Source organism: Myotis daubentonii, chromosome 3, assembly GCF_963259705.1.
Source record: "Myotis daubentonii chromosome 3, mMyoDau2.1, whole genome shotgun sequence".
Lineage (NCBI taxonomy): Eukaryota > Metazoa > Chordata > Mammalia > Chiroptera > Vespertilionidae > Myotis > Myotis daubentonii.
In genome coordinates this window covers 190,106,953-190,158,159 of record NC_081842.1, presented here as the reverse complement: position 1 = coordinate 190,158,159, position 51,207 = coordinate 190,106,953, and the positions used below count along the sequence as shown (strand labels likewise).

The 51,207-nt window shown below is 43.5% G+C and overlaps 2 protein-coding genes, 1 long non-coding RNA gene and 1 pseudogene across 8 annotated transcripts; 2 read left to right on the top strand and 2 right to left on the bottom strand.

The window, feature by feature from the left end:
- Positions 1 to 314: 314 nt before the first annotated feature.
- On the bottom strand, positions 315 to 24,938 carry YBX1 (Y-box binding protein 1). 2 transcript variants are annotated; one of them, XM_059689801.1, is made up of 8 exons: positions 24,625 to 24,937; positions 23,862 to 23,925; positions 9,841 to 9,874; positions 7,626 to 7,715; positions 7,028 to 7,330; positions 6,444 to 6,526; positions 1,469 to 1,737; positions 315 to 693 (listed from the first exon to the last, which is right to left on the bottom strand). In XM_059689801.1, exons 1-7 carry the CDS (start codon positions 24,788 to 24,790, stop codon positions 1,503 to 1,505), a joined length of 975 nt encoding a protein of 324 aa, XP_059545784.1. In that variant the 5' UTR covers positions 24,791 to 24,937; the 3' UTR covers positions 315 to 693; positions 1,469 to 1,502. The 2 variants fall into 2 exon arrangements, with proteins under 2 accessions (XP_059545784.1, XP_059545785.1); XM_059689802.1 differs by lacking the exon at positions 7,626 to 7,715 and having other exon boundaries at positions 24,625 to 24,938.
- Positions 12,966 to 13,821, top strand: LOC132231157 (glyceraldehyde-3-phosphate dehydrogenase-like; annotated as a pseudogene).
- A 772-nt stretch (positions 24,939 to 25,710) lies between the features above and the next one.
- On the bottom strand, positions 25,711 to 50,813 carry PPIH (peptidylprolyl isomerase H). 5 transcript variants are annotated; one of them, XM_059689806.1, is made up of 10 exons: positions 50,683 to 50,813; positions 50,304 to 50,368; positions 50,031 to 50,054; positions 49,730 to 49,774; positions 49,439 to 49,481; positions 46,313 to 46,405; positions 39,590 to 39,677; positions 39,075 to 39,115; positions 38,194 to 38,283; positions 25,711 to 26,040 (listed from the first exon to the last, which is right to left on the bottom strand). In XM_059689806.1, the coding sequence occupies exons 1-9, from the start codon at positions 50,746 to 50,748 to the stop codon at positions 38,215 to 38,217; spliced, it is 534 nt and encodes a 177-aa protein (XP_059545789.1). In that variant the 5' UTR covers positions 50,749 to 50,813; the 3' UTR covers positions 25,711 to 26,040; positions 38,194 to 38,214. The 5 variants fall into 5 exon arrangements, with proteins under 5 accessions (XP_059545789.1, XP_059545786.1, XP_059545787.1 ...); XM_059689803.1 differs by lacking the exon at positions 25,711 to 26,040 and adding an exon at positions 29,432 to 29,628; XM_059689804.1 differs by lacking the exon at positions 25,711 to 26,040 and adding an exon at positions 29,432 to 29,604.
- LOC132231155 (uncharacterized) lies at positions 34,343 to 35,239 on the top strand. The gene is made up of 2 exons (XR_009451995.1): positions 34,343 to 34,450; positions 34,557 to 35,239. It is a non-coding gene; the product is annotated as an uncharacterized LOC132231155 (long non-coding RNA).
- Positions 50,814 to 51,207: the final 394 nt, after the last annotated feature.

Here is a 51,207-nt window from a genome sequence, read left to right as displayed (position 1 = left end):
GGGGCAGCCTCACGGCCCACAGTTCCTTTCGAAGTGCACTGGGCCCCTAGTCTACCTATATTACAAAAAGTCAGTGACCTTAACACCCAAATGACCTGTCACCAGGAGCTGCACTGATGAATCCTGCGGCAGTGGTGGGAGGGACTCTGGGTCCCATGTGATTTTGCACACTGGGCCTCTTAGTCACTCAATAATAAATTACACATTTTATGAAAATTTCCCAGAGCATAATCTATTTTCAGACAGGTTTAAGTTAAGGATCCTACGAAGGACTATAAACGAAAATAAACAAGACAGACAGTTACACAAAGACAATTATTTAAGACCTTTATTAACAGGTGCTTGCAGTTTGTTGACTTTTTTGAAAAAATCAAGCTGTAAACTTGTATTACAAATTAAAAATGAGGTTCTTAAAAATCTCAACTTGACCAGATATGAAACAATTTAAAAACCTTTAAAGGTGTATTGAGAAAAACCAGGCTTTTTTTTTTTTTCTTAAAAAACACGTTTGTCATTACCAAAAAGAGACATCTTTAGATAAAAATAATAAAAACCCCATGCTGCATAGATAATGCAGATAGTTCTAGTTATCTGGTCAACGGGCAAAAAGCAAGCACTTAAGGTCTTCAGCTCCAATCTTTTGTTCATTTCTTATTGCTGGAATTTCATATTTCTTCTTGTTGGATGACTAAACTGTAAAAGAAAAAAATGAGATTATCTTGTAAAATTCACTGCAATGTTATTTCAATATACTAAATGCTCCAGGTCACATCAACTAAGTAGGGATGTGACCTGAAACAGTCCACGTAAATCAAACTGGTTTATTCTAAGGCAGCGATTCACAACAGGGGTGGACACTGCTGCGACAACATGGTTACTTGCAGGTCTCAGGATGACCTCTGCCACCCAAAAAAATAGCACAGAGGGACAGAACCAAAGAGCATCACTGGCTAAGAATGCTAATCCCAGCTAGGCCAGTGTGATGAACATCATCCCATGCACAAAGGGGGTGTGTAGGAGGCAGCAGACCAGTGTTTCTGTCTCATCAGTGATGGTTCTTTCTCCCTCTCTCCCAAATCCATAAAAACATTTTTTTTTTTTAAAAGTTAATCCCAGAGCCAAACAGAGATGACAAGCCCCCCGGTATCAAGTAAAAAAGAATACTGTACTTTTGAAACTGATTGTATGTGAAGGTTACTACTTTCTCCAAAGAGACTATATTGGCCATCATTATCTAGGTTATTAATTTTAGTAGTTCTACCATTTCTTTTTGAAAATGCAACAAGGTAATTAACATACTTCTTAGGGCAAGGTTATCAAAACTTTCTCAACTGGTGAAATCACAGAATACATTCAGAAAAGTTTGAAAAAGCCCTAATTATTCAAGATGTAAACTGAAATGGGTTTTTCTCTAGCATAAATGAACTCATGACTGCTCAGAGGCTAGAGGCCATTTAGGGTAAATTACCCGGATGATGGTAAAGATGGTAAGCCGGCATTTTTTACTCAGCCCCGCCCTGCTCAGCCTCGGGAGCGGACGAATTCTCAGCTGGTGGATCGGCTGCTTTTGTCTCTTTGCCATCTTGTGGTTTAGGGTTTTCTGGGCGTCTGCGTCGGTAGTTGAAGTTGCGGCGGTACCGACGTTGAGGTGGCTGCTGACCCTGGGTCTCATCTCCTTGATTTTCCTTATCTTCTTCATTGCCGTCCTCTCTAGGCTGTCTTTGGCGAGGAGGGCCCCTGGAATGAACATGTGCAATGATGAAACCTTATTTCTTTAACCACCCACTGGTGTTAACACCATTATCAGGTTCTTTCTGTTTATCAAGCGGTCTGCAAGCAATTTAACAAAAACAAGAGCGAATTTTATTTCCCAAACTGAGTGATGACTTGGTACAAGATCTTGGAAGTGAAAATTGGAAGATGAGTCTTTAAAACTGGATTTTGGACAAGAGATCTTTTACCAATAGCATACTCTTATAAAATTAACCATAAAATGACTAACACTTGATATGTCATTTTATAACATTTTTAAATGGGCTTTATAGTAACCAAGTTTGGGAACAAGTGCTACTTAACCTTTATAGATGAACACTGGCTTAAAAGGCAGGAAATAAAATTTAAAGAAAGATGCCCTCTTCATACTCACTAGGATGGTCATAATCAAAAGGTAGAAAAATAATCAGGGTTGGTGAGGATGTGAAAAAGTTAAGCTAAAAAAAAAGGGGGGGGGGGGGGGCGGCGGCAAACAACCAAAGTGCCTATCAACTGATCAATGAACAAAATAATGGAATGTAATCTGGCCATAAAAAGGAATGGTATGACATGGATGAACCTTAAAAATAGGATAAGTGAAAGCCATGTTAAAAAAAAAAAAAAGGCGAAATTATATAATTCCATTTATATGAAATGTCCAAAATAGACAAATCCAGAGACAGAAAGTGGATTAGTGTGAGCCAGGGGTTAGGGTAGAGGGGAATGAAGAAGGTGTTATTGGAAGGTGATGAAAAACGCCTGGAATTAAGATACTGGCAATGGTTGCATAACTTGGTGAATATGTTAAAAAACACACCGAGCAACACACTTAAAAAAAAGAAGTTCAAGTGTTACATTGGCAGCAATTATCTTCAATGGCCTAAAATTAAAGATATCAGCACCACAAACAATATCAGGACAAGACATAATTCAAGACAAGACACTATGATTTATTTTGCTGGTGATTATAAACATTGACAACAGTGATGTTTTCTTGGCCCCTCCTCAATACTTGGCATCGATACTCACAGCACCCCCTAAAGTCTAAGGAACCCCAAGATTGGAATCATGTCTTTTTATATGTTCTGATAATCATGGATTCTAATTCCCATTTAGATCTCTACAGTCCGTTTTTCACCTGTAAATCCCCCAATCTCCCATCATCCTCTTCCAACCACTGAACCTTCTGAAACTCTTTCCCCACACTTCTTTTTTTATTTTAATCCTTACCTAATTTTTTAATCCTCCCATTGATTTTTAGAGTGTGGAAAAGAGAGGGAAAGACAGAAATAATGATGTGAGGGAAACACATCAATTGGTTGCCTCCTGCACGTGCCCCAGGCCAAGGAGGAGCCTGCAACCCAGGTATGTGCCCTTGACTGGACTAGATCCTGGGACCCTTTGGTTCGTAGACCGATGCTCTATCCACTGAGCTAAACCAGCTAGAGCCCCACACTTTTTCTTTTCTTTTCCTAATTTTTTTTTTAAAATATTTCTTTTTTATTGATTTTTTTACAGAGAGGAAGGGAGAGGGATAGAGAGAAACATCGATGAGAGAGAAACATGGATCAGCTGCCTCCAGCACACTCCCTACTGGGGATGTGCCCGTAACCAAGGTACATGCCCTTGACCAGACTCGAACCTGGGACCCTTGAGTCTGCAGGCTGACGCTCTGTCCACTGAGCCAAACCGGTCAGGGCTGTTTCCTAAATTTTTACATGTTGCTGAAATTCAGATGAACAAGCAAAAATCCCCACACTTTTTCTTAAGAACTCACGGTCTTTAGCAAAATTGCTGTTGCTTTCTCCCCTGTGCCCTTTAAATGGTGGCTGTTCCATCCTACCACCGTGATTTCTAAATCCATTCTCATTTCTTTCTAAAACCCCAAGGCTTCAAATGTCATGTTAGGTATATTCCATTTACTATCCTTCCCTGTTAGTTATGACAGACCCCAAAAGCATGGGCTTTTACTCACTCTTTACCGCCCATTTCTACTTGGGTCTTCTTAATTTCAAGTCTTCCACTCTCCAATCATTTCTTCCTATTTTATCCCTTGTTCTCCCATACTTTATTTCCACTGGGACCTATACATGATCTGATCACCCATGTTCCTAACTCTTCCTGAATCTTTTTCTTTCCTTTATCCAATACAAAGCCCACCATTAATCATTATAACCAACCCCAGCCCTAGTATTTTCATTTGGATAAACAAATGCTGGACAAATCTAACTCTCTGCCCAGTCTGAGCCTGTTGTTCAAAATGGCTCAAAAAACACAACCATGCTGGTGGGCCCACTATAAATAACTGTCCTCTTCTACTGCATTTTTCAGTCTACAAATATGCTCTGATTTCTCATAAGCAACAATCCTTTATAACATATCTTCCTCATTGCCACATCATTTATCTTCTTTTCAGCAAAACTACTGCCATACTCATCTCAGATTCTTTCCATTTGTTCTTGGACACACACCAATCAGGATCTCGCCCTATGTATATGTCATTTGCCAATCACTTGGGGGGAAAAATCCTGGTTAAACAGCTTGGGAAGTGCTGCATTCATTAATAGACTCATTATAAACTTTAAGGCAATATGTGTCAACATAGCAATTATCTCGTACTTCCAACTAGTCAATCCATTCAAATGAGACGAAGTCAACTTAAACCAAAAGGCAAACAGTAAAACCAAAGCACTCATCCTGGCCAGTGTGGCTCAGCTGGTTGGAGGATTGTCCCATACACCAAAAGGTAGTGAGATCAATCCCCAGAAGGGCGTGTGGGAGGCAGCTGATTGTGATTTTTCCCCTTCCTCTCTCTAAAAACAAACAAACAATCCCCAAAACAAAAACAACGGAAGCACTCAACAAAAAATTCACGTTCTATTTTTAAAATATATATATATTTTTTATTGATTTCAGAAGGGAAGGGAGAAAGACAGAGAGAGAATCATTGATCAGCTGCCTCCTGCACACCCCACACTGGAGATTGAGCCCAAAGTTCGAGCTTATGCCCCGATTGGGAATTGACTGTGACCTCCTGGTCTATAAGTTGATGCTCAACCACTGATTCACACCAGCTGGGCCACGTTCTATTTTTAAGGACATCAATGAAACTAGGCAGCTCTATAGTGTTACAAAAAAGGTAAATCAAAGTTTCTGAGGGGGAAAAAACAAAACAAAAAGGATTCTGTTATTGGTGTCCATGGATGTAATGGATAGAATGCCCTGAGGACCTCTTTTAGACCAACTTTAAAAACATTTATCACTGTTTAAAAAATGACACTGTGCTATTATTTAAAATATAGTATTTCAACAAGGTATCTATGTCTAGGTTTAAAATAGTTTGACTTGTAGTTCAAGATCAACAAAGCTCAACAATTAGTATCAAAACAATCCTCACCCTAGCTGGTTCAGCTCAGTGGACAGAGGGTCGTTCTGTAGACTGAAGGGTCCCTGATTCGATTCGTCAAAGGCACATGCTCAGGTTGCAGGTTCCATCCCCAGTGGGGGGGCATGCAGGAGGCAGCGGATCAGTGATTCTCTCTCATCATTGATGTTTCTATCTCTCTATCCCTTTCCCTTCCTCTCTGAAATCAACATTTAAAAAACAAAAACCAAAAAACAACAACAAAAAACAGTCCTCCCCATCTACCTCCAACATGTAGGATGAGGCTAATGCAATTTCCCAGTGGCTTGAGAACTAGAAATCTCAAATTTTAATGAACCAGCTATAACTCCAGTCCATTTTCACTAATGAAAAACTCAAGATCATTAAAAGTAAGAAAACATACACTATATACAGACACTGGCTATTACAAAACCCTCACTGCACATCTATAGGTGGTACAATCGCAACTGGATCCCCGAATTCCTAAAGCTTTACTGAGTGCTCCATCTTTGTTGGTAAAATACACAAGACTCCTAGTCAGAAACCTCCCTTCCTGTAGAGTCACAATATATTTTGAAGACTTCTATATTGTATTTTGGGTACTTTTATATTAAGAAACTTGTTTCTTAAAACTCATTTTAGCATCTACAGTTAGGGCTGGTATGTAAACGATCATCAGTTAGGAGGAGTAATTACTAATGTATTGGTTTGATTCTTGAGTATAGTGTTAGTCTAGCAATTACATCTGGAGATTCTGATTACATTCTGCCATTTGGGGGTGACTAACAAAAAGTATACACCTAAACTGAGAAATGATTAATGGAAAATTATGCTACCTCCAGAGGCAAAACTCAATTCTTCATTTATGATATAATACAGTTCAGATACTGCTTATGCTCGAAAGGTAATGCTCACCTTTACCCTTCTCCCTCCCAAAGGTCTTAAAGGTATAATAATGCAGTTTAAACTATTCTCTTAAATTGTTCAACAGAAAGTTTCAAATTCCATACTCTCATGGGAGGTGGGGAGGGGGAGGGAGAGTGGAAGAAAGAAGACAAAAAACACACACAAAACAACCCGAATAAGCAGACCTTATCTATGCAAATTGTTTTTAACCAGAGCCAGCAAAAAGGATGCAAGGAACACATTCTCAAAGATAACTGACTACCTGACTTCAGGTTTACCTTTAGGCATCTGACAAAAGCAAATGTGAAGTGTTAACAGAAAAATGATTCAAAAGATTGCAGAAGCATGATGCTGCCGATCCCTAAAATATGCGGGGGGGAATTTTAAATCTAAACCATACCTGCGGAATCGTGGTCTGTAGCCCCGATACATGTTCTGTCTCACTGGTCTGCCTTGTTCTCCTGCACCCTGGTTGTCAGCACCCTGAAAAGACAACGGAAATCAAGCCAACTGGATCAGTAATGGAGTAAAAACCCAACAAGACAAATCCCAAGTCTGAATTACAGGGATTAAAAATAAATAAAACCATCTAGTAATTGTGACTATGCTATAAGTTAATTATTAACCCCTTGGTTCTTCTTAGGAATTAAAAGTGCTTCTCATGATTAATATGGAGAAGATACCAAGAAAATGCTCATAATGCAGTCCTATCAAGTTATCACATAGTGTTGTTGATGCTTGTATCTTTTTTTTTTTTAGTTAATCCTCACCTGAGGATATTGTCCCATTGATTTTTTAGAGAGTGGAAGGGAGGGAAGGAGGGCGAGTCTCAATGTGAGAGACACATCGATTGGTTGCCTCCAGCATGCAGCCCTATCAGGCTAGGGATCCAACCTGCAACCTAGGTATGTGCCCTTGACCAGAAATTGAACCCATGACCCTTTGGTTAGAGGGCTGACCCTTTTACTTTTTGGCATAACTTACCTCCATCACTTCTCCCTGTACAGGAGGGTTGGAATACTGTGGTCGACGCCCATAGGGTCTCCGCATGTAGTAAGGTGGGAACCGTCGCCTGCGATAGGGCCGGCGCTGTTGGGCCTGGCCTTCGGGAGCACTCTCTGATCCCTCATTCTTCTCCCCACTCTCACTATTCTGGTAATTCTGCTGGTAATTGCGTGGAGGACCCCTGCGACGTGGATAGCGTCTATAATGGTTACGGTCTGCTGCATATTTACTGCCTTGTACTGGAACTCCACCAGGGCCTGTAACATTTGCTGCCTCCGCACCCTACAAAAAGCCATAATATATTGACAGTGACAACAGAAATAAGTACACTAAACAAAATTTACATAAAACAAATAGAAAAAGGGTCTGTGGCCAGGGGTGCATAGAAACATTAGTTCCTCACTGTTCTGAAGAGATTGCCCTCTAACTGCAGCCAGCACATACATTAGGCTTGATGCACCTGTGTTCATGTGGTCACCTGACCCATCCATCCACATTAGAGCCACCATCCTAACGGATGAGATCTCCAAAATATTTCCACACTGAAGTCAAACCTTTACACAAAAAGCATCCTCACCTTTTCTCCTTCAACAACATCAAACTCCACAGTCTCTCCATCTCCTACACTGCGAAGGTACTTCCTGGGGTTATTCTTCTTTATGGCAGTCTAGTAATATCACATTCCAAAAATAGATTAACAGGGGAGAATAATGTGCTTTTTCATTTAAAATGTACCAGAGTCAATATCATTTTAGCTTTAAATTAGCTTTAAATAAGACCAAACCACCAATAAATTTACAAAAACAGGGACCAATGCTACCCCCAACCTCAACCAAAATACTCCAGTCTTATAATGTCCCAGCATTTTACCACTATTTTCCAAACTAAAACGTGTAGTTTAATACTCAAGAGCAATATATATATGTATTTTAATGCTTTTAGCAAAAGCATGGTTACTTTGAACAAAATGAGGATATCAATCTATCCCCCAAAGACTGCACTTAATAGAAGCTAGCCCACACAGGGCCAGTTTAGATGACAGGCGAGTTTAGTTTTGCATGCTTCAAAGTTGACCAAACCAACTTTGTCCCTGTGTTACCATATCAAACTCAATTACAAATATCAACCAAAATCCCTTCCAACCTGTGATTAATACTTCAATGGAATGTAATTCAAATGTTATTAACTATGCCACTTTTTATATTATCTGACTGCATGGGACACCTGGTTATTAACGCCCCACAATACAATAAATCTCACATTTATTTTTTCTCCAAACTGCTATGACAAAGTAGAAGGGGGAAGAATAGCACCTCACATTTGTGGGTAATACTTCTATAAAGTTCTTTCACATATTACCTATTCACTCTCATTATGACAAATGATATGAGGTATTATTATTATTCCCTTTTTAAAAATTATTTTTTACAGATAAAACAGGCTTTAAAAGGTTAGGTGACTTGCCCAAGGTCACACAGATAATAAGTGGCAGAGTATAGACTTTTCTAAATCCAGGTCCCCGGACCCCAAATCCCATGTTAATTCAACTACATCACAGCGATACCATTACAGGATCACTCATGCGTTTCCATTCCAAAGGAGGCAGGACAACCAACAATCTGAAGCCAATTAAGCTAAGTTGCCCAGAACTGCAGTCTCCTTGATAGTACATCACTAAGACCTGAGCAGCCAAAGTCCCAAGAAACAAGTCAATGTTGAAACCACTTCCAAAATAAAAAGGAGAGCATATTTGGTGACATTTGTGGGTCAGTAAAAGTGGGTGACACTCATTCAGCCAAAAACTTGATCTCATCTGTCATCTAAACTGTCACATAGTTTTCGTACCTTTCATATTTAACCAACTCTAAGTTACTTGCAGTCATAGGGGATAGCAGAAGCGTGGATAATTAAACCCCCAACTCTCCTTTCAATCAGCATCTTCAACCCCTCCCCAATCCCATTAGTGTTTCTAACAAGTCTTGCTGTTTTTTTGTTCCCAAGTCTGCATATTTCTTTGAATAGGCAGAATACCCAGGAGGATATTCAAATCCAATGGAGTATTTGATATATGTATGATATTGAGGTATTACTATTCACTGGGTAGTGGCTTAACAATAGTCCTTAAAGCTCAAGTATTCTCCGAAATATTTCCCTTAAATGGTACCTGAGAAAGTTCAGCATGTATAACCTACCCTGTTAGTTCTTTCAGCTCAAAATACTAAAGAAAACCTAAAAATTATTTGAGTGATTACCACCTTTGCCATACTGCCTCTTCATTTAGCCTTAAACTAGCAAGGATTTCAAAAAACCCAAGCCAGCCAAATTTCTCCAAAGGTAAAAACATATCTTACCCATTCAAAGTGCTTTAGAATAAGCAGAAGAACGGATGTTACTCTGCTAGTTTTCTAGCATTCATTTCAAGTTAATGTCTTGCAGCTCTGTCCTACTTCTCCCATGATTACTGTAATGTGTCCTTACCATAGTTAAACCTAATAGCATTTGAAAACATCTTTAAGTTTAGATTAATGGAGGGGTTTTTTTGCTCATCTAAAATTAGATTTAAAAATTTAGTGTAATGACTTGAGTGATTCTATTTTAAAAAGCTGTAACTATTAACAAAATAACAATTTGAAACACCTATCTTAAGTAAACTGCCAATATGTTTCAATGTGTACATTTAAGCATCCTATCACTCTTCCTATGGGAATTAAATGAATTAGTTGAAAAGACACCCTCCCTTTTCTTCTCAAAAGCCTTAAGTCAGAAGCATAAATATCCACACAAGCACCCACCTGGTGTACAAATACATCTTCCTTGGTGTCATTCCTGCAAGAAAGAGAACCAAGTTGAATAAGTTAAAAATGGAATACATTTCACGATGCCTTTTATGAATTTCCCCCCTTTTTCCTACTATTAGAGACTTTTGGGCTGCCAACCAGCCATTAGGAAATTTAAAAATGAAACAATGAAAACAAAACTAGCAAGCCACTGTGATTTCTGCTTTAAAGACTAAGCAGTTGCCAACAGTTGTTAACCTCACCACCTGTAGGAAGGATAAAACAGTCTAAGAAACCAAAGGGTGACCTACTAAGCCATTAGGAGGGTAGCAGTGACTAGAAACATCTATTGCCACTCCTTATCCTACTAAACATTACAATGTTCCAGCACACCGCATTCTTACCTCTAGTGCATGGTTCCTTCCATTACTAGCTTCCTTCTTTCTCACTTAATTCTCAATCACTTCCTCTTCATCATTTCCTATTCCTAACTCTGTTTGAGGTCATAAAAATGACCACTAAAAATTCCATAGGATGGAATCCTAATGTCAACTACGGACTATAGGTGATGATAATGTTTCCATATGATGCACCAACTTTGGTTATGGTGTAGGACTTTGTGGATGTGTGGGCATGGGGTATATGGGAACTCTGCTCAATACTGTCATGACTTAAATAAAGTATTGATTTTTTTAAAAACCACCCACCACAATGAAATACAAACAGACACCACCAACATCCACATCATTCATGTGGCAAGCATTACACTGGAGAACTAAGCAGGTAAAGACGAATAAAACTTTCCACTAGCACACACAACCCCTTCTCACCTATTAGGAACCATTTTACATCAATCATTAGTCTAGTCAAGCTACTGATAAGTAGTTTCCACTGTATTTGCTTCAGGACTTTAAGTAAATTAAACAGACGTGTACAGAAGGCAAACTGAGTTCAAACTGGCTGGAGCATAAGCGATATCACTGTGTGGGAGGTTAAGAATAGGAGCTGAAAATTGTCATGCAGGTAGAGAAGCCAGTAAAGGCTTTTAGGTAGAGGAATGTGGCAGGATACAATTATTACATACTAGAGGCCGGGTGCATGAATTCGTGCACTGGTAGGGTCCTTGGCCTGGCCGGCAATTGGGGCCGTCTAGCCCAGTCCTGATCTGGCCAACCAGAGCACACTGGCTGGGGGGTGGGACCGCGGGAGCACACTGACCACCAGGGGCACCTCCTGTGCTGAGCATCTGCCCCCTGGTGGTCAGCGCATGTCGTAGCTACTGGCTGGTCATCTGGTCGTAATGGTGGCTTAGGCTTTAATATCTATCTATCTATCTATCTATCTATCTATCTATCTATCTAGTGGTTAATATGGAAAATTTGAGGCGTCCAGTTAGTTAAAAGCTACTTCAGAAATCTAAGAGAGGAATGGACTAAGGGTCTGTATGTTAACTGTATTTGAAATGTCTTGCAGTAAACCGGGAAAAACTGGATAAATGAATGTTAGAAGTGAGAAGTGGAGAATTACGTGCATTTTTAGCTTGGGGGTTGGGTTAAGGTAGTAATACCCATGATCAAGAACCACTGGAGGTGAAACAGATTCCTAGACTGCTGAGTTCTCCCACCCTCTTCATTCTGTTAGTAAACCAGAGTCAGAGGGCTCAACAGTAGTTCTACTGTGTAATGACAAAAGGAACAAAGGTTACAATGAACTAGACCAGCCGTGGGCAAACTACGGCCCGTGGATCTGGCCCGTGTGAAATGAATAAAACTATTGGGGGAAAAAAGACCGTACCCTTTTATGTAATGATGTTTACTTTGAATTTATATTAGTTCACACAAACACTCATCCATGCTTTTGTTCCGGCCCTCCGGTCCAGTTTAAGAACCCATTGTGGCCCTCGAGTCAAACAGTTTGCCCAACCCTGAACTAGACTGACTGGCTTATTGACTATGGGGCTCCTGGCTGATCCATGGAGCAAAGCATACACCTAAGAATCCATATAACCTGGAATATCATTAACATGAGGATATTTAACAGGACTACAAACAGTTCCATAACCATCACTAATTAGTTTTTAAGTCCAACATGATGGCAGGGGCTGGAACGTCCAGCCTCGTCAGGCCATTTGGTCTGGCTCTTCCAAAGCATTAGGGGTGAGTTAAATGTTTGACCAAATATAGCAGGCTAACCTTTAAGCTGATAATTCTGTATGGCCTGTGAATGATGTTATTAACATCCAAATGGCCCTTGGCAGAAAAAAGGTTCTCCACCCTTGCTGTAAGGGGGCAAACAAAAAACTGGTAGAAATTTAGAAAATTAGTAGAGAAAAATTAGGAAAGGTGGGGAAAGTCTGCAAGAGTGATTCTCAACGAGGGCAGTATTGGCTACCAAAACGCATTTAAAGTTGTCCCAGAGACAGGGAGCACTATTTGCATTATAGGATGAAGGGTGTCAGGCTTGCTGAATTACTAGGTAAAAATTATGTGGTATCCTACTCGACTTTCTTGTAAGTAAATGTATTTGATTTCTGAATCTAGCATTTTTTCTGTTCAAATATGCATCAAAATTTACTAAATATGCAACTTTCATGGAGAGGGATTTTTAAAATTAATAATGCTGCTAGTGTATCTGGGCAACCAATACAGTGCTCTTTTTATCAATCCATATTTGTAGTAGCACTGAATGTTGATCATGTCTTCTTTAGTTATATCAAAACATTATACGCTGTAATAAAAAGAAATATAAGTAGTTTATCTGCCCTAGCTGGTTTGGCTCAGTTGACAGAGCATCAGCCTACAGACTGAAGGGTCAGGTTCGATTCTGGTCAAAGGCATGTACCTAGGTTGCAGGCTCCTCCCAGGGCCAGGCCCTGGTCCAGGCGTGTACAGGAGGCAACCAAACAATGTATTTCTCTCACACTGATGTTTCTGTCTTTCCCCCTCTCTAAAAATCAATGGAAAAATATCCTCAGGTGAGGATTAACAACAATAAAGTAGTTTATGAATTTTATTTCAGGGTTACAGAAGGCATAGTAGAAAATTTACTAAAACTATTTATCTAGTTAGGACAATCTTCTTAAAAACAGTACAAGGAGGCTCTCTGCTTCTCCTGTTCGACAGCTGCAACCTTGAGACATGATGGTGAAGGTCGGAGCAAATGGATTTGGCTGTATTGGGCGTGTGGTCACCAGGGCTGCTTTTAACTCTGGCAAAGTGGATATTGTTGCCATCAATGACCCCTTCATTGACCTCAACTGGTCTACATGTTCAATATGATTATACCTATAGCAACTTCAAAGGCAGACTAAGAACACGAACTTGTCATCAATGCAAAGTCCATCTCCATCTTCCAGGAATGAGATGAGATCCTGCCAACATCAAATGGGGTGATGCTGGTGCTGAATATGTTGTGGAGTTCACTGGTGTCTTCACCACCATGGAGAAGGCTGGAGCCAAGAAGGTCATCATTGCTGTCCCTTCTGTGAATGCCCCCATGTTTGGGATGGGTGTGAACCATACAAGTATGACAACTCCCTCAAGGTTGTCAGCAATGCCTCCTGCACCACACACCAACTGCTTAGCCTCTTCCTCCACCCCCCGTCAAGCTCATCCATGACGCTGGCATCATGAAGGGACTCATAACCACAGTCCATGCCATCACGGCCAACCAGATCATCCCTGAGCTGAATGGGAAGCTCATTGGAAAGGCCCTCCGTGCCCCTATCAACAATGTGTTGATGTAAATATGACCTGCCACCTAAGAAAGCTACCAAATACAAAGACATCAAGGTGGTGAAGTAGGCATCAGAAGGTCCCTTCGTCCTGGGCTATACTAAGGAGCAGGCCACCTCCTGCAACACCAATTCTTTCACCTTTGATGCCGGGGCTGGCATTGATCACTTTGTCTGTCAATCTCATTTCCTGGTATGACAATAAACTGAGCTACAGCAAAAGGGTGGTCAACCTTATGGTCCACATGGTCTCTAAGGAGTAAAAGGCCCTCGGCTACTGGGGCGTCCTTGCCCCAATCGATCCAACAGAGAATTTCCTGACCACCAGTTTCCATCCCAAACCCCCTGAAGAAGGGAAGGAGCTTAGAGAGCCCTACCTTGTCATGCACTAGCAATAAAGTTCTCTGGACCCAACCAAAAATGTACAAGACCGCCATCTCCTAGAAAACAGCTGGACTCCTACACCTGCAGCTTCCACACCCCTGGATTCAGCCAACCAGGGTACACCCGGGAAAGGGATTTGGGGGAAGAGGAGTGTTATACTGTCACTGATGTATGCCATGTATAGCATTTATTTATAGATCACGCGCTGCTTAACAGGAATACATTCTGAGAAATGCATCATTAGGTGATTTTGTCGTGCAACCAGAATGCCCTTGCACAAACCTAGACTACAAACCTGTATGAGCTGTTACTGTAGGCAACTGTAAACTCAATGGTATTTGTTATCTAAACAGAAAAGACACTGTAAAAATACAGTATAAAAGATAAAAATGGTATGCCGGTATAAAGCACTGACCGTGAATGGAGCCTGTAAGACTGGAAGTTGCTCTGGGTGAGTCAGTGAATTAAGTGGTGAATGAATGTGAAGGCCTAGGCCCTAGAACAGTGATGGCGAACCTTTTGAGCTCGGCGTGTCAGCATTTTGAAAAACCCTAACTTAACTCTGGTGCCGTGTCACATATAGAAATTTTTTGATATTTGCAACCATAGTAAAACAAAGATTTATATTTTTGATATTTATTTTATATATTTAAATACCATTTAACAAAGAAAAATCAACCAAAAAAATGAGTTCACGTGTCACAGGTTCGCCATCACTGCCCTAGGGCATTACTTTCCATTACTTAAGACTATTATAACAACACTTAGCTTAAAACACAAAAATTGTATAGCTGCACAAAAATCTTTTCTTCATATACTTACACGATAAATTTTTTTAATGTTCTTGTAAAAAAAACCAAGACATAACCACACACATTAGCTTAGGTCCAACACAGGGTCAGGATCAATATTAGGGTCTTCCTCCTCCACATTTTGTCCCACTGGGAGGTCCTTCAGGGAAAATCACAGCATGGAGCCCTCATCTCGTATAATAATGCCTTCTTCATGGAATGCCTTCTGAAGTACCTGCTCAATTGAGGCTCTTACTGAGGTGTCACTCTTCAGAAACTTGTCTGTGGTTTCTTTTTTTCATCATAGAATTGTTGTGTGCAGATAATGCACCATGAACATTACTCTATTATTGAAAATCTTTTGATGTTGGGGGGGGGGGGGAGGGTCCATATTTTCAAACTTTTAAACAAGCTTGTTGAGGTCTGCAAAACCTTCTGCTAAACCAGTGGTTCTCAACCTTCCTAATGCCACGACCCTTTAATACAGTCCCTCATGTTGTGGTGACCCCCAATTTCATTGTTACAAATTGAACATAATTAAAGCATAGTGATTAATCACAAAAACACTATGTAACTATATATGTGTTTTCCGATGGTCTTAGGCGACCCCTGGTGAAAGGGTCATTCGACCCCCAAAGGGGTCGCGACCCACAGGTTGAGAACCACTGTGCTAAACCCTTCACAGTGAATTTTCTTGGGGGGGGGGGGGGGGGGTAGGGGGATCTCATAGTTTTCGTTTCTCCTGACACTCTAGCTCCAAGAACTCATTAGTCAATTTTATAAGGAATCATAATCTAAGAGCTCCTTGATGCCATCCACATCCATACCCAGGTTAAAAGTTGTTGGCTATTTCAACCAGTTTTGTTTTTTGCAATCTTTGAGTTCAGTTACAGTAAGCAATACGACTTAAGTATCCTCAGAATTTTGGTGTGTGTGTGTGTGGGTGTGTGTCGGGGGGGTGGCGGCCTTGAAACCAAATCTCAACAGATACTGGGACGACTATATGTAGAAACCAATACTACAGGTTGACAAATGATGTCATGTCAAGCAACACAGTACTCATTTATTCTGTTAGCCTACTAGGTAGGAATTATAGTAGAGCTCCCCTTCGTCGTTTGAAAATATTAAATGGAAAATTCAGAAACAATCCCTAAGTTTAAAATCACGTGACTTTCTGAGTAGTGTGATCAAATCTTATCTCGAGGAACTTGGACTATATTCCCCCACAGACATGGGTGGTGTGGGGAGAAGGAACTATTTCATCATGACCAAAGTGTATCTGATTTTAGAAGGAAACTTGACAGCAACAAATTCAGTTTCTAGCCAAGATAGAATACTATGGTTTAGATGCAGTAAATCAATCTAGCTGCAACTTGTTAAATGACTACCCAGAAATTCCTCACTGCTAACAGGGAAGCAGATTTTTAGTTCTCATTCTACTATTAATAGCCGTGTAACCTTGAAAAGCTGCCTCCTCCTCACTGGATCTTTTACACCTGCAAAATGGGAAAACTAAACCAGAGAGATACATAACAGCTTACATTACTACGGGTTTAAGTTCCAGATACTTTGCCAAGTGCTTTATCTGTATCATTCAATCCTGAGGTAGGTGCTATTATTAACTCCCTATTCTACAAATCAGGAAAATGAAGCATCTGCTCACAGTAGTAGAATTTGAGTCCACAAGTCTTGGTCTTTACTATGTTGAGAACTCAATAAAGGACCAGTTCAGAAATCTTTACATTTTAGCTTTAGAGGTAGATTACTGTATATGGCATCTCCCAATTTTTTAGCAAGAATGACAACAACAAGCATCCCTAACACATCCTCACTTGCAATAGGCAAAGTTATTCCATGTATTTAGACCAGGGCTCTGCTACAACCCTTCCCCCAACCCTTACCATTCAATCCAATGCAGCAGTTGAATTACCAATTATGGTTTTCTACATATTATATATTACATTAAGCCATTCTAATCCAATGAGGCACGAGAGAGAGCAGGCAGAATATAGAGGACAGTGGTTGAGAGCTCCTTACTAGGACCACTAGAAACCAAGGTTGGAATCGCGGCTATACTATCCCTAACTACATGATCTTGGGCAAGTTACTTTATTTATAAAGTGAGGACTTTATACCTACTTAATGTTAGATAATTATCACTTTTTAAAAACCTAATCAAGGCCGCACTATATAATCAAGCCTAAGGTCCTCCATACTGCTGCTAATTGAAATAATCTTACTTGCATTCTGGGTTCTAGAACTGCTGTCCAACAGAAATAAAATACAAACCAAATACTGCATGTAAGTTTGTTTTCTAGTAGCTATAATAAGTAAAAGCAGGCAAATTAATCTTATCATTTCTTCAACATATATAATCAACATAAAAAACTGATGTTACATTTCTCTTTTCATACTAAGTCTTTACAACCGGGTATGTATTTTATACTTATTGCTACTGTTCTAACAGTGTCATTCTATAGATCACACATCAGTCATCCCATTCTCCTGCAGAGCAAGTGTACTCCACTTCTCTTATTAATAAAGACATTTACTACTGAAAAATTTTACTGAAAAAAACAAAAAACAAAAACAAAACAAAATTGTTGGCAGGTTTTTCAACCTATCTAGAAATAGTATAGTATTGTCATTCAGTAAATGAGAATACAGTATGCCTTCAAGGAAAAAAAAAAAAAAAAAGAAGACACCGTTTTAAGTTAGGAGAATGCTAAAGAAAAAGAAAGACTGCAGCCGGCTTGGCTCAGTGATTGAGAGCAACCTATGAACCAGGAGGTCACGTTTCGATTCCTTCTCAGGGCATAAGCCCGGGTTGCGGGCTCGATCCCCAGCATGGGGCGTGCAAGAAGAGGCAGCTGATCAATGATTCTCGCTCATCATTGATATTTATAACATTGCTCCCTCTCCCTTCCTCTCTGAAATTAATAAAAATGTATTTGCCCTAGCCGGCTTGGCTCAGTGAATACAGTGACAGCCTGTGGGGTCCCAGGTTCGATTCTGGCCAAGGAACATGCCTGGGTTGCGGGCTCGATTCCCAGTAGGGGGTGTGCAGGAGGCAGCCGATCAATGATTCTCTCTCATCATTGATGTTTCTATCTCTCTCTCCTTCTCCCTTCCTCTCCGAAATCAATAAAGAAATATATTTTTAAATAAAAAAAATGTATTTAAGCTCTAACTGGTTTGGCTTAGTGGAGAGAGTGTCGGCCTGTGGACTGAAGGGTCCCAGGTTAGATTCCAGTCAAGGGCATGTACCTTGGTTGCGGGCATATCCCCATTGGGGGGGTGGTGTGCAGGAGGTAGCTGATCGATGTTTCTAACTATCCCTCTCCATTCCTCTCTGTAAAAAACCAATAAAATATATTTTTAAAAAATGTATTTAAAGTCTCTTTAATAATTCCTAATATAGTACAACAAAGATAAAAACATGTAAGCCAGCACTAAATTTCTGTATTATTAAATCTATCCATATTTAAAATAATTTTAAGAAATCCTAAAAATTTTAGGAAACATTTTTTTGCCAAACCACAGGATTGGTTTAAACAAGACCTACCACAGAAGCTTATCTAGCCATAATAAAATGCTCTTATTGCAGATTACCAAACCAAGCCAATTTTAACTGCCTAATTTTTCCAACTGCATAAATTAATTTATAGCCCTTTGGTTACACAAACAAACTCCAGGATTTATCAGCTACACGGTGTCCCCCCAAAATGGAAACACACTATGAATACCATTATTAACACATTGTTTGCGGGTAGTTTTTATCGCGCGCTTAACAGGTGGCGCGGGCCATTTTTGCTAATTTTTTGCGCAAATGGCAACGTTCAGTAAAATTACGATAACTTTAGTTTACGTATTTATACGTTACCCACATTCTACCGCTAGTCTATAAAAAACGTATTAATACGTGTCCCGCGCTCTACTACACTGGTAGAACGTATAAATACGTAAAACGTGTAAACACGTTTCCCGCATACAATGTGTTAATTCCAATGAGTTATATCTGAAAATAAACATCAATTGAGCTATCAAATGTTAAGTGTATGTATTTTTTGGGATACCCTGTATATGCTCCAAATTCCAAAGTATTCAAATACCAATTTCCAATTCCTACAGGTGACTGTAAGATCACAAATCCCATTTATTGTTTTATTTGTTCTCTTTAAAGCACTCCAAACACCTAGCAGAGACACACTCCTATTCCCCATATCACCTTTTACCATTCTGCCTGCTTAAGTGAGCTAGATTGTATGTGCTTCCAAGGGCTGAGATTTGAAGGGTAGGAGACTCAGCAATTACAGACCCTACTAGGAAAACAGAAAATGAACACATTACCTGTCTATTCTAGATTTTACGTATCAGCGACTTGGTGAACACTGGATGGTTTCTGGCCTTCATCAGTGGCTAACATAAATCAGCATCTAAATCAATCCTAAAGTGCTCTATATTCAAGTCACTGCCATAAGAGCCCTGTTCTAAGTCATGTTTTAAGACATAATTTGGGAACTACTTAAATATATTATTATTATGCTCCCCTGTTCCTAAATCTATTCCTTGTAAGAACCATATAGTATTTAAGGCTTTGTGGGGTCACAGACACTATTGCATGTTTTTAAAAGCCCTTTAAAAAGGTAAAACCCAGTCTTAGCTCAGCCAGACAAAATCAACAAAATAAGATTCAGAAGTAAAATTAAAGTCTGATGTTCTCTCCTTTAATTCCTTAATTGCCTCCCAATATTAACTATTAACACATTGCGTACCGCATAGAAATCTCTAAGACATACGCCAGGGACCGCACTTTTTTGGGCAAACTGCGCGTTATTTAAATCATCATAATGCACTTCAGGTGTTGTTTTTCAATAATTATAACATTTTTATTTATTTATTTATTTTTTAAAATATATTTTATTGATTTTTTACAGAGAGGAAGGGAGAGAGATAGAGAGTCAGAAACATCAATGAGAGAGAAACATCGATTAGCTGCCTCCTGCACATCTCCCACTGGGGATGTGCTCGCAACCCAGGCACATGCCCCTGACCGGAATCGAACCTGGGACCCCTCAGTCCGCAGGCTGACGCTCTATCCACTGAGCCAAACCGGTTTTGGCATAACATTTTTATTTACAAAAACAAACAATTAAAGTTCCTGGTACTTTTTTAACGTATGGTACTGCGTAAAACATTTTCCTCTATGAAGAGGGACCAAACAGAATTTACCTAAGTATCTAGATTCGCTTCTTTTTCCATGGGCGTGAAAAACGAGAACACTCGTGAGCGGTCCTTAACAGATGGCGCGCGAAACACGAGAAAACTCCTAAGCGGTACGAAATGTGTTAAGCAAGTCCTTTAATTTGTAAAACCAATCTATAGGGTAAACTGGTACTATTATAGCAATTCTTAATCACATAAATCAGGCAGTGAAAAGTAGAGCTTTTCAAATCTGAGGACTAGTAGTCAGCATACAGGAGCTCCAGTGACATGCTAGACATCATTTAGCTTATTGAAAGACTAAATAAGCTAAGAATAGCCACCCTAAGAAATTATCTGTAACTATATGGACAGCCACCAAATTGATGACTAGAGACTGTAGAACAGCAGTGAAGACAAACTCCCAAACTCCAGAGTCAGAAAATGCAGTTCAAATCCCAGCTCTGCCCATTGCTAGCTAGTCTCTTCCTGGGATCAATTTGCTCTCTGTGCCTTAGAATGGTACTTGTATCTCAAAGGCTTGAGGCTTATACGGATTGGTTCATTTAAGGCATTTAAATAACGATTAAGTATTTGATAAACATTACTTTTACTTATTGTGTGAAGGAAATCACCTTTATACACCCCAAAAAAGGGGCACCAACTCTCCCCCACCCCTGCCACTTGACAGCTACGACTAAGTACTTTTGTAAAGAGTGATAGCTAAGTGCTGTTTCTTAGCTCATGGGTAATACATTCAAATGCACACACAAAGGCCAGGTAGGAAGGGAAATCAACAGGAGAAAACTAAGCCCAACAGATTGTGGTAAATAAAGAGAATGCATGCCTCCTTTAAAGCCTATCTAATAAAGATGGAATATGCAAATTGACCATCACTTTGCAACAAGATGGAGGCACCCACAGCCAATAAGGAGGGAATATGCAAATTGACATGACAAAGATGGCGGCAGCTGGGACCACCCCCGGCCATTCGGGGCCTCTGGGCAGTGCTAAGGTGGAAAGGTGGCTCTGGGCCAGAGCGAAGGCGGTGCAGCCAGGGGAAGGAAGGCCTATTCTTGCATGAATCTCTGTGCATCGGGCCTCTAGTGTGATAATAATATAGCCAGAACTTTTTATTTGCCTGGGATTAGAGGCCCTAAAGTTAAAATTCTAGATATTTTTGGTGCTATCTCCTGAATTTTAAATGACAGAAATTAATCACATTCCTTTTTAAGACATTGTATTGTCCAGCCCGGCCGACATTGATCCACGAACCAGGAAGTCATGGTTCTATCCAAGATCAGGGCACATGCCCAGGTTGTGGGCTTGATCCCCAGCAGGGAGTGGGGGCAGGAAGCAGTTGGTCAATGATTCTCATTCTTGATGTTTCTATCTCTCACTCTGAAATCAATAAAAAAAATTACCCCAGAGAATAGAAAAGTATTCCTATTCTGGTCATTATAAAAGATACATGTCCCATTGAAAATAAATTTTTACTGATTCATGCCAACCGTTTGTTTGGTAAGCATGGATCAATCCACAACAGCTAGAAGCAAAAGACAAAAAAAAAATCAGGTTTTTAATTTAAAAAAGCAGAGATTCAAATCCTGAAACCACTGACCCATGTGGCATACTTCTAATGTTACCTTCAACAGTTTTGAGTCAAGTTTTTCATAGTAAAAATTAAAAATAAGGGGGAGGGTAAATAAGACCTTCTTGGTCACATTATCTAGTTATCTTCTGCAGACTCAGTATACAAACAATGAATTTCTCAGAAAAACTAGATGAAAAGGCATTGTCCCCCCATCCCCCATGTCTCCAGGTGGCTCTACATACTTAACCAACTGTTAGCATCAAGAACTTTAGTTCTTTAAGACATACATTTTCCCTTAATCAAGGCAAACCTCTCGTGGATTTAGCCGCAGTCAGATTATAGAGTGTCTTATTCAAGTCTCAGAATCATTGAAACAACTAATTTAGAAATATAAAGCACATTTGAGCCAGTTAATTTGACAGAATAGTTGAGGTTTGGACAGTCTAAACAAAGGATCACCAAAAACCAATTTACATTTAACTTGCCCTGGAGGATGACCAATTGTGTTGATTCCAAGTCAGAACAGAAATATTCAAGCAATGACATCTCATCACATAAAAATTTAGAAATGTAAAGAACTACTCTTTCATCTTGAATTATTCACTTCAAAAAGATTATAACCTATATCCATTTTAACAAAATACAGCAAAACAGAAAGCACATGCTACAATTTTAAAAGCACACACAAACTACAATCTACACAGAAAGGGCTGCAAATTACAGTTCCTTCTACTGTGCACACCAGTGATATCCTTTGATTATATTGGGTCAAGGTTAAAAAGCAATGTTTTTCAAGGTTATTACCCACAAGCCAGAATCCCCTGGAGTTCTTGTTAAAAATGTACCCTAGACCCAGAGAATCCAAGGCAGGGCAGGAAGAGCGCAGGAATATGTACTCTTCCAAAGTAAGCACACAAATTCAAAAATCACTGTTAAGGGTTATTAAGATGGAAATACTAACTGAAATGCTAATAAGTTAAGAGATCAATCAACTAAAAAGTGGTCAATTATAAGCACCAAAGTATTCCCTTCCCTCCTCACTTGTAACCCATTATCAAAAAACTAATGAAAAAATGTAGCCTTGGCCTGTCACAGGAAGGCAGACAGTGTAAGAACAGATGGAAAATTCCTAAAGATTTTGGAACAAAATATTTCCCCACAACTGCAAACGTGGAAAACAGGCCATCAATACTTACAATTTCCTTTGCTCTCCCCCACAATACTTTTATGGTTGAGTAATGAATGGTTTTTCATCAGCCAATATGTCTGTCTTTAAACTTGATCTTGCCCATTTGGTGTTCTGCAGTGTTGTCCATTTCACAAGCATTCGGTATTACTTCTTGTGTCTTTTAAACCTCTAGTTGTTTAATGCCTTCTAAAGTAAGGATTTAAGAAAATGCTGAGACGACTGTATGGTGTCACCACTGAGACTAGTGAGATGCTGAGCCTCCTCTGAGCACACAGGGTGCACTACACCAGCACTGCACTGCCAGCCTGGCAGCCATCTTGGAGAGGATGCCTCGCTCACAGGGGAGACGTGGGGAGCACTGGGCAAACTGCACCTCACTCCACTGATGCTGCAAACAACCCTAAGCATCCTTCCTGAGATGTAGTCTGCACCCCTGCCTTCCACTACAAAGGAAGCTGTTAGAATGGGCTAAGGCCTCTCTGATTATTAAAGCTACAAGCAAAGCTTTAATAAAATTGACCTAATAGATATGATTTGGGGACAAAGGAGTAGAAGAAATAATTATTGAGGAAGGCCAGGGCCATTTTATTCCAGATGTTACTCTATGAGCGAATAAAAACAGCTCTTGCTGTCAAAGCAGTCCTAAAATAAATTCATCGAAGGCATTCAAACTGTGTATATTGAGACGTTAAACAAAGGCACTACAACCTTAGTCAATCTGACCAGACCTCACATAATTGCGCTGTTAAATCATGTTACCCCCAAAGGTTAACAAGTTGTAATAACCTATATACTAATCAATGGGTCACCGTTTCAAATACCAATTTCAGTAACGTACAAAACAATGAGCATAAAAATGTGGTGGGCCGGTCTCATAGAATCACATCGATCTTACTTTCATCAGTTTGCCCTGTCAGGGGATGGATCACGCATTCCACTTGCCTTTAAGTTAACTTCAGATTAATAATTTGTTGCAAAACAAAGACCATCTCTAGATCCACTAATCCCTTCAGCCATAAAGGAAAACACAAACCCCACTAACACACCAGAGCAGCAACCGACGTGCGCAAGCTTAAGCAATCCCGAATCCGCTAAGCCTGCAGCTTGGAGCAGAGAGTGCAAGGGGGAGGATGGTCAGCTCACCTGTTGATGAAACCATATCCGTTTCTTACATTGAACCATTTTACTGTTCCCAAAACCTTCGTTGCTGGAGGAGAAAAAGAACCACGATTACCAGGCACCCTTTTTTTTTTAAAAAACCGCCACGCTTCAGCATCCGGTCCCTCGGGCGCTTCCCGGTGGCGGCCCGAGGCCACCTGACAGCCTTTCTCTTTATCTGTAGAGCCTGCTCCGGAGCCGCGATCCGAGGCCCTCGGCGCCGCCGCGGTCCACGTGGGTGAGCGCGAGGATGCCACGGAGAGGGGCGCGGGCCCGGGCAGGGTGCGCACGGAGGCAGCGGGCGGGGGCCGCGGGGCGCAGAGCACGTGAGGAAAGGGGAAGCCGCCCAGCCCACTTCGGCCTGCGTAGGCGGCGCGCCGCGCCCTCAGGGTACACGCGGAAGGGAACGGGTGGGGGACGGAACAACGGCACGCGGGCCCCAGCGCACGCGGCCCACGGGGAGGGAGGAACCCCGCCGCACACGCGGTCGGTGGCGCGCGGCCGCCTGGGGGGAGGGGCGCACGGCCTCGGGGTCCGGGGGCGCAGGAGGCGGTGCGCGCGCGCGCCTGCCGGGCACGCGGACCGGGCGGGACGGCGTCCGCGAGGGCGCAGGCCTGGGGGAGGGGCGGCCGCGCGCCACCGAGTCGGTCCCCGCCGGTCGCGCGCCCGCCGGCTCGCCCCGCTTCGGGTAACGGTTCCGCCGCCAGGCTCTCCTACGGCCCCACCCCTGTTCCCTTCCGGCTCTCACCGATGACCTTCTTGTCCCCGCCGGCAGGCGCCGCCGATGTGAGGCCGCCCGGGCCGCCGCTCCCTGCGCCGCTGCCCGTGGTGCCGGGCTTGGTGTCGGCAGCGCTGAGGGTGGGGGCGGCGGGGGGGGCGGCGGGCGGCTGCTGGGTTTCGGCCTCGCTGCTCATGGTTGCGGTGATGGTGACTGGGGCCGGCTGTGGCAGCTTCGGCTCCTCCCGGGGTGTGATGGTAACTAGGCCGGCGGCGGCGGTGGGGCTGCTCAGGGCTCTCTGGGGTCCGCTCTCCGCTCCCGCTACCGATCGAACTAGCGAGAATGGCGGGACGGGCGGGATATGCCCTGCGATCGACCCGCCCTACGCATCGTTTACTGGCAAGGCGCGCTGTCACTCTGGCCACCTGACCCCAGTTCCTGGCTCGTATTGGGTAGTACTTCATTACTCCTCCACGTTCATTGGCTCTTAGGCGGCTAATTCGGCCGACCTACAACCGTTCCTGCCTCCGCCGCCGCCATAGAGACCGGAACTAGAATTAGAGTCACCACGAGAACCATAGAGTACCCGAGAGGACGGGCAGAGAGAACTTGACTTTCACGAGGCTGTAGCATGGGCGGCCGGGCGGGTTACACGTCCGCGGTTGTGTCCTGGTCTCCAGAAAGGCACGGCCAAACGCCTGCGCCGGGATTTCCCGGTCATCGAAGGGCCTGGAAGGGTGCTCGTCGATACCTTAGCCCCAGGTAGAGAGGCCTCCCACCCTCCCTGCTCGGAATACGGTCCTGTGACCTCAGACCATTACTGCGAACAGAGCCGTCTTCTACAATGGCCGTGTACTCGCGGCACAGCCGAGGGGTTCGGAAACAGACGTAAATACATGCATTCAAGCAGTGCCCGTTTTTGGCGGAGCAATCACCTTGGAGGGACCACGCAGGCTCTCATGCGGTCCCTGCTCGGCATATTTAGGGCGGAGGGCGGGGGTATATTCCAGGAGTACCTGCTTTCCCATCCATCTTACCAAAAGGCACAGAAGGACTGTCTTGTTAAGTATTCACGTGTTTTTGTGTTGGCCACAAATCAGATTTAATTTCAAGTCACGTTTATTGAGCAAACTAGGAATTTTTCTTGCATTTTATCCTTACACCAGCCACGTGAAATAGGGGTTACTATCCACGTTTCACAATTGATTTATAATTGAGGTTGCCACATGCTGTAGCTGAAATCCTCCACCTTCATTCCTTATTAAGCGTCTATGATCTTCTGGGGATGGACTAGTTCGCCAGTTTCTGCCTCTTAAATTCAGTCTAGGGATGAAGGTAGAAATTTAAACACCCAACACTCCAGTGCTGCAAAAGCACAAAACATTGTGGGAGTGAAGTGGAGAAGGTGGAATGCTGATTCCAAGCGCATGGAGGTTTCTGTAAAGCCTACAGGCAAGAAAAGATGGGTCTGAGAAAATGCAAGTAAAGTTATCCAATAAAACTAGAATGAAGACATTGGATTATAGAGGTAGGCAGGGTCAAATCAGGGATATTTTATTGGAAATTTATCCTACGAGCAATAGTGACAAGGGTAATTTAGAGTTGTAAGTAGGGAGTGACATAATTTCTTTCTTTTTTTTTTTATGGCTGCTGAGTGGAGAATGGGTTGTAGAAGGGCAGAAATGGAAGTAGGGAAAACAGGCCGGTGCAGTAATCTTGCCCATAAGGGAGTGACATAATTTCTTTCCTTTTTTTTTTTTTTAATGGCTGCTGAGTGGAGAATGGGTTGTAGAAGGGCAGAAATGAAGTAGGGAAAACAGGCCGGTGCAGTAGTCTTGCCCATAAGTATCATCTAGGCCTGTCAATTCCACTTTCTAAAAGCCTCCCTGAATCAGTCCTAAGAATCTTTAATCTCTTCATTTCTACTGCTACTACTCTATTGTAGGCCATCGTCATCCATTGCTTAGAACAGAAGTAGACAAACTTTTTCTGTAAGGGCCAGATAATAAATATTTTAAGCTTTGCAGGCCAGACAATCAACTACTCAGCTACTCAACTTTAGAGCCTGAAAGTAGCCTTAGCCAATCAGTAAATAAAAATGTATGATAAAAAAAAACTTTATGGACATTATAATTTGAATTTCATATAATTTTTACAATGCAAAATATTCTTTAGATTTTATCAACTACTTAAACATTTAAAAACCAGTCTTATCTCCATTGAAAAATAGGGAGTGACCCTCTCCCTTCCACTCTGAAATCAATAAAATATATTTAAAAAAGAAAAAAAGGAAAAATAGTCAGATGGCCTGCCTACTGGCATAGAGCACTGCTGTGGCCTTTCTTTCTTTCTTACTCTAATATTCCCCACCACAACACCCAGACTATTTTAGAAAATACCTATTCGATTATGACATTGTCTTATTTGAAATCTATCAGAATTCCTTAATATGATTTATAGGACCGCCTATGACTTCTCTAAATTTGCCTCCCACTTTCACATTCCTTGTCCAACCTTCCAAGTGATCATTTAGCCATTGCTTCCTTTAGATTATCACTTATTTCCCTCTACTTGTAACACCCTGCCTTTCTCTTTTCCTTTGCCTGCTTAACTGTTCATCCTTTAAGACTTGTCTCAGATGTCACTAGTTTAAGAGACCCTCCTATCCTAACACTATATTATACTAATCTTTCCAGCCAGACTATGAATTCCTTCAGCATCTAGCATAATACCTGAGACACAGTATCTTAATAAATTTGTTAAATGAATGATAGTGTAGAAAATGGATTGGAGAATGAGGTACTGGCAGCAGAGAGGTCATCTGGCAGCTGTGCCAATATTCCAGATGAAAAAAGCTTGCAGCAACAATGTGTATGGAGAGAAGTAGGTGGATTCTAGAGTTGCTATTTCTCTATTTCAGCTCTAGATGACCTTTGACTGCTAAAAAAAAAAAAAAAAAAAAAAATGTTTCCTCCAAAGGCAATCTGCCAACACTGAGAACATTTAAAGGTGTGCCCTATAGGCTTGAGAGTTTTCCCAAAGTGGAGTTACAAAGACAGAACAATGGCAGCAGCACCTCTGAGAATAAGTGAACAACCTTCCCTATGTAACAGGTTTGAAGAGATGGCTTCTTTAGCAGAAATCCAAATTCTGTAACATTTGCCTTTAAAATGTTACTTAACAGTATCATTACATACTCATCCAATCACTTCACTAAGCTCTCTCATGATCAGTGGACATAAAGATGTGCTATTTCCTACTAGTTTTCTTGTAGCCACCTCTTCACCACTGCATACGTGGCTCTGAAGCACCGGACGACATACCATTGATGCCAAAATGCATCTCCTATTCCTAGGTGGGAGTTCTCCACTCTAGAGTTCTGCTAGACCCCCTCCCACCCTGAGAGTTCACACTGCCCAACATGGTGATCACAGTTCAGACAACTCCAATGCCTACCTTTAAGTCATGTAAAAGGCAAGAAAAGGGGTTCATTCCAAGAATCTCCTTTGCAAAATAACTTTCACCTTGTCCCCAATCTCTTACAGACTCTGGCCCAAGGATACAGTTTCTTCTTCCTGGAAAGCCCTCTCCACCCTCATCTCTTAGCTAATTCCAATCTGTCAATACTTACCTCAAATGTTATCTCTTTCTCTCACCCCCAGTCTCTCCACTCCGCTCTCATAGCATCTGGTACAGACCATTATCATTCATGCAACAAATGTTTATTGAGCACTTACTAGGTACTAGGGGCTGGGGACACAGCAGTAAACAAAACAAAACAAGTATTGACCAAATTTCCTGCCCTCATAAGGGGTCACATTCTAATACCACATTGTATCAAAACTGTGCCTATCTCCTGTCACAAGCATGGGACACATCTTACACATCATTGCAGCTCCAGTGCCCAGGGCAGAGATTGGCATAGAATGCAGGTGCCAAGTATAACTGACAGTTACCTGAATGACCCCATCACAAGAACATCAGCTCAGGATCCCAGCTGATCATTCTCCTTCCTTTCTCTTTATAATCCACCTTGTATAGTCATGTGATCAGTTCTTTCTTCATTATGTCCCCTGAACCCTATTTATTTAGCTGTAGAGTTGTGGATATCTATACTCTAGCTTCCTTGTCCTGCCAATACACTGAAATGGCACTTTTCACCAGGTTCTATTGTCATAGAGTTCCGCTCTCTGTTCTTAGGAGTCACCCTATCTGAGTCAGGAGAAAGGAGAAACAGGAGAACATAGACATTGCCTCATGAAAGGAACATCAGGGAACTCTTTATCTCTTGAACATTATATTGTGGGAACTTTTTATATTGGGTTGTTTCCTTTTAAAACTAACATTTGCAAGGCATGTTGTGTTTACAAGTTACCTTCATATCCACTCTCTTACTTGACCCTTTCAACAATGCTATGAAGTAGACAGGTATTATTATCCCCATTTTATAGCGATAATAATACTTCTCAAGACCTGAACTGTTTTTTAAAAACAATCCAAGGTTCAAACCAAGATTTTTGACTAAATTATTCCCACTTTGTCATGATCAAGATACATTCCACCCAATGGTCTCCCATCCAGAAATATCCCAAGTTAGTGACTCTCTTCCCACAGGCTTCAGAACTACCAAACTAAACCTGCTGCTGGGAGCGCCTCGGAACACACTGGCCCTGGGGCTTCGCTTCTGTGCTCAATCAGCTTGAACCTAAGGGGGATGTTATAAATGCTTATAAATTTGGGGCTCTGGTCCACACTGGCCTTGCAGTTGGAGAGCCAGGTCCACAATGGCCTAAAGCTACGTTGTGAGGAGATGGGGCTATCATTACAACAACACACATACTAAAACAAAAAAACTTTATTTACATTTGAAAAACATGGAAAATCCTGGGTTCTGAATTGTGATACTTCCAAGGTTTCTTGATCAAACAGGGCAACAGCAGGCCAGGAAGCAAACACAGGGGCCAATCCAGATTTTCCTACTCATGAGCATCACCCAGAGCAAGGGCAGGCCTACAATGGCAGATACATGGAGGTCTGTAAGGGATGGAAGAGATTAGCAGCTCAGAGGATTGGAATGGGACTTTCCATGAGACAACATTCCCACCTATTCTCTACATTCCTGATCCTCTTCGCAAAAGAGTAAAACCGGTCTGATTCTTGCCATAGGCCAGACCTTTGGTTCTCCAGAGCAAAGTTGAAAGTAAAAAAAAAAAAAAAGTATATTACACAAGAACCAAGAAGAAACTAACATATACTGCCAAATATATTATCTCATTATTTACCCTTTACAACTCTGTGCAATATACATTATAAATTAAGCAAAGGAGAAAACTAGCAGTTCAATGGCTTGACAGTGATGGGGCTTCCTGATGTACTGGCACCAAAGCACGTGTCTTTTGGCAGACCTGGAGCACTCTGTGGAGCTGTAGAACAAAGAGCAATCCTCCTTACCTGTGGGTTTTGGTCCCAAGGTTATACAGAAAGAAAATTGCACACCCTCTGTTTATGGCCTTTTAGTTGTACTAAAAGAACAGGGTGAGTTCACTCTGACACTACCCTCCTCTCCCCTCCCCTAGAATGTGACCCCCCCCCCCCCCCCCCCGCCTTTCCAGAAGACAGGGAGTCCTGGTGTCATACTGCAGGCTCAAAGAGAAGTTTAACTATGGGCCCTAATGCAGAATGTACAAAAATGTATAAATGCACTTATAAGTTGCATTGTGCTCCAGGATCCAAGCTCTATTATAGACCAGTCAGCATGGTCTCTGCCTCAAGAGAAAACCAAACACATCTGTGTTAGATGCTGTAATAGAGAGATGAACCAAGTACTAGGAGCTCACAGGAGGGGATCACTGACTGCCTAGACCAGGGAAATGGAGATGGAGGGACCAGGGAATGATTCAAACTGATTTTAGTCACATGCACCTGGGAGGGCCGGGAGGAACTAGGATTAGTTAAACCACATATATACAGGGTATATTTATTAGACTAGTGACCCGGTGCACGAAATTCGTGCACATTAAAAGGGAATTAGAGGAAATATTTGTAATATTGCTGTTTGTCCTTTCTCCATAATAGAAGTGTCAGAGATGAAAGAAAACTAGTAAAATGTATATGAAAATCTTCCTCCTGTCAGAGTCTGGGGTGCGCCACAGGAACCAGAGTCAAGTCCCCGCCCACCCACGTGCACCTTGACATCGCACAAGAACCGTCAAGCCCCACCGGGTTGGGGGCACGGCCTCAGGTCGCCTGGCCCGGCGCTGGGCAGGGGGGTGCACCTTGAGGTCCCCCATCAAGCCCCACGGGTGTGTGGGGGGGGCACGGCCTAAGGTCCCCCGTCAAGCCCTGCTGGGCTGGGGGCATGGCCTGAGGTTCCCCCCCCCCCAAGCTCCGCCAGGCAGGGGACATGGCCTGAGGTCCCCTGTCAAGCCCTGCCCTGCTGATTGCTTGTTAAGGCTCGTTTCAGAAACTTGGCCTTTGCTGTGGGCGCAGCCATCTTGACTATTATGACGTGATGGTAATTTGCATATTACCGCTTTATTAGATAAGATGTGTACTCAATATAGGAAATTCAAGCATATACAGGACAATATAAATTGAAAAATTCTTGCCCTGACCAGTTTGGCTCAGTGGCTAGAGCGTGGGCCTGTGGACTGAAGAGTCCCAGGTTCGATTCCGGTCAAGGGTATGTGCCTTGGTTGTGGGCACATCCCCAGTAGGGGGTGTGCAGGAGGCAGTTGATCAATGTTTCTCTCTCATGGATGTTTCTAACTCTCTATCCCTCTCCCTTCCTTTCTGTAAAAAATCAATAAAATATATATTTTTTTAAAAATTGAAAAATTCTCTTTGCTATCACTACAGAGGTAACCATTATTAATAGTTGCCTACATATTACTATAGAAATTTCTGAAATAGTATTCAAAATAAAGTGGTATGGTTTATATAATATACTATTTTTAAAAAGATATATTTTATTGATTTTTTACAGAGAAGAAGGGAGAGGGATAGAGAGTGAGAAACATTGATGAGAGAGAAACATGGATCAGCTGCCTCCAGCACACTCCCTACTGGGGATGTGCCCGCAACCAAGGTACATGCCCTTGACCAGAATCGAACCTGGGACCCTTCAGTCTGCAGGCCAATGCTCTATCCACTGAGCCAAACCGACCAGGGCTAATATAATATTTCTTGATGTTGTCACATAATTTACCTTAGAAATCTTGCCAACACATTAAGATCTACCGCTTTCTGTAAGACCTGGTTCCAACATAGGGAGCTTTGCTTTTGTATAATCATGCGTCACATAACATTTTGGTCAACAATGGACCACATGTATGATGGTAGTCTCATAAGATTTTAACAGAGCTGAAAAATTCCTATATTTAGTGATGCCGTAGCCACTACAACTTTGTAGTACAAAGCATTACGTGTTTATGATACTGCTGGTGTAAATAAACAAATGTACCGCACTGCTAGTCATATGAAAGTACAGCACATACAATGATATACAATGATAATAACAATAAATGACTGGTGTATGTATTTACTGTACTATACTTTTATTGCTATTTTAGAGTGTACTCTACTTAGGAAAGTTTGCTGTAAAATAGTGTGCTGTGCTTCACCAGCAGCATCTCATGCTTACCACGTCTCCTGATTGCATCATTCTCTTGTGCTTGATTTAATCTCACGTTGTTTTAGAGATTTTGTATAGCCTACGTGTTGAGTGTTTGTGATGTCTACAGTAGTGCACAGTAATGTCACTACTCACACTCACTCACTGGCTCACCCATAGCAACTTCCAGTCCTGTAAGCTCCACTCATGGTCAGTGCCCTATACAGCTGTACTATTTTTAATCTTTTACGCCATATTTTTACTATACCTTTTCTATGCTTAGATGTTTAGTGCACAAATACTTATCATTGTGATACAATTGCCTACAGCATTCAACACAATAACATGCTGTACAGGTTTGCAGTCAAGAGCAATGGGCTTATTATCATCTAGGACTGTGTAAGTGCACTCTGATGTTCACACAACAGAATTGCCTAATGACACATTCTTAGAATGTATCCTAGTTAAGCGCCTGTGGCTATACTGGATTGCCCTGGAATGGAGCCAGATATTCTCCTCTCCCCTCCCTTTTTAGCTGGCAGGGTTTCTGACTTTCAGGGCAGGGGACAAACAGTGTCACACACCCAGCAGGAACACAAATATTTGCTGCCAAATCTCTAGTGCTCCCAAGACCCGTATTTTCATGTGGAACCTCCTCTCTCTTGCCTGGACTACAGCAGTGGATACCCCACTGCCTCTACCCCATCCTCCACATTGCTGCCAGAATCAACTTCTAACTAAGAAAATGCAAGCACAATGTTCTCCTGCTCAAAATCCTTCAGTGGCTCCCATTGATTTGGTTCTTTTTGCAAAGTCAGGCCCCTTTTAAGAATTTCAGGAAAACAATGAACTCTCACCCAGGAAGAAAAGAAAAATGTACACAATGCCTGAAGCCCATCCCCACCCTCAGGATAACATATGAACTCTCAGCCTACACTGGTTCTCACAACTGGTCCTGGCCTCCGCCAACTTCACCTCTTCACTGTTTGTTTTTCCTATCTTCCTGCTTTGGCCATACTGAATTTGCAGTCTCCCACACACTTCCTGCTGCTTCCTGCTCATGTGCTTTGCTCATGCTGTTCCTCTGCCTGGAATGCCCTCCCCAGTTTCAGCCACCTGACAGGTTCTTATTCTTTCTTATACTCAGTGGAAGCATCATCTCTCCTGCCGTCTTCACAACCATGCCAGGCAGACATAGGCATTTACACTTTCCTCACTTCGTCCTAAAGCCTCCAGTCCAGTGCTTTATTGCACTGTAACTGTCCGTTTCCCAAGACACTGTGAGTTCCTTGAAGGCAGGAACTGGGCTTTTCAAATTTATAGCCTTATATGCAGTATGGGACCATGTGGGGAGCCGATATAGGGTTAAGCCTCAGACTGACCTGTTAGCAAAATCACAAACAAGTCTTCTTCCGAGTCTTAAACAACCCAATCCGAGAGGTGGCCGCTGATTTACACGCGCTGTCATTTAAAAAATAAAAATGGGGGAATTTGCCGGAAGCCGGTCCACCCTTGCTGCTTGACACAGTCGCTGCAGGGAAGAAACATCTGCACAGCTTATATTTCAAGGGACCTGGCGTATATGGCATATGTTTGCTCCCCCTCTTAGCACTATGTGTTTTAAACAGGACCACCTCCCCGAGAAAGGTTGTTTCCCCAGGTGAAGAATTTTCCCTGGAGTTAGGGATTGACAGGACTAAGACTGTTGGCAATAAATTTGGGACTTGTTGGGCCCACATGCCCAGGGGTCTGCCCACCAGGGAGAGCACCAAAGCCTATACCCCTGGAGACCCACTGACACAGGGCAGTTCCAGGGAAGGCAAACAGTGGGGCTGGTAGGACATAACCTTTACTGGGTAGGATAATCTCCTTCAGTCACTTCCTTGTAGCTTATCAGTAGAGCAGTAGAATAGTATCTTGGAATAGCCCTTATAATGGAACATAGAGATTAACCTAGACAAGATTAAAATCAACAGAACTAGGATTTTTGGCAAAGGTCAGATAAGAAACTAACATTTATATACCTTAGGAAGTGATCACCCAGTATGGGACTTATTTTAATTAATTAGTATTTATTTGTACAATGAAGGACCAGCGAATGTGCCACCAACATGTCTTTCATAACCTTTCTCTGCAGGCATGTATCACATCTACAGGATATCTCAGAATGGGGGACAGTGTTTCCTAAATCTCAATTATTCCAAATAGCACCTTCACAACTATTACCATATCCACTATCTACAGGTATGATTAATTTTCAACCTAATCACTATTTGAACTTCAATGCCTCATTATAAGCTATAATAATTATAAAATTATATGTTGTGCTAATTATATATTTTTTCCTCAGATGCAAATATTAAAAGACATTCATTCCAGCACCACTGAAAGCGGCATTACCCACATTCCTCTGATAAGCATTTGAGATGCTTGTTACAAACATAGAATCCTGGGGTCCCACCTTAAACTAACTCAATCAAACTCTCCTGAGGGAGGGACCTGGGAATTAGTAGGTTTTTCAAATGCCCCCAAGTGATTCTTCTCTTTAGGGGAGTTTGGGAAACAATGAAGTAAAGTAAGTTCTCCACTGCTTGCCACAAATACCAGGTTTGGGGATCACAGGGAGGTGAGCAGCAATTCAGACTAGCAAGGTTGCCAGAGCCAACAGCCACTCCCTTTTCCAAGAGACTCTCAGGCTTTCAAAACAGAGGTTCCACCAGCCCTTATGTGATTGTAAGTAGCAAAGAACACAGTTCAGACCATGACAGGAGAATCGTGAGGGCCACAATTCACCTATGTATCTATGCATCAAATTGATCATAGAAAGCTTTCACAGGACCACAAGATAAAACCAAGGTTTCTACATGTAAAGCTGTACAGAAAACTTCACTTTAACTAAAATCAAAGTCAGAATCTAAGGCAAAATACAAAAGAGCTCTAAAAGGAAGTGCTTCAGAAGCAACCAATGAGTGCATAAATAAATGGAACAACGAACTGATGTTTCTCTCTGTCTCTCTGCCTCTCACTCTCTCTTTTCTTTTTGTCTCAATAAGTAAGAAAATAAATTAAAAAAACTATTCAAATATATGGGCTGGCTTTAGCTCAGTGGTTCCTTTGCATACAAATGTGATAGATGATAGATAGATAGATAGATAGATAGATAGATAGATAGATAGATAAAAGAAAGTGTTTCAGCTCAGTTAGTTAGAGCATCTTCCCGATATGCCAAGGTTGTGGGTTTGATCCCTGGTCAGAGCACATATGACAGTCAACCAATGAGTGTATAGGTGAGTGGGGAAACAAATCGACATTTTTCTCTCTTTCTTCCTCTCTCTAAAAAAATCAATTAAAATATCTTTTAAAAGATTAAATAAAATTAAAAAGTGAGTCCCTCAGTCACATTAGCCACATTTCAAGTGTTCAATTGTCACATGAGGCTGGAAGCTACCATAACAGCACAAATGGAAAACATTTCCCCATCACAGAAAGGAATGTCTCCTGGACAGTCCTGGTCTAGAGGGCCTCTGGAACAGCAAATCGCCCCCATGGAATCCGTTCTGCTTGGGTTGCAGGCTGAGAAGAAGGGCTTTCATGGGGGCAACGGTTCACATGATCTTTGCTAATAGTGGGTGAGGAGGGGAGAGCTGATGATCACCACCCTCAGAAATAAAACTCCCAACAGGATTTCTACTAACTTTCTGTAAGAGACTCAGAAAATATAGAAAAGAGGCCCCAAACATAACGAATTTCTAAAATTTATTCTTTTAATCTTCTGTCCTCTGGTAGTGATCAGTGGTCAATCTTTAGAAGGATAAGGACCTCTGAGTACTACTTTAGTTACAGCAAAGAAATGAAGGGGAAAGGGAGGGAATGGCCAGCAGTTATTTAAGGGGAATACAGGTTGAGCCCTAGAGGCCCCCAGTCCCAGCAGAAAGGAAAGCTCAGGTGACAACTGGGCATGAGAGGGGACCATCTGGCTGGATGAGAGAAGTCCATATGCAGCTTCCAGCACACACTTGTGCATTCCTGCCTCAGCATTTGCTCACACCAGTTCCCTGCCTGAAATGCCTGACATTCTCTCTCACTATTAACTCATGTAACAACATTTTACTGAATGCCTATCAGTACTACATACTGTGAACACAAAGTCACAGATAGAGATATAAACAGTCATTAAAGTGGTCTGGAATTTGACTACATCCCCATTTTGGAAAAAGACAGAATTCAGAAAAATAAATTCTAGATAATTCTGTAAGTATACAAAATAGAACTAATGAAATATTAGAGAAAATACAGAAGACATTAGGATCTGAGGTAATAAGGACCTTTTAAAATAAGATAAAACACAAAAGCCATAAGGGAAAGACTGATAATTTGACCTCATCAAAATTTAGAACTTCTGTTTAACAAAGGATATAACCAAAGTTAAGATAAGCAACACACTGCCAATTTTTTCTTAAAACATATTCTGGAGAAAATAGTCACAACATATAAAGAACTAAGACTAAGAATGTATAAATTTCAAATCATTAAGAAAGGAAAAATAAACTATATGCTACAACCATCTTATAGAATATTATGTCAGTTTTGTTTTTTTTAAATGAAATAGTTTTACTTGAACAGAGGAGGAAGTCTTCAGACATAATGCCAAATGGAAAAACAATGATGAACAATACAGTATGATGCCATTTTGGAAAAACAAAATCTCCCAAAATTAGATAGGCAAAGAAAAGGCCCTGACGGCTACACATCAGACTGATAAAGAAGTTACCTCTGGCAGAGGAGTGGGACTGGGGCTGGGGTAGTAACAAGGGGGGGTGGGGGACTTTAACTTTTGTGTGAAAATTTTTATAAGATTATATACTGTTACTTAATAACCAACCAAAGGAAGTATGTGAACCTTGATTGGATGAATTTTCCTATAGGTATAAAAGTTACACTGAGTAACTGGGGGAGTTTGAACAGGTATATTAGATGTTATAGTGGTTGTTTAAGATGTTCTTGTTTTCAGCAGTTGCTTACTGAAGTATTTATGGGTAAAGTGTCAAGAAGTCTTTAATTTTCAAATGGGAAGAAATGGAAGAAAGGAAGGAAGGAAGGCAGGCAGGCAAGCAGCAGAGAGGAGGAGATGGAATGGGAATATGAGGGTAGGAGAGAGGGAAAGAAAAAAACAAATGTCAAAGCAAAATGATAAAGTAAGAATGTTAATCACTGGTGAATCTAGGTGAAAGGTATATGGCTGTTTAATGTACTATTCTTCCAACTTTGCTACAGGCCTGAAAATGGGGGAGAGAGAGAGAACCATTTTAGCTGGAAGGGATCAATTTCTCCCTTGAATTCTTATGACACTTAGCAATGTCACTCACATTACTAGTGATCACCTCTTAGAATGTGTCTTATTCCCTGTAAGCTCCTGAAAGGTAGAGGCATCTTTCAATTCTTTGCACCTCTCTGCATGCCCAGCATGATGCCAGCACAGAGCCGGCAGTGGCAAGAATGGGTAGGAGTTGAGGTTGAGAAATGTGTCATGTTTACCTGTGAAGCTGGCAAATACAAAGTCAGGACCTGGAACTGCCCATCAGTTCTGATGAGAAGGATGACAGGTCTATCTCCTGGCCACTTAGGCTGACCCAGCAGGGAACCACCCAGAGCTGGTGCCAGATCTTCCTAGTCGGACTACAGTCTGAGAACGCTATCAGAAACTGCCTTATAGCTTTTAGTTTGATACTTTGTAAACTACAAAGTGGTAGAAAAGTAAATTGCTCTAATAACTCTTTCTTTGTTGTCCTTACAGTGACCATAGGAGAGAGGAATTATCTCCATTTGACAGATGAGGAAACAGGCTCAGAGAAGGGAAGTGACTTTTGCTAAGTCACCCAGAGAGAAAATGGGCTCAATCCCATGTCTTCAAGTCTAAGGTTCTCTCTGCTAGACCAAGCTGCCTTCTCTGTGGTGACTCCAAACCAGGAAGAGAAAGACACACTTACCTGATTCCGTCTTGCTCTGGATTACATCTCTCCACACTGTGAGATCACCACAGGCAACTTGGGCTTATTGTTGGGGCCTGTGGGAACATTCTAAGACAGAAAGCACAGTGGAGATTCAGATACTCAGACACTCACCAAACATTTACTGATGTCTGCCAGCCCCTGTGCTAAGGGCTGAGGGCTCAGAGACTGATCTGACAACAGTCCATGTCCTAACAGATAGGTAAAGCATATAATACAGATAAAAAATAAAACATACATTTAAAATATATCAAGTCTACGATATATAATAAGTTATAAGAAAGTGTATACAGGGCAGAGGAAGCAATTGAATGTTGCTTAAAGAGGACAGGGAAGGATTCACAGAATAGGGGATTATTTGAGCTGGACCAAGAAGAATAAATGGGAAGAGGAGAAGAAAGGAGAAGAGCATTCCAGGTAAAGGAAAACAGCATGAGCAACGGCTCAGGGGCAAGAAGGAAAAGGAGGCAGAGGTGTTTGGCACATTTAGAGGAAAGCTCAAGTAGCCCAATGTGACTGGAACATGGAGGTGGCAGTGGCAGAAGGGCTGTGAAGAGAGAGGCAGGGATGAGGTCAGGAGGGATCTTGAATGCAGTACCGAGTAGGATTTTATCAAGTAGGTGAAGGGGCCACCACAGCCCAAATCTCAGTGTGCAATCAGGAGGCTAATTATAGGCCAAAAGCACTTGGGAGGCATGTGGTCTCTCCTCCCTTCCCTTGAGGAAGTCCATGTAATAGAGGTAATGGATGAAGACTGGGCCTAACAAACTGAAGCCACTCAGGATTCTCTAGCTCTCGACACTAGTCAGGTAGTACCAGATCAGAATGGCTGAGGAAGAGGAAATCAAAACAGGACTTACCTCAATCTTTCTCATCACTAGAAGTCCATCAATGATTTTTCCTGTAGGAAGAGTATGAACTGGATTTTACTATTCTCATTTGCATAGCATTTTCCAGCTTCCCATGCCCCTTCTCACACCCCTTGATCCCCATACCAATTTCAGGAAATTGAGATTCCATGGAGGTGAAATGACTTATCCAAGGTCACAGATAGTAAGCAACAGAATTAGGGCTCAAACCTAGATCTGAGCAATTGCAAAGCTCCACTGCACCATGCTGCCTGTGTGGTATTTCTTAAATACTACCATCCGGGGGTTTTCCCCTTAGACATACCTATCACCCAAGTGGCTATGCAGATGGCCCCTTTGTCCTTACACATCCTCCCCACCTCCCACTTCCACTTCCACTTTCCCTACAACTGCACAGAGCAGTTAAACAAGTCAAGACCTCTGGGTATGAATGCGGGGACTGGCTCTTTTGGAAGTCCCACTTTGAGTGAATGGGCCCAGGACCACAGAACAGGAGTAGGACTCACCAAACACTACGTGCTTCCCATCCAGCCAATCACACTTAGAGCAGGTGATGAAGAACTGGCAGCCATTTGTACTGGGACCACTATTTGCCTGATGGAAACCAAACATACTTGCAGTGAGTTTTCCTTGCCATGCTAGCTGAAGGGCAAGATTCCCCAAAGAGCCTGTGGCTCTGATTGCTCCACACTTTCTTTCAGCAAAACTGACTGAGCATTTATGAGCCAGGGTCTGAGCTAGGATATAAAAATGAGGAGGCTACACATCTCTGCCCTCAAGGAACTAGATCGTGAATAAATGTACATTTCCCCTAGAGTATGAATTTTTATAATGGGAACAACTGTTTATGGGACCTGACTTGCTCTATTTAGTCCAATACTAGTTATAACTGAATTATATTTATAAATTAGTAACTAGGTGAGAAGAGTTCTATTGTCTATGCCATTAACTGTTTTGTCTGAATGGTTTTTCTATAAAAATGGTAATTTAAAAATTTTAAGAAAGTGCACTAAGTTGCTATGCTAGAAAAAAAGACATTTGCTTTTTACTGGTACATCCCAAATCCTATATTATTGAATTTTGAGGAAAAGTGTTTTTTAAAATAAAGAATCTGAACCTCTCTAGCCATATCTCTCCAATTTCCCTCCTTTCAAATGTTTTTACATCATTATATTTAACTAGAGGCCCGATGCACGAAATTCATGCAAGGGCTTGGCCCTCACAGTCCTGGCTGCCTTGCAGCCTCGCCCACTGGTTTTCCAAAAGATGGTTCCGCTGTCAGGTCTAATTAGCATATTAGCTCCTTATTATATCGGACTAGAGGCCTGATGCACAAAATTTGTGCACGGGGGTGGGATGGGGTCCCTCAGCCCGGCATGTACCCTCTTGCAATCCAAGACCACTAGCTCCTAACTGCTGGCCTGCCTGCCTGATTGCCCCTAACCACTCGCCTGCCTGCCTGATTGCCCCTAACTGCCTCTGCCTCGGCCCCCGCAGCTCCATCTGGAATGACGTCTGGAAGGTCGTTTGGCTGTCCGGTCTAATTAGCATATTATGCTTTTATTATTATAGACTAGAGGCCTAGTGCACAAATTCGTGCATGGGTGGGGCCCGGCCTGCCCAGCCCCAATTGGATTGGGGCCAGGCCTGTGGGGAGGAGGAGACGGCAGGAAGTTGGCTAGCTGGCCCGCCCCCAAGTGGGGTGGAGGGGGCCACCTGGGGATGGGGCCAACTGTGGGGAGGGGCTGTGGGTGGTGGTCAGCTGGACCCACCCCCGATTGGTGTGGGAGGGGCCAATCGGGGTGGGGCTGGCTGGGGGGAGGGGCTGCGGGCCAATCAGTGTGGTGGGGGCTGATCGGGGGTGGGGCCAGCTGCAGGGAGGGGCTATGGGTGGTGGGCTGGCCAGCCCCATCTACCCATAATGAATGGGGTGGGGGGGGCAATTGGCGGCTAGCGGCCTGGGGAAGGGGCCATAGGTGGTTGGCCGGCCAGCCCTGCCCCTGATTGGAGTGGGGGGGCTGTTTGGGGCAGAGCTGGCAGGGGGGAGGGGCTCTGGGCCAATTGGGGTGGTGGGGGTCCATTGAGGGCAGGGCCGGCAGGGGGAGGGGCTGCAGGAAGTTGGCCTACCAGCCCCACCCCAATTGGGAGGGTTTGCTGGCCACAGTGGGCGTCATAGCAACTGGTTGTTATGGCCGTTAAGACGTTCTGGTCACTGGCTTTTTATATACATAGACTAGAGGCCCAATGCACAAAAATTCATGCAAGAGTAGGCCTTCCTTCCACTGGCTGCAGACATCAGCTTCCCTCTAGCACCCGGGACTCAGGCTTCCCTCCTCCGGCCACCGGCAGGCACCCGGGACCCGGGCTGGCTTCCTTCCAGCCCCAGCTTTGTCAGAAAGGATGTCTGGAATGATTAGCATATTACCCTTTTATTGTTATAGATAACATATTGTAAAGAGACATTTGACTGTCATATGAAGTGTATTTTTGTTTATTATATATTGATCCCCCTAAACTGCCTTTAATATGCTAAATTCAGACTTTTGTATACCAGCAAACCCAAGTTAAGTTAAGTTTAACTAAGTTAAGTTTCAGCAGCACTGTCTTACAACAATGTCTGTGTAACTATATATTATCACATACTTCCCTTATTTCAGAAAAAAAATGAATAGAAAATGGAAAACTGAAAGTACTAGTACTATTAAAAGCATAGGTCTCATAAAACTACTAGTGCCCAGCCAGCATGGCTCAGTGGTTGAGCTTTGACCTATGAACCAGGAGGTCATGGTTCGATTTCTAGCCAGGTTTTGGGCTCGATCCCAGTATGGTGCATTCAGGAGGCAGCCAATCAATTATTCTCTCTCATCATTGATGTTTCTATCTCCCTCTCCCTTCCTCTCTGGAATCAATTAAAAAAAAAAAACCACCACAAAAAAAACTACTACTGTGCAAAAACTGCACATTATTAGATAGACTAGGGGCCCGGTGCATGAAATTCGTGCACTGGGTGTGTGTGTGGGGGGTGGAGTGTCCCTCAGCCCAGCCTGCCCCCTCTCACATACTGGGAGCCCTCAGGCGTTGACCCCCATCACCCTCCAATCGCAGGATCGGCCCCTTCCCCAGGCCTGACGCCTCTGACAGAGGTGTCAGGCCTGGGCAGGGGACCCTCATTTCCCCCCATCACTGGTTCTGCCCCCAGCCCAGGCCTGATGCCTCTGGCCCAGGCATCAGGCCTGGGCAGGGGACCCCCATCTCCCTCTGATCGCTTGCTCCACCCCCCGCCCAAGCCTGACGCCTCTGACCCAAGCTTCAGGCCTGGGCAAAGGGACCATCATATCCCTCCAATCCCCGGCTCCGCCCCCCACCCAGGCCTGATGCTCTGGCCCAGGCATCAGGCCTGGGCAGGGGACCCCCAGCCCCCCGCCCAGGCCTGATGCCTTGGCCAGAGGAGTTGACCCTCATCACCCTCTGATCACCAATCACCGGATCGGCCCCTTGACCAGGCCTGAGGCCTCCGGCAGAGGTGTCAGGCCTGGGCAGGGGACGCCCAGCTCCCCGCGGTTGCAGGCTCTGCCCCTGCCCAGGCCTAACGCCTCTGGCCAAGGCATTAGGCCTGGGCAGGGGACCCCCAGCTCCCCGCGGTTGCAGGCTCCGCCCCTGCCCAGGCCTAACACCTCTGGCCGAGGCATCCGGCCCGGGCAGCGGGGACCCGCAGTGGCAGCAGCGCCGCAATCTCCCGCTCTGCCCCTGCCCAGGCCTAACACCTCTGGCCGAAGCATTAGGCCTGGGCAGGGGACCCCCCAGCTCCCCGTGGTTGCAGGCTCCTCCCCTGCCCAGGCCTAACGCCTCTGGCCTAGGCATCCGGCCCGGGCAGCGGGGACCCGCAGTGGCAGCGGGGGGGGCCGCGATCGCGCGGGCTCTGCCCCTGCCCCTGCAGGACACCTGAGGCATCCGGCCCGGGCAGCGGGGACCTGCAGCTGCAGTGGCCCCGTGATCGTGGGCTCCGCTTTAGGCCCAGGCAAGGGACCCCTAGCTCCCGGGACTGCCAGCTTCGACCGTGCCCAGCTCCCATCGCTGGCTCCACCCCTACTTCCTGCTATCACTGGCGCCAGGACAGCAAAGGCGCCTGATTCTCCGATCATGGCTGGGGGGCAGGGCAAAGGTGGCCCTGGGGCCGCCTTTGCCCTGCCCCCCAGCTCTTAGCTCCCCCCTGGGTTTCTGATCACTGTCAGTGGCAGGGGGCTTCTTCCTGCTTTCCCTTTCGCCTCCCTGCATTGTGCCTACATATGCAAATTAGCCGCCATCTTTGTTGGCAGTTAACTGCCATCTTAGTTGGCAGTTAATTTGCATATAGCCCTGATTAGCCAATGAAAAGGGTAACGCCGTACGCCAATTACCATTTTTCTCTTTTATTAGTGTAGATAACTAGACTTTAGAAAGTCCCCATGTACGATGAAGTTACTTTAGTTTTTTTGTTTGTGTATTCAGAAACATCTCATATGAAAATAAGGCACTGTCTGAGCCAGTCAGGGGGATGAGGGATAGGCTTCCCAGGGGTCTGAATTCATTCTTTCATTCTATCTATTTATCTACCATCCATCCAATCAATTTTGCTGCTCTATGTCTAAACATTTATTAGCAAGAAGACAGGCAAACAGTAATATAACATGTTTTTATAGCTCAGGGGACACTCTCTGCCTGTAGCCATTTCTTTATTCATTCTTCAAAGCAGTATAACTAATTGGCTTAGAGAATTAGCTCTGTCTGAACCCTGGAGTCAAATGACCTAGCTCTACCCCTCACTGTGACTTAGTTTAGTCACATAATCTCTCTGTGCCTCAGTTTCCTCACTTGTACCTATCTTGAGATGTTGAGAAGATTAAAATAAATTAATGCAATTAAGATGCTTGTTGAGTAAGTGCTCAATACACATTAGTGGTTATTCTGATTATCTTCCACTCACTCATTAAAATCTGCTCAACACCTTTCTGTATCCGGCATAAGGCTTAAAGATCAACAAGACCCAGTCTCTGCCCTTGAGAAACTCATGATTTAGTGGAAAATAGAAGCAAAAACAATTACGCTACAAGGTATGTGGCAGGCCCTGGCCAGTGTGGCTTAGTTGGAGCATCATCCTGCACATGGAAAGATCTCAGACACATACCCAGGCTGCAGTTGGGCACATAGGGGGAGGCAACCGATGGATGTTTCTCTCTCTCAAAACCAATGAATATATTCTTGGGTGAGGATTTTTTAAAAAAATGTATGTGGCAGCACAACTCAACCAATGTAAGCCTCAAAGGTGCATAGACCAAGACCTCTTTCCATTTTCCTGACTCTTCCATAGATGCTAACATAGTGGAATGCACTTAGGGGGGTTCTAATCCTAGGGAAGATCCAAGCCACTTCTCCACTCCTTACCTGCACTTGCCCAGCCTGGCTTTCCTAAAAGGGGGCTTGTATACTGTCTGCTGTGCTAGTCTCCCTCAGCCTCCTGACTGGTTCTCTGCCCTAGCCTCTCCATTCCCACCTGCCATCACAATGCAGCTAGGGTTTTTGTTCTAAAACACAAAGTTGATCAACACTCCTCAAAAGTGTGTATGGCTCTCCATAACCAATGAAAGAAAATCCACACACCTTATCTTATCCTGCCACTTGAAGCCCATCAAGAGCCAGATAACCTGCCTCTGCAGTGGTCTCTACTGGCCAATGTGTCCATCATTCGCATCCTGTTTTCAGCATCTTCCTCACTTTCTGTCCCTTGACTATGTCTCATGTCATCTGGTATAGAACTCTTTCAAGAACTCAAATGTCCCCTCTTCTGTGAAACAGCCTTGCCCAACCCCCTGCAGCAATTATGCTCATTCCTTGGGGCTCTCACGGGATTTTTACATGCAGTAAGGTGCCCTTACCTTAATACAGTGATGGCATGGATTACACTATACTAGACTTATCATTTTGCACATATGAAGCCATTAGATATTAAGTGACACAAAGGCAGGGATCAGATCTTATGCCTTACCATGACGCCTGGAACAGAGTGGATATCAACAAATCTTTACTTGATGAATGCCTAAGTAGATGAGTGGTAGAGCAGGCAAGCAGGACAGAGAATGTGCATGTAAATATTGGGTCTAGGGCAGTGGTTGGCAAACTGCGGCTCGCGAGCCACATGCGGCTCTTTGGCCCCTTGAGTGTGGCCATGAAGTTTCAGACGAGATCGGGCGCGTTCAGGGTGGTAGGGCCGTAGACGGCCATGAAGTTTCAATTGCACTGTATGTGCACGCCCGCACATGGTATTTTGTGGAAGAACCACACTCAAGGGGCCACAGTTTGCTGACCACTGGTCTAGGGGATTAACAGTTGGGACACTGAGAGGGAAATGCGTGATGAGCAGGGAGGAGGGAGAAGGCAGGAGAGTGAGAGAGAGGCAAGGTGGGAGGGGTAAGGGAAAAGGAGGAGTGAAGGGTGAATGAGCATGAAGGAGAGTGAGCAGGGGTAGGGTACATGAGGGGTTTCAAGTGAGGTGGGCAGGGGGACTGTGAAAGCAGAGTGACATGTGTGAGTGAGTGTTATATGTAGGGAGGGAATGCAAGGACAAAGGAGTAGGAGTGGTGAGCAAGGAGAGGTAAATGACTGGAAGGGAGTGATCAGCCAGTAGGCAGTGTGAGTGCATGGCACTGAGAGTCTTTGCAAGCCAAGCAATGAACGAATGAACATTGGATCTTGAAAGCACAACTGGATGCATTCTGAGCAGCAAGGCTAAATGCCCAGCCACATGTTTTGACTCAAAACAAAAGGCCTTGTGGCTCAGTTGGTTGAGCATCAACCCATGCACCAAGAGGATGCCAGTTCGATTCCTGGTCAGGGCACATGCCCAGGTTATAGGCTTGATCCCCGTTGGGAGTCATACAGGAGGCAGCTGATTGATGTTTCTCTCTCATCAATGTTTCTCTCTCTCTCTCTCCCCCGCCCTCTCTCTCTTTTAGGAAATCAATAAAAACATTTTTTAAAAAAGGAAGGAAACACATAGCAGAGTTCAGTTTCACTTCCCAGCCCAACAAAATCAGACTGATGAAAAACGGAAGCATGACAGAGGTGAATCCTGGGTTGAGCAAGAAAAGAAAAGTATTTGCTTCCATTTAAAGACACAGCACTGAGCCTCAAGAGGGGCCCAGAAACCAGCTGGCTATACATCTAACCCAAAATCTTGATAGGACCTCACTTACCATGGAAAGCAGGCCTGGAGCTGAGTGTCTAAGTTTAAAATTTTCATCTGCAAATGGCCCCCGGTAAATACTGGCAACTCCAGTACCATCTCCCTGAGCAAACAGAAGGGAAGTGTTAGCAACTTGTAAGTGCTGGGCCCCCCAGAGGCTGGAAAAAGACAGCTGTTGCACCTAGATCCTAGTGGACTTTCTTAAAGTCCACTAGGCCACTTTGGGAGCCACACCTCTTTGATCCTATCCTGCAATCAAAGCAAGCCCCTCTCAAGGCACGTGCAGCCCACAAACTGGTCAGGCCTTCTCACAGATTGGGTAAAAGAGGTCACAGCTGGGTCTCTAGAAAGATAGGTTAAGACTGTGGCAAAGTAGGGAACCATAGTGACCTCATATATAACCCTTGCCATTCCGAGAGACTCCCATGCCTGCAGCATACAGAAATTCCCACCTAACTGACTGTTACCCCCTCCCCAAAGTATGTGGGTGGGTGGGTTCTTAGAAGTCTAGAGTGTACAACGTGATACTACCCTCCTGGCCAAAGTTGATTGGTCCAGGGGAGGACTCTAATTTGCCAATAACCCAGGGGACACATCAGTTACCACATCACTCTCTGTAACAAACTATCTATTGCTCTCCAGAAGCCAGAGTAGGGAAAATGACAAAATTGATTTTCAGAACAAACAACAGAAAGCAACTTAAATCTTTAATGATAGTGAACTGACCAAATAAATTCACTGTCTATTCATTATGGACTATTAGGTAGCTATAAAAAAAATGTTTTGGAAGAAGACTTTATGACAAAAGAAAATTCAGACAATTAATAAGTACAAAAAAATTAAAACATATATGATGTAAGTCTGTTAAAAATTACATTTGACACACATACATTTGCAAAGATAAGACTGGCAACTGTAAACTAAAATGACAAGAGTTTATACTTTGAGAGATGACATTTTATTTTTTGCACTTTTCTTTTACAACCAGAAAGAAAAACAAGTATGACTAAAATAAATAAATATTCTTTTCTTTTTTTTTTTTTTAAATATATTTTATTGATTTTTTACAGAGAGGAAGGGAGAGAGAGAGTTAGAAACATCAATGAGAGAGAAACATCGATCAGCTGCCTCCTGCACATCTCCCACTGGGGATATGCCCGCAACCCAGGTACATGCCCTTGACCGGAATCGAACCTGGGACCTTTCAGTCCACAGGCCGACACTCTATCCACTGAGCCAAACCGGTTTCGGCATAAACAAATATTCTTGGTTTAACTTTAGAATGTCTTAAATCCTGCTTCTTTTGCCTCTTGCTCATTGTATTTTTAATTATCTAAGGGTGGCTCTGAGCAATTGCTTCTGATACTCAGCCTTCTGGCTGATCAACTATTGTCTAATCCTGGGGCTATCAGCAAGTGATTGGATGTGCCTAGCAATGATCAGTAAAAAGTTGGTCCTGTCCCTGCTAGGCCAATATGGCAATATAGGAGCCTATGGTAAGAAAGGAAAAAGGCAGAATAGCTTCACAGCACTTCTTACCAGCTAACAAAAAAAAGCACATGGCCACTCTAAGTCCTACTACCATCAGTAGTGGTAAAGGGTTGCAAACTTAATTGCCTATGGAGCAGGTTACATAGTAAGGGAAACAGATGGTAGGGACTATGGTGAAATGGCAAGGACACACCTTGCCTAAGAGGAGCAGTTATTTAATTCCAACCAATTGTCACTGCATGAGAAACAGAAGCCTAGTGCATTTTCCATTATTTAGAGAGAAAACAAAACTCCAGAACTTTTTGGTGAAATTTACCACTTTTACAACATCATACAGATGAAACAAAACATATCTGAAAACCTGATTTTCCCTAAAATCTGCTACTTTGTAACCTTCCCTAGATAGGAAAGAGAGAGAGCTTTAAAAACTCCTGTCAATAAATAAGAATACACGTGAAAGAGAATGTCTCCCAGTTCCAAGAAAACGGCAACATGGCTACTTAAATGATACTAATAAGAAAGACCTGTATAGAAGTGGGTGGGTTTGGACAAAAGTAGGTTTAAGAAAGAAAAAATGGCCCTGGCTGATGTGGCTCAGTTGGTTGAGCGTCAACCCATGAACCAAAAGACTGCCGGTTGGATTCCTGGTCAGGGCATGTACATAGTTATGGGCTCCAGTGGGGGGTGTAGAAGGCAGCTGATTGATGGTTCTATCTCACATCAATATTTCTCTCTCTCTAAAATGAAAACATTTTTTTAAAGAAGAAGAAAAAATGTGGTTTATATAGCAACCTCTAAGGTCAGGGGGAGGGCAGAAGACTTAATATTGGGAATACACACACAATTTCAAAAGAAAGTCATGCTTAATAGAGGACTATTCCATTGGGCTCTCCCAGTGATTAGAGGAAACATCCCTCCAGAATTATCTACCTCTCTTGCTGACTCCTTGTCCACTAATCAACTTCTGATTAAAAACTCAGTTTTCCAGGCACTGTGATGCCAGAAGTGGAAGGGAAAATGGGACATAAGCATTTAGCTCATTGGAAAGGGACTTACTACTATTTTTTTTAAATGTATTTTTATTGATTTCAGAGAAGAAGGGAGAGGGAGAGAGAGACAGACACATCAATGATGAGAGAGAATCACCAATCAGCTGCCTCCTGCATGCCTCACATTGGGGATGGAGCCTGAAACCCGGGCATGTGCCCTGACATCGAATCGTGATCTCCTGGTTCATAGGTTGAAGCTCAACACTGAGCCACGCCAGCTGGGCAGGACTTATTACTATTTAGTTAAAATAAATTGCATCTGATTCCTAGCTAAGTTTCATGTAATTAATTAATTTGGATCTGTCCTGCATCCTCTACAGGTATGCTGGGAAAGTTCAGTTTCTGGCTCTAAAAGGCTGATCAAAGTGCTGATGTCTGTCATCTAATGGTACAGTGAGTAGTAGCCAGCAACATTCAAGGGCATTCCCATTCCCATTCCCCCGTTCCCGCCCCCTCATCAAGCCTGGCTATTGTTCTCAAGCCTTAAGACTGAGTTCCTGTAGTAAAAACAGTAGACCTAGCAATAACCAACTAACCAAACAAACAAAAACACAAAACAAGTTTATAAGTCCTTGATAGGAAAGAACAGTACTTACATTAACAAAATCTCCACCCTGAATCATGAAATCCTTTATGACTCTGAAACAGAGAACAAAAGATTCTGAGCTAAGACTCAGGTTCAGAAAAACATTGACTTAAAAAAAAAGAAAAGAGAAAGAGAAACATTGACTTGGTCATTGTAATTTAAATCAATCAATCCTTGCGCTCACAAAAACATTCCTTCTCAATATCTAAGAACTATCCTACGGTTTCATTTTCCTCTAAAGAGACCAATCCCCCAAGGAAGTAATTCTAAAAGCCCCCAGGATGTTTGCCACGGGCCTTACCTGTGGAAAGTGCTTCCTTTGTATCCTATAGGAACCCCATCTTTTCTATAACCAAAAAGAAAGATTGGGAATGATGTCAGGTACCCATGGGCCCTTCCAGTGTACCACACATTTGAACTCTCCTAAAGATGGCAGGGACCAGAGAGAGGAAGGCAACTGAACTGAAGACAGACCCGCGGGGGATTACCTTCAGTCAGTCACCAGCAATCATGCAAGGCCTTGCGGTTCCCCAATACCCTCACTGCAGCCCCAGGACACCCCTCAGGAGCAAGCAGATAAGGCAACCACGTCTGAGACTGACCTGAATTCCCCAGTGCAGAACTGCCTGAAAGGGAAAAGAGTGAAGGGCTCGGTCACCATGACATCACAGCTGCGAGCGCCCCTCCCCTCCGGGGGGAGAGCACCGACACGGTCGCCAGCAAGCCCACCCATCGGCCAGCCAGACGTGCAGACCCCCGGCCACACAGATTAACAACATAAACTGACATGGGACAGTCAACACAGAGGAATCAGATCCACTCCGCAGGCCGCGTTCTGGTTCGGTTTCTCAGGCAGAGCTGGAGTTCATCCTCACCTAAAGTTCTCGGCTGTCTTAGGCACAACGTCTGCAAAGAGCTCGATCTTCATTCGGCCAACTTCCTGCAACCGGCGGGAGACGGTCAGAGGCCTCGCGGAACAGGGACCACGAAGGGCCGACCCCTCCCTCCCGCAGGTACCTGGTCTCTCCGCCTCCTCAGCCTATCCTTTCGTTCCGCCCAGCCCTACCACACGCGGGGCGGTGGGAAGGGCAAGACTCATCCTACTCCTCTCACCACGCCCCGCAGTTCGGTAGGTTCTGGTACAAATTCACTTTCTGGCTTCCCGAGCCCGCTATCCCCAGGCGGGTGGGTTCTGCCTGCCTGGCCCGGTGCAGTTTCCTTTCGGCGAAGGGCTGGTGGCTCCCTGGACCTCACCTGGCCGCCAATGCTGACATCAAAGAACACCACGGGGTTGACAGGGCTTGAATTTGCCACCGCCATGGCTCTGACCCGGAAGCAGAAGTCGGGAGCTTGGGCTTCCGGCGAATCTCATCCCAGCTCCGCCGGCTGGGTATCCCGCGCAAGCGCGGGAAGAGCCGCTGGAGACTGGGCCCCGCCCCCTGGGGCCCCGCCCCGCCCCCGCCGCGGAGGACTCGGGTTTCCTCTGGGAAACTGAGTGATGCTGCGGTGGCGGCGGGTTCTTTCGGTCCTGACCATGAGACGTGTTCACTTGACTCTCCCCGGAGCCGGGGATGAGGAACGGGGTGGGGAGAGGGGGACGCGGGTGCAAACGGAGGAGGTAGGAAGAGGAGGAATGCCTGGGCCTTTTTTTGCTCCAAGTCGGTGGGCATGGCAAACACATGGCTACAGATCATTCTCGCTCAGGCCAGGGCGTTGGACTGCAGTCTCCAGGTCCTTGGCCCTTGCCACTGAGATATCGGCACCATCACACGTGCTGCT

Bases quoted from the DNA above. Each gene is read 5' to 3' on its own strand.
- PPIH (XM_059689806.1), bottom strand. From the start codon at position 50,748: ATGGCGGTGGCAAATTCAAGCCCTGTCAACCCCGTGGTGTTCTTTGAT. The intron at 46,406-49,438 runs GTAAGTACTGTT...CTGTTTGCTCAG, and splicing joins AGGGTGGAGATTTTGTTAAT to GGAGATGGTACTGGAGTTGC. The intron at 38,284-39,074 runs GTAAGTCCTGTT...TTTCTGTCTTAG, and splicing joins TAGTGATGAGAAAGATTGAG to AATGTTCCCACAGGCCCCAA.
- YBX1 (XM_059689801.1), bottom strand. From the start codon at position 24,790: ATGAGCAGCGAGGCCGAAACCCAGCAGCCGCCCGCCGCCCCCCCCGCC. The intron at 9,875-23,861 runs GTGAGCTGACCA...TCTTTCTTGCAG, and splicing joins GGATATGGTTTCATCAACAG to GAATGACACCAAGGAAGATG. The intron at 7,716-9,840 runs GTGGGTGCTTGT...TGATATTACTAG, and splicing joins AAGATGTATTTGTACACCAG to ACTGCCATAAAGAAGAATAA.